Source organism: Furipterus horrens, unplaced genomic scaffold (assembly GCF_987537825.1).
Source record: "Furipterus horrens unplaced genomic scaffold, mFurHor1.1.pri manual_scaffold_13, whole genome shotgun sequence".
NCBI classification, from domain to species: Eukaryota; Metazoa; Chordata; class Mammalia; order Chiroptera; family Furipteridae; genus Furipterus; species Furipterus horrens.
This window is the reverse complement of record NW_028327183.1, coordinates 53,047,834-53,108,781: the sequence shown is the minus strand read 5'-3', so window position 1 is coordinate 53,108,781 and position 60,948 is coordinate 53,047,834. Positions and strand designations below refer to the sequence as shown.

At 42.9% G+C, this 60,948-nt stretch overlaps 4 protein-coding genes across 4 annotated transcripts in view; 1 reads left to right on the top strand and 3 right to left on the bottom strand.

Moving 5' to 3' along the window:
- The first annotated feature begins 545 nt into the window (after positions 1-545).
- Positions 546-5,055, top strand: LOC149995317 (uncharacterized). The gene is given in 4 exon segments (XM_090259183.1): positions 546-687; positions 3,464-4,198; positions 4,454-4,587; positions 4,590-5,055. Coding segments are annotated over 4 exon segments (1,473 nt in total). The 3' UTR covers positions 5,052-5,055.
- A 4,792-nt stretch (positions 5,056-9,847) lies between these two features.
- ZNF350 (zinc finger protein 350) lies at positions 9,848-15,526 on the bottom strand. Its single transcript, XM_090261368.1, has 3 exons — positions 15,385-15,526; positions 15,011-15,106; positions 9,848-11,271 (listed from the first exon to the last, which is right to left on the bottom strand). The coding sequence occupies exons 1-3, from the start codon at positions 15,524-15,526 to the stop codon at positions 9,923-9,925; spliced, it is 1,587 nt and encodes a 528-aa protein (XP_090117494.1). The 3' UTR covers positions 9,848-9,922.
- Positions 15,527-41,484: 25,958 nt separating this feature from the next.
- On the bottom strand, positions 41,485-54,662 carry LOC149995315 (uncharacterized). Its single transcript, XM_090259001.1, has 3 exons — positions 54,276-54,662; positions 53,287-53,413; positions 41,485-43,601 (listed from the first exon to the last, which is right to left on the bottom strand). The coding sequence occupies exons 1-3, from the start codon at positions 54,471-54,473 to the stop codon at positions 41,551-41,553; spliced, it is 2,376 nt and encodes a 791-aa protein (XP_090115127.1). The 5' UTR covers positions 54,474-54,662; the 3' UTR covers positions 41,485-41,550.
- A 5,605-nt stretch (positions 54,663-60,267) lies between these two features.
- Positions 60,268-60,948, bottom strand: part of LOC149995314 (uncharacterized) — a 14,140-nt gene continuing 13,459 nt past the window's right edge. Inside the window, 1 exon segment of the mRNA XM_090259616.1 lies at positions 60,268-60,948. This exon segment is cut by the window's right edge and continues 2,123 nt beyond it. The gene's annotated coding sequence lies outside the window, so the exon portion shown is untranslated.

The following is a 60,948-nucleotide window of genomic DNA, read 5'->3' as shown; positions in this document are numbered from 1 at the left end:
ATAAAAAAATATCATTGGGTAAGGATAAAAAAAAGTGTAGATTGTTTTAAAAATTTTTTAAAAGAGGCCTGAGAGAGCTTCCTTAACCCCTTCTACCTTGTGAAGACACAAGGACAAGTTTTCCACCCCGTAAGGACCCCTCAGCGAACCGTACTGCACCTTGACCTCAGACTTCCAGCCTCCAGAACTGTGAGACAGAAATTGTTTATCAGGCACTCTGTCTGTGGAATTGTGTTACAGCAGCCTGGACAGACTGACCCGGGCCCATCTACCTCACCAAGTCAGCTTCCCTCTGCTACGAGATGACGCCAAAAGGCTATTCATACAGGGCTCAGTCCCTCCATTCTCCCTTCCAAGTACTAACCAGGCCCGACCCTGCTTAGCTTCCGAGATCAGACGAGATCGGGCGCGTTCAGGGTGGTATGGCCGTAGACAGTCCCTCCATTCTCATTGCCAAGACTGTCAGAAATGGAAAGAGGTTAATATTTTACCTCGTTTGCAAACCAACGAGGTAGCCTGCCAGTTTCAGGGGTGCTGAACAAGACATGAAACTCCTGGGGCTGAGACAAAGACATTATCATTCCCGGCACAATAGGAAGCGAAGGCTCTGTGTTCACATCTGTTCCCATGGTTACCCCAGCTCCAGGGGGCCATGTAAAGAGGTCCAGGTGGATGCTGCACACACAGGTTTGTGTCACAGCTGGAGAACATAAAGCCTAATAAACCCTGATCCTTTCACATGGTTTCCAAGCAAACCTGCCCAACCTTTGTTTCACAGGTACTCACTAACTTTATTACACTGGTCAGGAAATTCACCTGCTCTTGTTCGAGACAGACACTATTGCATATCCTAAGGCCATTTATACAACAATCCTTGTCTGGTCGTCCACAACGGGTGATACAAGAAGTAAAACAGAAAAATTGAGAGACTCATGAAGAAATGTTTTCAATGGGGTGTACCTTTCCCTTTAATAATTGGGATAATTGAGTAGAAAGAGCCATTAAAGATTTTTGATACCAACACTGACGTCGGTTGCGTTGTGCAGGGGTATTGTTAAAGACCGAAGGAAGCAGGAAGGACACAGATTTACCAGGATACTTCACAGGAAAGACAGATCCAAGGGGAGGGACCACCACCCTAAATGAGAAACGATAGAGTAAAAGAAAAGAGAGAATATGCCAGATGAAGAACAGGTTGATGAAATTACCAGGAAAGCAGATATCCATGGTGATGGTAAAGTAAACTATGAAGAGGTTGTATAAATAATGAGGGCAAAGTGAAGACACTGTACAGAATGTGTTAAGTTTCTTGTACAAAATTGTTTCTCTGCCTCTTTTTTGTAAGTTATCTGTAAAAGATTTCCCCCATTGTCAAAAAAATATGCATGTATAATAATTAAGACTTCATTCCTCAATGTTTTCTTCCTTATCTCACTGTCATTGTCCTGAAAGCTTATTTCACAAAATTGATCAAGTAACATGTTGCATGTGACTTACTCTGGGTATATCTAAGCCCTTATAAGCACACCTAAACTGAAATGGAATTGGTCAAATGAAGGAACATTCAGTTATACCTTTTCTTTTAAGATTTTTTAAAAAGATTTTATTTATTTATTTTTAGAGAGAGTGGAAGGAAGGGAGAAAGAGAGGGAGAGAAATATCAATCCGTTGCTTCTCTCATGCCTCCAACTGGGGACCTGGCCCACAACCCAGGCATGTGCCCTGACTGGGAATCGAACCAGCGACCCTTTGGTTAGCAGATTGGCATTCAATCCACCGAGCCACACCAGCCAGGACTTCTTCTTTGATGTATATATTGCAGTGTTTCACATAAGCTAAAAATATAAGTTTTAAAAATTGTGATACAACTTTCAATATATGTATCTATTAGGATCAAATAATTTCTTTTTCAATATTTTGAATTCCAAACTTTCTATCAGCTTCAAAATACACATACCGAGAATACTATCTAAAACCCTCTTCTCAGACTGAGGAAATATCCACTTTACTTCTCAAAAGTCAAGCACCCACAAAGTCCACATACAAAGAATAGATTCCTGTCTTCACTTACTAATGGCTCTGCCTACAGTCCTCCCAATTTAATGGAGGTCCCCGCCATGAACTAGTGTCATCACTTTTGAGACAAGACTAACCTTCTGACCAACATGCCCTGATCATCTTCATACACACAAACATCTGCCTTTGGCAGGTCCCAATTCCATGCAATACACATTTCCACCAGAATATGTGTGAGCAAGCCATTCCATTATAACATCACATTTCAAATAACTGAACACCGCCACTCTAGGGTGTCACATACAAGAGCATAACTTTCCCACAAGCTTCCCTCATGGACTGAATTTCCATCCAGCACCAATGGCATCAGCTTCAGCAGTGACCTGCTACCCTCTGTCCCACTAGTATATGCTGGAGGATAACAGCAGTGAGGAAGGGCAAAGAGCCCTGGCCGGTGTGGTCCTGGGGACTGAGTCCCAGCCTCAGTTCCTGGTTGGTTCAATTTCTAGTCAGGGCCTGGGTTACGGGTCAAGTCCCCAGTTGGGGGCGCGCGAGAGGCCACCAGTCAGTGTATCATTCACACATTGATGTTTCCCTCTTTTTTTCCCTCCCTTCCCTTCTCTCTAAAAATAAATAAATAAATATATTTTTTAAATTTAAAAAAGAAAATGCACACAAATAGACCAAGAACTCTCATTCTAAAAGGAGGAGACATAAAATCAATCAAAATAAAAAAGTAAATAATACATATGCATGGTGAAGAGCGCTGTTAATGAAATTAAGTCAGCATTAATGGACAGGAAAACCGGGGCTGGGGTTACTGCCTTGGGGTAGGGGACACCTCTCTGAGGTGTAGTTTGTAAGACGTGCTTGAAGCTCTCTGCTCTGTCATCATCGCACTCCCGCCACGTGCACCACAATAATGAACCCGCAGTGAGTCCTGGCGTCTTCCAAAATGTAGCTGAATTTCCTTCACCTCTCTCCATTTCTACTACACCTTTCAACCTGCAGCTGTTTCTTGCATGTGTCCTTGCCTTTTCAAGTGGCTTCACTGAAGTGCAGTGTAGGCTCTGTGAGCATGAAGACTGTGTTTGTGTGCCCCTCACCGGGGGACATGTTGGTACACAGTAGTCATCAGTGAGGAATGTGGGAGGAGTAAGTCTGTCCCTTACCAATTTGATTGAGGTGGCCCTCCCTCCTGTGGTGTGATGCTACAGTAAATTGCTTATATTTTACAGTCGGAATGTTTGGCAAGGCCAGTGTTTAGAATGTAGTCAAATCTGTGTTTATTTCTTTTTATTACTTGTACCAATGTACAAGGAACATGAGTGTTTTTAGTTACACTCACATTCAGATCATCACTAAAAAAGACACCTCACGTCAAGGTATATTTTTCATTACCTTTCTTCCAAATCAAGATGATGGGAGAATTCATTTTCTTTCCTAGAAATCTCAAAACTTGATGATCATCTGCCGGAGAATGTACAAAGTGAAAGCATGGAGAACAGCCTAGAACAATGGCACAAAAATAACATATTTGAAAATTATGTCCACTGGAGCAAACATCACTTTCTGTTACAGCAAAATCATGATACATTTGGCTCACATGGAGAAAGTATGAAATCAAATTTATCTTTACTTCACCAGAGCAAAAGCTATGAAATCAAGAGGCCCACTGAACTTTCTGGAGCTGGGAAATCCTTCCTCCATTCTAACAGTAAACAATTTCAGACTGAAATGCAATTCTTGGAAATTCAAAAACTCATCAGCACAAAGTCCCAACTCATCAAGCATCAGAAACCTCAGAAAATAAGGAAACAACATGTATACAGTGAATGTGGGAAAGCCTTCATGAAGAAGTGTTTGCTTAGTGATTACCAGAATCTTCATACCGGAGAGAAGCCCCATCAGTGTCGTCTGTGTGGGGAAGCCTTCTCCAGAAAGGTCACACTGAATGAACATCAGAGATCACATACAGGAGAGAAACCTCATGAATGTACAGAGTATGGCAAAACTTTTTTCAAGAAATCAAGGCTTAATATACATTATAAAATACACACAGGAAAGAAACCCTTTGTATGCAGTGGCCGTGGGAAACGCTTTATCCAGAAGGGCAGTCTCATGGTACATCTACGGACTCATACAGGCGAGAAACTTTATATATGTAACGAATGTGGAAAAGGCTTCAGCCATCCCTGGCTGCTGTGGCTCAGTGGATTGAATGTCAGCCTGCAAGCCAAGTGTCGCTGGTTCGATTCCCAGTCAGGGCACATGACTAGGTTGCACGTCTGGTCCCCAGTTGGGGGCGCAAGTGAGAGGCAACCACACAGTGATGTTTCTCTTCCTCTCTTTCTCCTTTCCCTTCTCTCTAAAGACAAATAAAAAAATAAACAAATAAATAAGTAAATAATTAAAAACGAAAAAAAAGAAAGAAAAGGCTTCAGCCAAAAGACATCTCTCATGACACATCAGCAATTTCACGCAGAAAAGACATCCTATGTGTGTAGTGAATGTGGAAAATACTGTTCCCAGAAGACAAGTCTCATTAAACATGAAAGAATTCACACCGGAGAGAGAAACCCTTTGAATGCAGTGACTGTGGGAAAGCCTTTATCGGGAAGCCACAGCTCATTGTACATCAGAGAGTTCATACAGGAGAGAGACCCTATGGTTGTAATGAATGTGGGAAAGCCTTCAGAACAAAGTTAGTCCTCAGTGAACATCAGAAAATTCACTCAGTCAAGGTGGAAAATCCTCCCACAGAGAGTCCCAGCCCATCGCTGACTAGTGTGGTCCTGCAGGAGAAAAGCCTTGTTAATACACTGACTATGCAGGTGCCTTCCGTAGCCCCTCAGACAGCATTAAACGTCAGTGGCCTCCTAGCAAACAGAAACGTAGTCATAGTGGGTCAGCCTGTGGCCAGATGTGCACCCTCAGGAGGATGTGCACAGGACAGAAACCTTATGAAGGCAGTGAGTGTGGATTCACCCTCGGTGGTCAATTACATGTTATTTTATGTCACAGGAAACCAATAGGAAAAAACTCGGTCAGTCTGTGTGCAAAATTCTGTGTTTGATAAAATTTCTAGTCCAGGTTATCGTTGAAAATTATATCTTGAGAGAAATTGTATAAATGCAAGGACTGGGAAGTGGTGATAATCTCATCCTGTTAAATATATGCGTTGATACAGAGGCATCAATTCTGCCTTTGCGGCGACAAAGATGCCACAGAGGATGCATAACAAACGGTCGTTGGTGGGTTATTCCCTAAAGTTTAAAACACAGGATTGGAACCAATGCTCTGGGCCCGAACGCCTTCTGTCCCAGCAGAAGCCGAGGTCGTAACTTCAACCAAACACCATGGATCCCGGGCGTCCGAAACTTCACCGTCCCAGGCCTTCACCAGAGACACCGATCACTTTTTTGTCCATCGGAAGTCGGGGCCAGACACCCCAATACGATGCACTCGCGGCCGGCCCCAACGTCACTGAGCCGCGCATTAAATGCCAACCTGAACCTGACACCGCGAACGTCCTAAATGCCATCTGTACCCACTACAAGTGGGGTGACCTGCAGAACCCCACGCCTTGACAGTACACAAGGACGTTATCTCCACAGACAATCTGTGCAGCGACCCCCAGGGCACACCAACCACAGGCAGACGCGTCTGGTTCCCCTCAAATACGCCAACTCCCTTTCCCACCTGTTTCCCCTTAACTAGCTCCACCTGGGCGCTCCTGCCCCGCCCCCCCCCCATGAGGGTTCCATGCCTACACCACGTCACCCTGTGAGAAACCAAACGTCCACTGTGACGAAAAACTTCTGGAGACCAAACCACACACCGACCTGAGTTGTCGCCAGACCCACAAGGAGGGCGCAAATGTTTCGTTTCCGCGAACCGCTTCAAGTTCTGCCCCTATTCCGCTCCGTCCGCGGTGGCCGAGGCCGGCCGCAGGCGGCTGAGTAAACGGGACGACCGGCTCCGTACGCGTCAGCAACGTGTCCGCGCCCGCGCGCGCGGCCGCCCCGGGGCCGCCATGTCGGGCACCTGAGCTCCGTAAGGGCGCAGAGCCGCGGCTTTGGGGCCCGCGGTCAGGGATGCGGAGCGGGGAGAAGCTGCTGAAATGATCTCGACCGTTGGGGAAAGTGGGTAAATTGTCAGAGCTTCGCGATGCAAACGCGGTGCGAGTTCAGTGGCTTCCAGCGGGGTGGGCAGAGAAGTACTGGAGCCGCGGACCGTATTCTCCGCTTTCCATTTACACCTTAAAAACCGTTCTAAACGGACAATTAAGCATCCAGGTGTCAGTCCGGTAGCAGAGGAGGCACTCCTCGGGACGGACGAGAATATACATCTGGTCAACGGACATCCACAGCTCTGGCTGGAAAATAGTTGACCGGGAGCGGTTTTTAAGAACGAAAAGATTTCCGGAAACTGCTAGTGTGAGACTGGCCGTCGTTACCAAGCAGGAAAGAATGGCTGGGAAAGCCCTCAGCTGTCACTGGAGGTGGGGGACTCAGAAAAAAAGGCCATTAAAGTGAAGCCAGTAAAAGTCTGGAATCGATGGCAAGGACACAACCCTAATCCAGCCCACTAAAATGTATATTGTAAGCATGGTGAGGTAGGTGTCATCCAGGATTTAGGGCAAAAACGTCATAATGAGGCAAGCATCAGGTCGTTGTTTAAAAGAGACAGTCCTGGTGAAGAGGGTGTACGGTGCGAATGGGAAATCTGCATTCATTTAAGTTTCTGAGGCAGGTAGCCTGTCAATCATTAGAAACAAGCCTGTGCTGGACTTACCTGGTGATCATTTTGTAAGTTATATAAATGTTTCATCACTATGTTGTACACCTGAAACATTATTTTGAGTGTCAATGATGATTGAAAACACTTAAAATTAGGTATTAAAAAAAAAAAAAAGGAAGAGAAATTGCCCTGGGATGTTTTCTCGATGCAAATATTATGATGGGTGAGTCCTCTCATACCTGTCTAGGTTCAATTAATCTCCAGAAAAGCCTAGGGCAGCAAAGCAGGAATAACACACACACACCCCATTACAACCTGTACATTACTATAAATTACTATCTATACATTACAATAAGTTACTATCTATTATGAAGCTTTATTTTTCCTCACAGGATTTAGCACTTCCTTAGATTACATAATCCATTTCCTGTCTCCTTTACTGGAATATAAAGTCCATAAAGACTGTTTCTTTGCCTGGATTGTTCACTGATATAACCTCAGAGAGTAATACATTACCTGGCACAGTGTTGGTGCCTGAAAATGTATCTGAAGGAATGAATTACCCAACACCCAACATTTGAGATTGATTTCTGAAATAGCCACCACATGGCAAAGCAAATTTCCATTCCTTTTCCAATGAGCAACACTCACTGTTTATAACTTGGGCAGGTGGGAAACTATGGGGCGGTGAAGAGATTACGGGAAACTACTCTGGATAGCCAGAGTACAAGAACCCCACTCCCAAGAGACAGAGAAGGGAAAATGGAGAGAAAGCACATGTCTCAATTCAGCAGGTAACAGTGGAGAAGGAATCTTTAAAATGGTGGCAACTCTCAAGGGTGACAGTCCTGTGCACAAACGCAGAGGCTCTTCTCCACAACATCCCTTAAGCATCTCTCCTAACACTTCCAATATTCTTCATTCTTAGAGACTAAGATTATTGTCATCCCTTTTATTTTATTTATTCTGAGTTTTTTTTCTGCTCTGCCCAGTTTATATTCAGTTAAGATCTCTAATAATAAATAATTTGGGAAAAGACAACTGTTCTTTACAACTGCCTTCCAATGGCTTGTTCTTTTCAGTGACAAAATGCTCTGATTAGTTACTTTAGCTGATTCATTCACTTTGCAAATTAGTATATAATTTGTATTTAATTTTCTGTTGTGGGAAATATAAAATCATGTTAACCGCTGCTTTCCAATATAACTTTCTGGGACCATGGAATTATGACAGATTTCTCTGAGTAGCCCTACAGTTAGCTACAATGTTTTGATCACTGTGGTGTCCGGTGAGGTAGCCACTAATCACAGGTGGCTACTGAGCACTTGACATGTGATTTAGTGCGTCTGAGCAAATGAGTTTTATTTATTTATTTTTATAGTTTATTTATTTATTTGTAGAAAGAGGGGAAGGGAAGAAGAGAGGGAGAGAAACATCAGTGTGTGGTTCTCTCATGCGCCCCCAACTGGGGATCTGGCTCACAACCCAGGCGTGTGCCCTGACTGGGAATTGAACTGGTGACCCTTTAGTTCGCAGGCCAGCGCTCACTCCACTGAGTCATACTGGCCAGGGCTTATTTGGTTTTTAAAAATGTAAAACCTAAAGAGCATAAAAATTCCCAAGGAATTTTTCAACTCCTTGGAGAGATAATACATAGGCATTAAAAAAATAACTTACTGGGGTGGGTTGGGTGGAGGGAGGGAGCAATGGGGGGAGAAGTGGGACAACTGTAATAGAAAAACAATAAATAAATCAAAAAAATAAAAAAAAACTGACTGAGGTGCTTAAAATTTATTAAGAAGAGTCCTTGCCCTCCTTCCAAATAGTAGGCCCATTGAACAGAAAATGATCATAACCTCTTGAACCAATTATTCCATATTAGCTATGGAGTGTTTGTGTCCCCCCCCAAATTCATTCATTGAAGCCTAACCCCAAATGTGATGGTACTAAGAAGTGGGCATTTAGGTGGTGATTAGGTCATGAGGATGGAGTAGTCACGAACTGGATTGCTGCTCTCATAAAAGACATCCTAGAGAGCTCGCTTGCCCCTTCTCCCATGTGAGCACACAGAGAGATGACCATCCTCTATGAACCAGGAAGCAGTACTCACTAAACCATCTGCCAGTGCCTTGATCTAGGCCTTCACAGCTTCTAGAACCATAAGAATAAATTTCTGCTTTTATAAACTACCCAAGCTATGGTATTGTGTTATAGCAACCAGAACAAACTAAGAATATGTCCATTTCACGAGCGGAGATATTGACATCCTCTTACTAGACACCCCGTATGCACATCTGCCATTTAGAAATAAGAGAACCTGACTATCTCAGTGTTCTCTCCAGGACACCATGGCCTTCTCCGTTTTGATCAACACTGTATCCTCAACTTCTGGAGCAGAACCAGGTACAAGAGAAGTATTTGACGAAAACTCAGTATAAATAAATGAATCAACTCGATCGAAGGCTGCTGTTTCATAAGTCCTTCTGCATAATACAGTCATAACTCGGTACTTGTCGGCATCAGAACTCGTCAAACCCTGTACTCATCGCATTTTGACGAGAAAAAGTGTTTCAGCATTTGGCACTTGCTGGGAACTCGTTGCACTTGCTAGAACTTGTACGGGCCATGTCACGGCCCCACAAGAGAAAATGCTTCATCACTCATTGCGTTCAGTACTCGTCTGTTTTGGCACACGTCATGAGTTCCGGAACGAATTAACGATGAGTTCCGGGGTACTACTGTATAAACTTCGAAGAGATTATGGAAGATATCCCCATTTTCAATGACCTGTTCACTCTGGCCTGGGAAAACGGAATTGATAAATACATGAACACATCCCACCAAACAAGTATTAACCCTTGAGTGGTTTTCACTCATATCAATATTTCAGATATCAGTTACATTTGTGTTTTAAAAATTCACGTATTGCCTCCAGAGCTACCATTCATTCCTTTAATTGACACAGTAAAGCAACTGATATACATGTCTGGGTTAAGACCAGATTATGCTTCTGTATCAACGCATATATTTAACAGGATGAGATTATCACTACTTCCCAGTCTCAGCTTTTATACAAGTTCTCTCAGGATATACTTTTCAACCATTTTCTGAACTAGAAATTTTTGATCAAATCTTTGCACATAGAATGTCTTTGAGTTTTTTCCTATTGGTTTCCTGTGACATAAAATAACATGTAATTGACCACCGAGGGTGAATCCACACTCACTGCATTCATAACGTTTCTGTCCTGTGCACATCCTCCTGAGGGTGCACATCTGGCCACAGGCTGACCCACTATGACTACGTTTCTGTTTGCTAGGAGGCCACTGACGTTTAATGCTGTCTGAGGGGCTACGGAAGGCACCTGCATAGTCAGTGTATTAACAAGGCTTTTCTCCTGCAGGACCACACTAGTCAGTGATGGGCTGGGACTCTCTGTGGGAGGATTTTCCACCTTGACTGAATCACCATGTTTCTCTCTTGCATGTATTCTTTTATGTTTCACAAGGCAAGACATGTAGGCAAAAGCTTTCCCACACTCATTGCAGGTATAGGGTCTCTCTCCTGTATGAGTTCTTTGATGGACAAAGACCTTCTGCTTCGTGGTGAAGGCTTTTCCACAGTCACTGCATTCAAAGGGTTTCTCTCCAGTATGAATTCTTTGATGTTTAATGAGACCTGACTTCTGGGAACAGGATTTTCCACATTCACTACACAGAAAGGGTGTCTTTCCTGTGTGAAATCTCTGATGTGCTATGAGGCATGTCTTCTGGATGAAGCCTTTTCCACATTCATTGCATATATAAGGTTTCTCACCTGTGTGAATTCGCTGATGTACAATGAGATTGCCCTTCTGGATGAAGCCTTTTCCACAGTCACTGCATATGAAGGGTTTCTCTCCTGTGTGTGTTTTCTGATGTATATTAAGCCGTGATTTCTTGAGAAAGGCTTTGCCACATTCAGAGCATTTATAAGGTTTCTCTCCCGTGTGCGTTCTCTGGTGTTCAGTGAGCATGAACTTTCTGGAGAAGGCTTTCCCACACAGACTACACTGATGGGGCTTCTCACCTGTATGAATGATCTGATGATCAGTGAGCCAAGACTTCTTCATGAAAGCTTTTCCACATTCACGGCATATGTGAGGCTTCTTTCTTTTCGGAGGTTTCTGGTGCTTGATGAGTTGGGACTTAGTGCTGATGAGTTTTTGGTTTTCAGGAAATTTCATTTCAGCCTGAAATTGCTCACTGATAGCGTGGATAAAGGATGTCCCATCTCCAGAAAGCTCCGTGGGAGTCTTGATTTCATAGCTTCTGTTCTGGCTAAATAAAGATAAACTTGATTTCATACTTTCTCCATGTGAGTCAAACATATGGTTTTGTTGTAACAGAGGACAGGTTTTGCTCTCACAGACAGTGTTTTCAAGTGTGTTGCATTCATGCCATTGTTCTAGGCTGCTCTCCATGCTTCCATTCTGTAAGTGCTCTGGCAGATGATCATCAAGTCTCCTGATTTCTAGGAAGGAAAAGCACAATGAACTCATTCAGCATCTTGAATTGGAAGAAAGGTTAAAAAGAAAACAACAACCCTTATGTGTAGTTTTCACAATGACCTTGTGATATAAATGTAAACAAAACTCCATGGTCAATGTTCACTGAACATTGGAAAATGTAATAAATATAAACAAACCAAAGTTAAGAGTTGAGTGTAAAACCAGATTACACAATTTACAATGACAAAATACAGATCTGTCTGCTCTGTAAGGCCTTGCCAAACATGCAGACTGTAAAATTTAAGCAATTTATGGTATCAGCAGACACTGGTAGGATAGCTGCCACCTCATTCAAATTGGTGAGGGACAGACTCACTCCTTACACATTCCTCACAGACGACGCCTGTGTACCAACATGACCCTAGGTTGGGGACACATAAACATAGTCCTCAAGTTTTATGGGGCCTACACTTTGCCACTTATGCGGCAAAGACACGCGCAAGAAAGAGCTGCAGGTTGCGAACACAGGTGGAAAGGCAAAGTGGAGATGGAGAGAGGAGAAGGAAATCGGGGACGTTTCGGAAGAAGCCAGGACTCACTGCGGGTTCACTGCTGTGGCGGGCATGGTGGGAGAGTGGTGATGACAGAGCAGAGAGCTCCGAGCCCCTCTGACTAACAACCTCCACAGCAGGACCCTTGATTTCCCAACCCAAAGCCCTCCACGCATCCTCTCCGTCACTGTAAGTGACAAGTCTACACTTCTCTTCAATGAGCACTCACCCACAGCATATGTACCTCAGTGATAAATCTTGCCTGCCCTCTGTTAGGAACATGCCCAGAACTGGACTGACACTCCTTCCGCACGTCAAAGCCAGTCACTCTGTTGTGCTACGGCATAGCCTTCTGCCTGGTTTTCTAGTTCCTCCCCTGCCAGGGCCTGTTTTCTTTTTTATTTTTTTGAAGATTTTATTTATTTTTAGAGAGAGGAGAAGGGAGGGAGAAAGAGAGGGAGAGAAACATCCATGTGTGGTTTTCTCTTACATTCCCCCAACTTGGGACTAGGCCCTCAGCCCAGGCACATGCCCTGACTGGGAATTGAACCAGTGACCCATTGGTTTGCAGGATGGCACACAATCCACTGAGCCATAGCAGCCAGGGCAGGGCCCGTCTGTTTTCTATGCAGCAGCCCAATAACGATCCTTTCCACATAAATTATATCACAACAGTCCTCTACTCAGAAGTCCTTAAAGGGTTATCATCTCACAAAGAATAAAACCAAAGTTTTGAAATGTCCTTGAAATGTCCCCTTATGGGACCCCCAGCTGCTACCCTGCTGACCTTACCTTGTCCTCTCTGCTCTCTCTGAGCAGGCTTCCTAAGGTTCTTCCGACACACTCCTGCCACAAGCCTCTGACCTTTAGGGTTTCACTTGGGGACATACCTCACCCAGGGAGCCTACCCACATCCATCATCTACCTGCTCTACTGCACCTTAACGAAGGTTTCTTATTCCTAAAACCAGTGCCAAGGCCAAGCACTCATTATTCTGTCACGCTGTTTCATGGCCCTGAGATCCTCACCCCAAGGACATTTCCATCAGCCTTCATCTACTTCTTCCTCTCACAGCCCGCACTGAGTTAAATGTCAAATCTCTTCCACTCAGAACACTAAAATAACCACCACAACAAAAGGAACAAAAACTCCATCGCCTGCTGTAATACGCGTCTCCAGAGACTGACCGATAACCAGCCGTCAACCGGTATGGAAGCTGCCCATTCCCTCCTCCTCGTGTTTTGCAATAGCCCCTTCCATGGGGGTCCTGCCTGAGCCCCGCCTGCTCCGGTCTGCTTCCTACGGCCACAGAAGGGGCCCTCTGAGAAGGGAAATTATTTTATGATTAGTATTTTTTCACACAACCTCAAATACTTATTTTTTTATTTTATTTTTTAGCATTTTCCCCCCTATACCCTCTTCCATGTCCACCCACCCACCTACCCCCTGCAATCCCCACACGTCTGTCCGTCTCCATGAATGAGAAGGAAATTATTTCACGTCATTCCGCACGTCTTTCTCATCTCGTTTGGAGGAAAACCGTGATTCCCTAATGTGAATTACAGGACGAAGCTTACCCTCCCCTCCTGCTGCCGCCGCCGCCACTCTGACCTCACTCCGTCATGGTCCTTACAGCGCAGTCTGCTCCGTGCACATGGGCTCCTTGCTGTCTCCCACGCACATTCCTGCCGTGTCAACCTGCTGTCGTCTCTACCTGGAATCTCTTAGCCCAGCGGCCTACTGTCCTTCATCTTTTGGCTCAAAGGCATCTTATCGCAGAGCTGTTGGCTCCCTTACTAAAAGAGCAGCTCTGGCCCCGCACCTACTGTTCCATTCTGCTAACTAAATTTTTCATCACAGCACTTTTCTCCATCTAGATATATTATTTATTTGTGTGTTTTGATTCCTTTTTTGACTCCTTCTGTTAGAATGAAAGCTCTTGGTCTATTTGTATGCTTTTTCTCACTGCTCTTATGCCCCAGCATATACTACGTTATCAAAAAAAAAAAAATTTACAGACGATGAATCAAGGAAGCAACAACATGGATGAAACACATTCGGAAGCATTTCAGAGATTAGGCTGAAATCTCTCTCCTTGTGAATAAGACATCATATCATACAAATCACGGAAAGAAAAATTTTAATATCATGTGATGGATAATGGAGTTAACTGGGACTTAATGTCCACAGAATATGATTGGAAGGAAAATAAAAGTTTTAGGGAAGTGAATACTACAATGGTAACATCTATAGCAAACAAGAACAAGGTTCAAAATTAATACATACACAAAGGAATTAATTATCAGTAGGCAGAAGTCATGGTCCGGTATAGGCCAGAACTGAGAATGTACGTAGTTAAAATAAATCTTCTAGTTGAAACACATCATGAACACAAGACTCCTTTAAAGAGGAGAGCTCTGTGGCAGGAACAACTGAGGTGACAGATGAATGGCCAGGAAGGCAGATGCACAGGCGTGAACAGGAACTTGAACTCACAGGGCTTTTCTGGGAGGGATGATGATTCTAGGTCCTTGCAGTTATTGGGAGCTCAGGGGCGTTGCCACCAAATGAGTAAATTCTACCGAATAGTCTGTGGTGGATCACAGTGGGGAGAGAGCAGTTTGGGAGACTCGTGTAGGGAACAAAAGAAGCTTCGCTGATTAGAATGAAGAAAACTTTGAACAGCTAGTGAATAAGATGAGGAAGTGGGAAATGGAACCATTGAAGAATGAAGAAAAAGTGAAGCTAAGAGAAAAAGTAAAGCAAAGATACGGTGAAGACCAGCTGGACTTTGTGGGCACAGCATCCAAGAAGGGGTGGATGTTGGGAAGCGAAATCAACATTACCAGGGGCAGAAAGAAGCAGTGGGCAGAAGACAGTGAGCACAGTTTGCTCTTTGGAGAAAAACCTTAGATGGCGGAATCTCATGGCAAGGGAGGTGGAAGAGTATGAAGAAGGGAAAGATTTGTGAATCCTAAAAACAAAAAACCAAGGTGCAGATAAAATAAAGAGGGGTAACACCCCAGAAGAAATAAAGGAATATATTTCTCTGTAAACTCCTACAAAGAGAAAGTGGTCTCTCTCTCACTGGGAGAGACACACATGGGGGCACTGCTTACCTATCCTCATGCCCCCTTCACTTCTGGGCCTCTGCTCTGAACAACTGGAATGTGATCCCCACAGCCCACCCCAAGCTGGTTCTCTAACTCACCTGAACGGGTTCGACAGTGGATTTCACCTTCCTTTGTCCATGGTGCTTCTCCTTGATCCAACTTGGAGAATGTGTCTGGGTTGCTGGATTCATAACCTGTTCGTGGGGAATGATAGAAGACTTAGACTAACGGAAAGGACTGGGCATCTGTGAAGACCACTCAATGTTATGCTGAAGGACAAAACAATTTTCACATTTACAGAGTAAGGCCTTTTGTCTCAGGAGAAGGGAGAACATACTGATCAAGGGCCAGAGAGGGAACTGAGATTCATCTACCACTTTAGAAAACCAGATATGCCAGAGCTTTCAGAAGTTGAGGAGGCAAAGGCCACTGACTAGGGACCAACTGAGTGACGCCAGGGAGCTGTCCTCACCCACTGACACTAGGTTGCTGAGGTTCTCCAACATCACATCTTTGTACAGGTTCTTCTGATTGGGGTTCAGGAGCTGCCACTCCTCCCAGGTGAAGTCCACGGCCACATCGTGAAATGTCAGGGATTTCTGTAACAACACCATTCTGTTTAATGGCGTGATATCCTTTAGATAATATGACAGAAATATTAGATTTTCTGTTCATTTTCACTTTGTAGGCAGCATCTATACAGCAAGTGGGTTTTATTTTGATATACAGTTGAATAATCACATGCCTCATAAAATGCAGGGTGGGGCAAAAGTAGGCTTAAACAGTTGTTCATATGTTAAATAATACAATAATAAAGAATAAGCAAAGAATGAATTCTGTGTTTTGCATACTTACAACTTTAAACTTAATTTTTCCCCCCCGTGTTTGTAAACAGCATTCAGTCATCCATGCATTCATACAATTAGAAGTTCCTATAATGTGAAGAAGTTAACTGTTCTTGTAACACCATATTCTCATATTTGAGAGTCGAAAAACATGTGTATATCATAAATATACTTTTCAGATTAATGGAGATAGGTTTTTAAAAAGATTTTTTTTTTTTCTGAGAAGGGGAAGGGGAAAGGGAAGGGGAAAGGAGGGAGGAAGAGAACAAGAGAAACATTGATGTGTGAGAGAAATATCAGTTGGTTGCCTCTTGCACGCCCCCAACTGGGTACCTAGCCCACAACCCAGGCATGTGCTCTAATAGGGAATCTAACCAGCGACACTTTGGTTCATAGGCCAGTGCCCCATCCATTGACCCACACCAGCCAGGGCTTAATGGAAGTGGTTTTTTATAGGCCTCTACAAATCCATTAATGAATAAAGGAGAGGATAAAACAAACCCAAAGTCACCTGAGCCTGGAGCATTTTCTTCTGTTCTCTGAAAAGATCTGGCAGCAGGGAGGCCTTGTCTTGGTGTGTTCTGGGTCTGCTCTAAATCTCTGTTCAGAAATATGTCTTCAGTCAGGTGTGTCCCCAGACATGCTGATACCCGACCCTGAAACTTCCTCCTGCTTCACATGATTCTACCGCTCCTGGGGAGTCAGGACCTGTGGATTGAGGAGAAATTCAGTAGGTAGCCCAGTTCCTCTGGGCCCAGATGCTACAGTGCTCCTGCGCCCTCGCCCACGCACGTGCCCACAGTATCGCTCGTGTCCCTTCACAGGGTGTCCCTGAAGTATCTGTTCTTCTGGCCAGTAAAGCCCCAGGTTCTTTCTGTAGAGGAGGTACTTCTTTATTCTATGGAGAGTATGAGGAATGACTGCCAAAGGAGATCTGAGAAAATGACATCTGTCCCCACACCATGCTTCACAGATAAGTGAGTCTCAATAAACTCACTTGGACAAAGCAGACCGTATGGAAGGAGGATATCAGGCACTGTTCCCTTTAAAGTGTGTTCTCAGGGGCCTCTTCAAATGTTTCTCTACACCCCATGACTGCACACATTTCAGTGGGGAAACCAATGCACTGGGCAAGTCATCAGCACTGTCACATAAGCAATAATAATATCTTAGGAGGTTTTAAATACATAGAAAAGTATACAATATTGTAAATGAAAGGTGTTAAATTAAGTGCTTAAGATCCCTGCATTGTTGGAAAAGAGTGTAAAAGTACTATTTAACACAGAATTTAAGAAAACTTCCAGATTCTATGTAATGTCTACTTTCATGATAAAAACCAACAGTTGTCTTAAAATACATAATTTCCATGTTTACAGATGGGAGAAATATAAATTGAAAACATCATCTAAGCTCTGGCCAGGAAGTTTAGTTGGTTTGAGTGTTGTCCCGATAGCCAAGTTTGCAGGTTCAATCCCCATTCAGGGCACATACAAGAACCAACCAGTGAACCTTGGCTGGTGTGGATCAGTTGGTTGGAGCGTCGCCCTGTAAACTGGAAGGCTGCCAGTTCAATATGTGGTCAGGGCACATATCTAGGTGGCTGGTTAGATCCACCTACTATTTAGAATAGAAGGGCAGATAAAGTGATTCCCAGACAAGGTAAAGCTAAAGGCGTTCATCACCACCAAGCCATTATTACAGGAAATGTTTAAGGGACTTATTTAAGAAAAAGAAGATCAAAACCATCAAGAAGGCAACAAATTTACAACTATCAACAAGTGGATCTAAAACAAACAAACAAAAACAACAACAACAAAAAAAAAACTAAGCAAACAACCAAAATAGGAATAGAATCATAGATATCGAAACCATCTGGAGGGTTATCAGCTGGGAGGGGGAAGGGGAGAATAGGGAAATGGTCCAGGCATTAAGAAGCATAATTGGTAGGTAAAAAAATAGACAGGGTGATGTTAAGAATAATATAGGAAATGGAGAAGCCAAAGAACTTGGATGACCTATGGACATGAAATAAGGGGGACGGAAGGGGGGTACAAGGTGGAGGTGGTGAAGTGGAGAAAAACTGGGACAGCTGTAATACATAATCAATAAAATATACTTAAAAAATCAAGAAATGAATGCATAAACAAGTAGAACAACAAATTGGTATTTTTCTCTCCTCCCTCTTTCCTCTGCCTCTCTAAATATCAATAAATAAAATTTTAGCCCTGGCTGGTGTGGCTCAGTGGTCGCATGCCAGCCTGTGAACCAAAGAGTCACCAGTTCGACTCCCAGTCAGGACGCATCCCTGGGTTGCACACTGGGTCCCCAGTTGGGGGCATGCAAGAGGCAACCAATTGGTGTGTATCTTGCACATCGATATTTCTCTCCCTCTCTTTCTTCCTCCTTTCCCCTCTCTCCAAAAATAAATTTAAAATTGTTTATAAAAATTTTTTAAATCATCCAAAACAGGGCAAAAATAAATAAATAAATAAAATATGGAAATGAGATCAGGGCAAGTACAATGCACTTAGATGACTGTTTTAAAACATAACATACTAAAAATTATATTAGGTATAAACACAACAAGAATTCTACTTAATTACATTAAATACTAACACCTCAACACTGCCACACTCAATGAATATTTAAAACTGAATAACATGCTATTATGGGTGACATGTCTGAAATATACCAATATGGAAACCTTGAAATTAAAGTTTAGAAAGAAATATATCATGAAAAGTCACCACAAATAATCTCATGTTAGTATATTCTCGGACAAAATGAACCAGAAAACCAAAAATTACTACAGAGAAATTGAAACAACACTCACTGGTAAGAGGTTCAATTTACCACCTTATAAAAGTATGTAATTTATATACACCTAACAATATAGTCTTGAAATGTCTGCAGTAAAGGTGGACTAAAAAATAAGAAGAGATAAACAAACCCAGACTAATAAAAGATTTCAACAGACCTTCCCCAGTAACTGACAAACATGCTGTCAACAAACAAAATAAAATTTATAAATTATCATTTAGAAGAACAAAAAAAATATTACATAAGTAGCAAGAAATGTTGAGAGAAATTTTACCAGACTTAAATAAATGGAAAGATAAACTGACTGGGAAGGTGACTCAGAAAACCAGGCATTTTAAAGATGCCCTGTCTCCCAAACATATATGAGTATACAGACCCAATGAAACCCCAGTCAAAATCCTAAACCGATCACTTTGTTAAGACTGATATACCTCTAACAATAAAAAAAGTTTCAGGCCCTGGCTGGTGTTTCTTAGTGGACTGAGTGCCAGCCTGTGAACTGAAGGTCACTGGTTTGATTCTCCATCAGGGCACATGCCTGGGTTGTGAGTCAGGTCCCCAGTTGTGAGCATGGGAGAGGCAATCATGTATCTCTTGCACAATGATGTTTCTCTCCCTCTCTTTCTCTCTCCCTTCCACTCTCTCTAAAAACAAATAAATAAAATCTTAAAAAAAAAAAAAGTTGAAAGACTTGCTCTATCACTTACGAAGGCTTCAACTTACTTTAACTATGTCAGTACAACATTAGTACAATAGCCAAAGTGTTACAGAACCCCTGGGCTGCTCCAGTTGAAAACAAACCCACGGGCTCTTTAGTTAGGGGCCCGATTGCCCGCCGCCAAAATTATAACTCTCAATACCAGAGTTTGGTGAAAAGAAAACGAATTGTTTATTTAACAGTTATATAGATTTAGTTATTTGCGGATTTCCGTTGTTAAGTCTTATGCTCTTTAAAACACCCACAAACACATATCCTTGCCTCCCCCCCTTCCAAACCAGGCTAGTTTTAGGGAAGTCAGAGAAACCGTTTCCCTACTTTCCCAACACAGTTCAGCTTTACCAGCAGCTGCCAATCATTCAATCCTGATTGGGGAGGTCCTTTCTGTGCTGTGGTGCCCTCCAGCTCTCAATGCAGAACCACCTGGATTCTCAGCCTCCTTGCAAACTGCCTTCTTTCTGCAAACCGCGTGGATCTTCTCTCCTTCTCAAAACTGCATGGCGAGAGCCTCTTAAAGCAGCCTGGAGACCCCTTCTCCAAGCCATATGGAGAAGGCCCCTTCACCAAGCCACGTGGAGGGAGCACGCGAGAGAGCGAGAGAGCGAGAGCGAGCGCGCGAGCGCACCAGAGAGAGTCTGAGCGCCAGAGCCAGAGCGCGAGAGCGAGAGCCACAGCGCCAGTGAGAGCCAGAGCCCGAACGAGAGCTTGAGAGAGTCTCAGAGCCAGAGCCAGAGAGAGTCTGAGAGCGAGAGTCCCAGAGAGTCTCAGAGTGAGAGCCCGAGCGAGAGCCAGAGCCCGAACCAGAGCTTGAGAGAGTCTCAGCTAAAATGTCTGCAGCTGCTTATATATCCCTGACTGCGTCATCTGACGCAGTGGGCGTTGCAAACAGTTCTGACCATTCACAGAACCTTACGTAGGCTCTGTGTGCTTTCCATACCGTCCCCTGGTTCAAGACTCCTCCCATCTGCCTGAGGCTTTGGATGCATTAAAGCCATTTGCATAAGAAAGACAGTAGCAACCAGCCTCAGGCATGTGGAAGCATTTGAAAAGCTGCTTACTTCTCCCCATCCCCCAGCAGCAAACTCTGGGGATTTTTGGACTCCCCTGTTTCTGTAACAGTTTCCCCCCTTTCAGACTAAGACCCTTTATAATCTTATAAAGGACAATGGGCGAAGGTCTCATGCTCCTCTAACTGCTTCCTGCTGAACGTGGTCGTCGTCCTACCTACCCTTGGGTCTAGAAATCCCTAATAAGAGTGGGGATGTAGGGGAGGGTGCCCTTCCCACATGGGGAAGAATCTTGCAGAGTCCAGGTCAGTTGGCTATTCCTGGGTAGCAGCATGCTTGGTTTCCGAGGGCTGGTACTGCTGGACAAGTTGGCATCCTTGTCGTATTCTGAGGGCAACAGATTTGGCAACAGGGCTAAAAACACAATCCAACCTACAACCACTATATACAAAAGGCAGGAGTTAATTTTTCAATGTCCCACATTAGGAAAAAGAAATGGCTTCTTTGGAGGAAGGTGTGCAGGGCATGTCACACCTGTCCAAAGCCCTTTTGCCCACCATACTTAGTTTGGGCTGAGGGGTATAAATTTTGGATTTCCCCCCTCTCAGACCTCTGGGCCCTTTCTGTCCAAGCCATTAGGACAGAAAAGAAACCGGTTTTAAAGTGAAGCCTGCAGACCACCCCACACTTCACCAACTCAGCCACTTAGTTCAGCCAAACCGTTGAGTCTCAGGAGGTGGCAATGCAGATGGACTTCTTAAGTGAGGCCTATATGTACAGATAATTACTCAGGTAGAGATCATAGGCTTATGCCCTATGAAAACAGAAAGAACATGCATGTTAATTTACACAACACAGTTCACAAACCAGTCTCTTAATCTGAGAGACTGTCTTATTGGGAAACCTCCAGTTGCAAGGCATTTGACATTCTTCTTGCCTGTAAATAAAGCATCCTTGATAATGTCACAGACTTGGTTTAACTTTCAAATGAAAAACAAACTTTATAGACAGTTAGCTGCACTGAGCATTGCAATTTTCCTTAAGTCAAGATTTTTCTCCTTAAGATCACCCTCCTTGTCAGTAAAGGGCTGCATTAAGTCCAGTTTTAATTTAGCCTGTTCATTTGCATAAACACAACAAGAGCAGTGATTGATCACATATGATCTTTAAGTCTACTATGCTGGAACTTACGCAAGGAACCTTCATGTTGACTTTAGTCTGCCCATCAGGGCACAGAAGCTGAGCCACACACCTGCCATTCAGCCTTGCCTGCAAACACCTGCTTTCCCAAGTCCTTTGGGTTTTCCATTGTGCCTTAAGGTTCTTTCTAGCCATCTTTCAGGAAAGCAACCTTCGTTCCTTCCCTGGAAAGACTGCCATGAACCGCACAACCAACCAAGGTGTCAGGCCTTTTCCCTTCTGGGCTTTCCTTAGATTCAAAAGTAAAGTCAAGTTCCTCAGAGCTTTCTGGTAACAACCAGAGCCTAAGCATGCCTCCTTCAGGCATGTCATTCCAGTCAAAGTCTTGGTTAACAATACCTTCATTAACAACTGGTCTTTTTAGTTTTATGCAAAGAAACCTAACGTAATTACTTACTCCTTTAAATTGCCAAATTCTGGAGGGATCAGGTAAGGAGAAAAATACACAGTGTGAAGGAAAATCCTCGTCCTTCTAATATTCCCAAAATTGCATTTCAATGCCTTATACTTTCTTTTGTTCACTTTCCTACATGTGAAGTTTTCTTAACTTTCTCTGGGAAACCTCAATTTTCCTTTCAGATTATATGGCCAGTACCAATACAGAGAATTCCAGACACTTCCTAGGTCTCAGAGAATTCTAGACCTTACATAGGTCTCCAGTGGCTAATGCCAAACCAATACAGGGAATTCCAAATGACCTTTCATAGGTCCCAAGGCTAAATGCCAATCCAGGGAATTCCAGACGACCTTTCCTAGGTCACCAATGGCTAATGCCAAACCAAAGAATTCCAGACACTTCCTAGGTCTAAGAGAATTCTAGACCTTACATAGGTCTCCAGTGGCTAATGCCAAACCAATACAGGGAATTCCAAATGACCTTTCATAGGTCCCCAATGGCTAAATGCCAATACAGAGGTACAGTAACCATACAATTAGACCACAAGTAGTTGAGGTTTCCCTTTTCCCAGGTTTAAAAACTTTCACAACCTTTCTATATATTTACCCATTCAGATTTAACCATAACCCATTTCCAATTCTTTTCCATACTGTAAAGGACTCTACCCAAACTCAGTATTTGGCAGCTAAAATTCCCTAGATTTGCAAGCACATGCCTAAAGCAAAAGAAACACTTTAAATCTGTGTTTCAGTTCACTGTCCTTTTTTTCGAAAGAGTAATTTCAAATCTTCTTCCGGAGTGCAGGTCCAACTTTCCCTTTTGGTGTCAGTCACAGCAGCAGGGTCTGTGTCCTCCTCAGGCGGTGCTCGTTTTACCCGTGTGTGGTGTATCCAGGACTTGATTCCTACCAGCTTCAGTGAAGCATGTGTTGTTAGCAAAACATCATAGGGACCAGTCCATTGTTCAGCCAGCTGCTGTTCAGGACCTTGCGTCTTCCAGGTCTTCAGTAAGACTCTGTCCCCAGGTCCGAATGGGTGCAAGGGTTTTCATTTCTACTTCCCTTCTTACGATTTGGACACTCATTTTTCCAATGGCCCTTCTTTCTGCAATAGGCACACTGGTCCTTGCCCAATGGCTCTTTCCTCCTCTCTTTAGGGTCCTGTTTCTTCCTTTGGCCTCTCCAGCCTGTTTTAAAGAACATCAAGTCCTGTCTTCTCTTTCCTACTCCCCTTGCATGGTAAACTTTAAATGCGATGTCCACTAACTGAGAGGGGCTCATTCCTAATACTCCGTCTATACGCTGGAGTTTCCGTCTAATATCTGGGGCACTCTGCCCAATAAATGTCATGTTCACCATTCTTAAGTTCTCTTGTGCCTGTGGATCAACATCAGTGTACTTTCTATAGGCTTGATAGATCCTCTCTAAGAACTCAGAAGGATCCTCATCTGGTTTTTGCTGAATAGTCTGTACCATATTCAGGCTTTTTGGCTTGGGTACCCCTTTTCTAAGTCCTTCCAATATACACTTCCTGTAGTGTTTCAAAGGAACTAGGCCTCCACCATTTGGGTCCCAGTTAGGCTCTGTCCAAGGAATTGCCACAGTTGGGTCGGGAGTCCCCTGGGGATCCTCTCCATGGAGACGCTGAGCCTCTTCATTAGCCTTACTTGTAACCAGTCGCCTCTCATCCCCAGTTAGAAGAATATTTAGGAGAGCCTGTACATCTGCCCAGTTCGGGTTATGAGTGGCAAAAATGGAGGCAACAAGCTCTGCCATTTTCTGAGGATCTTCCCTATATGAGGGGTTAGAATTTTTCCAATTTAGCAAATCTGAAGTGGAAAACGGAGTATGGGCCCAATAGTAGCCAGAGGGCTGGCCTTGCTGATTTATTCCACCTATTGGGTACTGCCGTAGAGGGAATTGGCTTGCTCCGAATTGGGAGGCCCCCTGACTATACTGAGTTCCTTGGCGGGTTCTGGCGGGGGAGACCCACTCCTCCTCCTGTAAGGGTGGAGTCATTGACTTTGCAGTCACTTCAGAGGCTGGCTCCAAAAAGGGTGGTGCAAGAGAAGTCCCTTGAGTTTGCAAAAGGGCGGGCACCACAGAAGCCACTTCCATCTCTGGAGGTGGTGTGGTGGAAGCAGCCTCCACCTGCAGAGGGCGCTGTGCCGTCGCCACTGGCGTTGCAGGAGCTGCGGCCGCCTGCAGAGGGCGCTGCGCCACAGGAACCGCCGCCCCGGAAGCCTGGGCCACCTGCAGAGGAGGTGGAGCCACTGCTGCAGAAGCTATAGCCTCCTGAACCGCCCCCACCTGTGCCTGGCTTGGTGCCAAATTAGGGCCTTTGTCTCCCGGATTTAGAGAATTAAAGAGGGCTACTTCCTCATTCTCCCTTTCTTCCGGCATTTGACTCTCAGGAAAAGGCTTTGTGGCCTCTTTTTTCCTCTGCACCATTATTTGGGCCTCCATTTCTGCTAAGGTCTTATTATGCAACTCTACAAATGCATTTAGATAATAAACATCTTCCCAATTTCCCGATTGCAGACAGTACCCCTTTAATTGATTAATCACATGGTAATTCAGAGAACCATTCACAGGCCACCTTTTCTTACCACCCAGAACATACTCAGGCCAAACAGTGTTACAATAATAAATTAATATTTTTCTAGTCATAGGATAACGACAGTATTTATCCCAATTTTCCAAAATTCTTCCCAGCGGGCTGCCATCAGGGACTTGCCCAGAACTGCTTTTATTAACCCAGACATACATGCTAATGGCTATAACCAAAACAACCCCAAGGACTAGAAAACATATATACCACTCCGGCATCCATAATTCTTTTACTTCTAGGAATTCTCCTAATCGGACAAACAAATCTAGCATCCACGGTGCCATTATTTCAGAAATACTTCAGAAATACGTTTTAGCTAACAATCTTACTTCTCTAATCCCTTTTCAGTTCTATTTTCTTTTCACCACACAGGCGTACTTAGGCGGTTGGTGCCCTCAGAAGGTGTCTCCCAAGGGGGTCGACCTGCCACGGGCAATTATTAACGTCCCACCTGGGGTGCCAAATTGTTACAGAACCCCTGGGCTGCTCCAGTTGAAAACAAACCCACGGGCTCTTTAGTTAGGGGCCCGATTGCCCGCCGCCAAAATTATAACTCTCAATACCAGAGTTTGGTGAAAAGAAAACGAATTGTTTATTTAACAGTTATATAGATTTAGTTATTTGCGGATTTCCGTTGTTAAGTCTTATGCTCTTTAAAACACCCACAAACACATATCCTTGCCTCCCCCCCTTCCAAACCAGGCTAGTTTTAGGGAAGTCAGAGAAACCGTTTCCCTACTTTCCCAACACAGTTCAGCTTTACCAGCAGCTGCCAATCATTCAATCCTGATTGGGGAGGTCCTTTCTGTGCTGTGGTGCCCTCCAGCTCTCAATGCAGAACCACCTGGATTCTCAGCCTCCTTGCAAACTGCCTTCTTTCTGCAAACCGCGTGGATCTTCTCTCCTTCTCAAAACTGCATGGCGAGAGCCTCTTAAAGCAGCCTGGAGACCCCTTCTCCAAGCCACATGGAGAAGGCCCCTTCACCAAGCCACGTGGAGGGAGCACGCGAGAGAGCGAGAGAGCGAGAGAGCGAGAGCGAGCGCGCGAGCGCACCAGAGAGAGTCTGAGCGCCAGAGCCAGAGCGCGAGAGCGAGAGCCACAGCGCCAGTGAGAGCCAGAGCCCGAACGAGAGCTTGAGAGAGTCTCAGAGCCAGAGCCAGAGAGAGTCTGAGAGCGAGAATCCCAGAGAGTCTCAGAGTGAGAGCCCGAGCGAGAGCCAGAGCCCGAACCAGAGCTTGAGAGAGTCTCAGCTAAAATGTCTGCAGCTGCTTATATATCCCTGACTGCGTCATCTGACGCAGTGGGCGTTGCAAACAGTTCTGACCATTCACAGAACCTTACGTAGGCTCTGTGTGCTTTCCATACCGTCCCCTGGTTCAAGACTCCTCCCATCTGCCTGAGGCTTTGGATGCATTAAAGCCATTTGCATAAGAAAGACAGTAGCCACCAGCCTCAGGCATGTGGAAGCATTTGAAAAGCTGCTTACTTCTCCCCATCCCCCAGCAGCAAACTCTGGGGATTTTTGGACTCCCCTGTTTCTGTAACAAAAGGAACAAAATAAGATGCCTGGCCAGTGTGACTCGGTTGGAGCGCCTTACCCAAACAGAAGGGTTATGGGTTCAATTCCACTACGATAGTCAGTCTGGGCATGTGTCATAGGTGGTTGATCGGTGCTTCTCTCTCTTCCTTCCTCTCTCTCTAAAAGCAATGAAAAAAATGTCCTTGGGTGAGGATAAAAAGTAATAAATAAAATAAAAGAGAAAATGTTCCCCAGAAACTAAGAGGATTTCCACTTATGTAGCTCCCTAGAAACTGCCTGCACCATGTAACTAAGCTCATTTCAAGGTAATCCAGTCACTGGCGATGGGAACTGGAACCCCACTGTTGACGAAGACGGACCAGGACTTACTAACAGACTGACATATGGGTCATCTTGTCAGAGGGATGGATATTAAATAAAATGGAGATTCCGTTAGCAAAGAAGAAAGTGTGACTGTGTGTCAGGCAAATAAGCAACAGTGTCCGCTGCTACATATTAAGAGATGAGAGCAGGTGTTGGCAAACAGTTTCTGCACAGGGATTGATATATATATATAGTACTTCCCGCTTTGAGGACCACCGTTCTTGGTCACAAGAACTCAGTTCTGCCCTTGCAGAGCGAGAGCAGCCACAGAGGATGTGTGACAGATGGGCGTGGCCAGATTAGTCTCTCCACTGCAGTTTGTCAACCCCTGGATAAAAGGCTCAAAAACAGAGGACTTTTTACTATTGGCCCAGGGCTCTCCCGCCTTCTCTGAGGTTTATATCTATGCTATATATGCCCCCCCAAATAACAGCAAATCTAAACCATAAAACACATACAGGAATTTTCATAGCAGCATTATTCATAACAAGCCAAACTGCAAACAGCACAAGTTTCATTAACAGTAGTGTTACAGAAACAGGGGTGTTCCAAAAATCCCCAGAGCTTGCAGCTGGGGGATGGGGAGAAGTAAGCAGCTTTTCAAATGCTTCCACATGCCTGAGGCTGGTGGCTACTGTCTTTCTTATGCAAATGGCTTTAATGCATCCAAAGCCTCAGGCAGATGGGAGGAGTCTTGAACCAGGGGACGGTATGGAAAGCACACAGAGCCTACGTAAGGTTCTGTGAATGGTCAGAACTGTTTGCAACGCCCACTGCGTCAGATGACGCAGTCAGGGATATATAAGCAGCTGCGGACATTTTAGCTCAGACTCTCTCTGGCAGGCTCAGGCTCTCACTCAGAGACTCTCTCAGACTCTCGCGCTCTGACTCCCTCTGGCTCTCACTGGCGCTCTGGCTCTCGTTCTGGCGCTCTGACTCTCTCTCTGGCACGCTCGTGCGCTCGCTCTCACTCTCTCGCTCTCTCGCGCGCTCCCTCCGCATGGCTTGGTGAAGGGGCCTTCTCCATGTGGCTTGGAGAAGGGGTCTCCAGGCTGCTTTAAGAGGCTCTCGCCATGCGGTTTTGAGAAGGAGAAGAGATCCACGCGGTTTGCAGGAAGAAGGCAGTTTACAAGGAGGCTGAGAATCCAGGCGGTCCTGCATTGAGAGCTGGAGGGCGCCACAGCACAGAAAGGACCTCCCCAATCAGGATTGAATGATTGGCAGCTGCTGGTAAAGCTGAACTGTGTTTGGAAAGTAGGGAAACGGTTTCTCTGACTTCCCTAAAACTAGCCTGGTTTGGAAGGGGGGAGGCAAGGATATGTGTTTGTGGGTATTTTAAAGAGCATAAGACTTAACAACAGAAATCCGCAAATAACTAAATCTATATAACTGTTAAATAAACAATTCGTTTTCTTTTCACCAAACTCTGGTATTGAGAGTTATAATTTTGGCGGCGGGCAATCGGGCCCCTAGCTAAAGAGCCCGTGGGTTTGTTTTCAACTGGAGCAGCCCAGGGGTTCTGTAACAGTAGGAAAACCTGCCCTATACTGAGACTATGGCATGCTAAGGATTCCGTTCCTTCCCAACAGCTGAGGTTGGAACTTCAACCCAACCACCAGCCCGGCGTCCTGGGGGTCCCAAGATGCAGCCTCAGGATCAGGTGCCTCTCCGGAGACACACTCATCACACACCCCCTCATTATTCCGAAACAAACACCAGACACCCTCATGTGATGACCATCCACACTGACCACAACGTCACTGTTAAATGCCGAACCAGACACAGCAATGATCCTAAATGCCACCTCCACTCATTACAAACAGAGTCACCCGCAAAGACCATCACAGTCAGGATGTGGTCGTTGATCTCTACAGACCCTCAATCGCCTGATGACCCCAAAGGTACCCCAACCACAGACAGGCGTGTCACACATGACTGCTCCCAAATACCTAGACGCTCCTCTTAAAACCGCCACCGACAATTCCATGGACCCAAATACACCACTTCCCCCCTGTGACGTCAGGTACCCTGTAAGACAAACTTACCAGGAGACTAACTTAAAAAAAAAAAAAAGACTACTATTTTAGAGGGGGAGGGTGAAAGAAAGGGAGAGGAACCTCCATTGTTTGCCAACTCGGGGCCTGGCCCACAACCCAGGCGTGTGCCCTGACTGGGAATCGAACCTGTGACGTTCCGGCTCTCTGTCTGACGCCCAACCTAAAGAGCCACACCAGTCAGGGAAAAATAAAGTTTTTAAAAAAAATTAAAAGGACAAGTGTACACACTGACCTGACTTTCTCCAGCCCACCAGGAGGGCCTAAATGTTACACTTCCGCAAGCAGCTTCAGCGTTTGGAAACGTCGCCCAGATATTTCGTTGGCCTACGGCGGCGGAGGAGAACCTGGGGGATTTGAATGAACACAGGCGATTTCCATCACGCCCCTCCGAGGCATCATGTCGGCGCCCTGTTCGCGGGGCAGAACATGGGGGCCGCCATGTTGGGAGAACTGATTCCGTACAGAAGGTCAAGCGCGGCTTTAGCGCCCGCAGCCAGGATTGGTCGGAAGGTGAGGAGTTCCTGAAATTTTCTTCTTTCCCGGCCCTCGTATTCCTGTGGAAAATGAGTGTCTTTTCAGAGATTCGAGTTTCTGGAGGCAAATACAGAGCGAGCTAAATATTCCTCCGCGGTCTAGGCAAGGAAGTCATAAGACCGCAGACTTGACTTTACATTTTGTATAAAGATTTTTTTTTTTTTTAGGTTTTGAAACAGCCAGGAGTTCAAGTGTGTAAGAACGGAGTCGCTCAGATACCCATTAAGACGCAGCAAGCTGGAAAGCAGAGGTTTATTGGAAAATCAGCAAGTCAGGAGACCTGCCATGGGTGCAGGACTCCGCCTTCCTAGGGGAGAAGAGGGTTTATTTTATGGGGGGGGAGAGCACAGAGGTGGATTTTCCTGTGAGCCTTGTCAGCGGTCTGGCCTTCTGGCAGCTGCGGGTGCGACAGGCTGATCTAAACAGGACGTGGTTTCAGCCTGATACATGCTGTCATCTCACAGGCAGCCGCAGGCGGGCTAAGCGGTGGCTGAATCTGAGGTCTGGAGATGTCAAAGTGTCGGTGGAGCTGCAGAGAAAGAAATCCTGCCAAGAGAGACGGTCATACATCCGGTACACGGATACCGATGGGAGGATCCTGGCGGAAAATTTCTTGCAGGAATCGGTTTTTAAGAACAGAAAGATTTCCAGAAACTGGTACAAGTGTGAGTCTGGCTGTCACCAACCAGGGAAAAAGAGCGGCTAGGAGGAGGTGAAGTTGTCATTGCGATCGGGGCATCAGGGTAAGGCCACTGAAAGTGAGGTCAGTAAAGGTCTGGAGCCCATGAGAAAGGCACAACCAGAATTGAGAATACAACAATATTGAGGTCTGTTTTTTGATTAAGGTCCCAAGATAAGCCAATGTGGTGTCTTTTCAACAGAACATGCTGGGATAATTGTATCTCTGTTTGCAGAAAAATTAATTGACCCTTAACTCCAACCATAAACAAAATTAACTTAAAATAAATCACAGATCTAAGTAGAAGAGGTTAAAGTATAAAACTTAAAGAAGTAAAAGGGAGATAATTTTACTTAATTAAAATTTAAGCCCTGCCTGGTGTGGCTCTGTGGATTGAGCGCCGGCCTGTGAACCAAAGGGTTGCCGGTTCGATTCCCAGTCAGGGCACATGCTTGGGTTGGGGGGCAGGTCCCCAACTGGGGGCGCATGAGGCAACCACACATTGAATTTTTTTTTTTTTTTTAATATTTGGACTTCGAAGCACAACATCTAAGAAAGTGAAGAGTTGAGCCAGAGATTGGAGAAAATATTTCCACGTCATACATCTGATAAAGGACTTGTATTCAAAATGTATAAAGAACTCGCAAACTAAGCAATAATAAAACAACCATCCAATTAGTTTATGTATGAAGTCATGAAATTTTCAAAAAACTGGACAACTCTGACCTTACTAAATGTCAACAAATTGCACAATTACTATGTAAATGTTATGTATAAATTATGGCAATAAAGCTGTTGAAATGAATTGCCATTGTACAGTACAAAATTTATAGGGTATGAATTTTTTATTTAAAAAAGACACCAAGTACAATTCCAAAATTATAAACAACCTAGGATTATAAGAAACATAGAAGAAAGAAGGGACCAACAAATGATGAAATAAAAAAGTAAGAATTTAGATAATGAGAACTCTTAATACAAACAACATAATTGAATTTATGTTTTCCAAGTATACTCCACTTTAATGCATACCTTATATGTGACTCTAGTTACTATACTAATAGTTCACCCATTGTAGCCACTTAATACTAATTACATATAGATATACTTAAACCTTAAAAGTTTTATTTATCTTAGAGAGAGGGGAAGGGAGGAAGAAAGAGGGGGAGAGCAACATCAATGTGTGGTTCCCTCTTGTTTGCCCCCTACTGGGGACCTGGCCTGCAACCCAGGCATGTGCCCTGACCAGGATTCGAACCAGCACCTCCTTGGTGTGCACGCCGGCACACCAAGTAGGCATGATTGAACATCAACTGTATTTACAGCCTCCTGCTTGTCTTTGGTTGTATGGTGTGGAGCTAAAAATTCCAACCAGAATCACCTCGATAGGACAAAATATGCTCCTAGTGCTGTTATCACTTAGAAGTTTATAATGGTTTCAGGAGCTCTGTGCCAGAAATGGGTGCCAGGGGAAGAGGCCAGCATGTATGTGTTATTTACATTTCACAAGGTTAAATAGTCAAGCTCAAAAGGGCACATGCTAAATGACTCCATTTCTTATATTCTATTAGTGACAAAATTGTAGATACAAAGAGAGCTGTGATACCAAGGGTTAGGGTTGAGGAAAGAATGTGACTATGAAGGGAGCTTTTATAACAAAAATTCTGAATTTCTAATGTCGTGTTAGTTACAAGAACCTACATATGTGATCAAGTTTTTTAAAACTACATATAAAAACCGAACACAAATGAGTTCATGTTAAAACTGGACATACAAAGAAATCCTGTATTTAACAACACTTTAACAATTTCATTTTTCTTAATTACATAATAAACTATGACTATGTAAGTTTTTACTTTAGAGAGATGCTAACTGAAGAGAATTTAGGAAATCTCTAGAAAACTTCAGTTTTTGTGATTCTAACCTTATTTCAAAAGTAAAATTTATTTAACAATATAATATTTATATTAATTTTATAAACCACTTGATGCTACTTATAAACTTAAACACATTCAAATATGTTATCATTATGAAATGAAATATTCAGTTTCATTTTCAAGTACTTCAAGTCATCTGAAACAAGACAAATTTGGAAATAAAAAATGCAAAAGTTAATTACATAATGAAACAGTAATAGAACACACCTGTGTTGTATATATTAAAATCTAATTCCTGATGAGAGTAATATGGCTGAAGGTATCCTGTCCTCAACTGCTTCTGAGGTGTATTATTTTTTAGACTTCCAACAGAACGCTTTTTCATTCAAGGTTTCTTTCCTTCATGAGTTATTTCTGCATGGATTTCCTGGCAAACGATGAGGCAACATAAATTACTGCAAACCATGCCATATTCAGTGCCCGGGAAAAGAATTTCTTTAGTGTGAACTGACATTTATTAAGGTCTTCCTTTTAGGAAGACATCTTTTCAAAATTAGAAATATTAATTCATGAATTCATTCGTGGTCTCTGAGGATCACACATAATAGGGCCTACTTCCCAAGTAAGGGTTTCCTAGTTCATTACATTCATAGGATTTGTTGCAGTATACACTTTTTAGACATTTAATGTCTTAAAATATTTTTACCAATGTATATGAATTGTTTTGTAACCCTTTTCATTGATATAAAATAGGAGGTAATTGATCAGTAAATACAGTACTACATTCTTTACATTAAGTTATTCTTCATTGCATAATATTGAGTTGGCCAAAGAGTTCATTTGTTTTTTTCTGTAAGATGTCATCTTTAACTTCATTTGAAACAATTTTGTTAGATTGTATTGTGACAGCTGTCACATCAGTGTGTACGTAAAAAAAAACTTATCAAAATTGGTGAATTTTTGTATAGCCATTTTAATATTGAAGATGGAAGAAAATATGCAACATTTTTTATATATTATGCTTTATTATTTCAAGAAAGGTAAAAATGCAACTGAAATGCAAAAAAAAAAAAAGATTTTTGCAGTGTATGGAGATGGTGCTGTGACTGATCGAATGTGTCAAAAGTGGTTTGCAAAGTTCTGTGCTGGAGATTTCTCACTGGACGATGTTCCATGGTTGGGTATGCCAGTTGAAGTTGATAGTGATCAAATCACAATATTAATTGAGAACAATCAATGTTATACTACATGGAAGACAGCCGACATACTCAAAATATTCAAATCAAGCATTGAAAATAATTTGCACCAACTTGGTTATGGTCATAGCTTTGATGTTTGGGTTCCACATAAGAAAAAACAAAACAAACAAACAAGAAAGCCACCTTCTTGACCATATTTCCGTGTGCAATTCTCTAATTAAATGTAACAAAAATGTGCTATTATTAAAACAAATTGTGACTGGCGATGAAGCACTTTACAATGTGGAACAGAAGAGATCATGGGGCAAGTGAAATGAACCACCACCAACCACACCAAAGGCTTGTGTTCATCCAAAGAAAGTGATGTGTACATGGTGGGATTGGAAGGGAGTCCTCTATTATGAGCTCCTTCCAGAAAACCAGTTAGACCAACTGAAAGAAGCACTCGATGAAAAGCGTCCGGAATTCGTCAACAGAAAACTCATAATCTTCCATCAGGATAATGCAAGACCGCATGTTTCTTTGATGACCAGGCAAAAACTGTTACAGCTTGGCTGAAAAGTTCTGATTCATCCACCATATTCACCAGACATTGCACCTTCAAATTTCCATTCATTTCAGTCTCCACAAAATTCTCTTTTTTTTTTTCTTTTTGGTGGTGGTGGTGGTGGTGAGTCCACAAAGTTCTCTTAATGGAAAAAAATTTCAATTCTCCACAAGACTGCATAAGGTACCTGGAAGAGATCTTTGCTTAAAAGAGATAAAAACTTTTGAGAAGATGGAATTATGAAGTTGCCTGAAAGATGGCAGAAAGTAGTGCAACAAAATGGCAAATACGATGTTCAATAAAGTTATTGGTGAAAATGAAAAATGGGTCCTCTATTTTCATTTAAAAACCAAATGAACTTTTTGGCCAACCCCACATTATCTTGAGGGCCTATGACTGTCAACAGACTTTCCCCAAAGCTACAACCTATGAATTCCCTTATATTTAACATGGACTGACAAGTGGGCAAAAGCTTTCCCACAATCGCTGCACCTCACATCTTTGTTTTCTTTGATGAACATTGAATCTTGACCTCATAGTGAAGGCTCCCCCACATTTATTACATTCATAGGGTATACCTCCATGCGAATTCTGATAGCTAATGAGACCATTTTTGCACAATGAGAATTTTCCACATTCAGAACATGCAAAGGAAGTCTTTCCTGAGGGAAATATCTGATGTTGTATGAAGCATGTCTCCCTAAAGCCTTCACCATATTTGAAGCATTTGTGCAGCCTTTCTGTGGTATGAGGTTGCTGATGTATTTCCAGAGTGTTCTTCATGTTGAAGCCCTTTCCATAATTGTCGCGTATGTATGGTTTATCTCCATATGAGTCCACAGGTTTGCAATAAGCATGCTTTATTCAGCTTGGCCTTTGCCACTTCATTGCATGTACAGGGTTTCTCTCCCATATGAGTGCACTGATGTAGATGTTCACTCAGACGACTCTTCACAGTGAAGTCTTTTTCACATTCAGTGCACATCCATGGTTTCTCTGAAGTGTGAGTTTGCTGATGCATGGTGAGACTGGTCTTCATGGTGCAGGTTTTTCCAAATACACTACATAAATAGGGCTCATCTCCTCTATATATCCACTGATGTCGGATGAGAGGGCTCTTCGAAGCAAAGCCTTTCCCTCATTCACTACAGTATATAAGGCTTCTTTCCCATATGAGTCTGTGGATGTTCAATCAACATGTTCTTCAAATTGACCAGCCTATAATAGGCAATATCCCCAACAGGCATATTTTTAGGGTGGCAAACTGTTCCTTCTCAGACTCAAAAAACTATGTATTAAAGAGAAAATTCTCTCCCAGCAACGACTAACAGATTTTTCACATATACAACTGGCTAGGGCTGCATCATGTCCCCAAGCTCGTTTCGTAGTAATTCAATCACTAGCAACGGAACCTGAAACTATTACTGTTGATTAAGACGAACCAGACCTTAGTAATACACTGGCCTATGGGTCACTTTGCCAGAGAGATGGATATTAAATATAAGGGAGATTCCCTTACCAAAGAAAAATGTCTGTCTGTCAGGCCAATAAGCAACAGTGTCCGCCGCTACGCACTGAGGTGAGTGCAAGTGCTGGAAAACATTTCCTGAAAGAGACAAACATTTCAACTTTGCAGAACACAATGTCTGTGTCACAACGACCCCATTCTGCCTTTGCAGCGAGAACGGCGCCACAGAAGATACATTACAAAGGGGCCTTGCTGGTTTAGGCCCTGGCTCTCTAGTTAGTAAACTGCTGGGTTAAAGGTTAAAGAACAGAAAGACTGGAACTAGTACCCTGGGACTTAGCGCCTTCTGTCCCAGCAGAAGCCGAGGTCGTAACTTAAACCAAGCACCAGGAGTTCAGGGCGTCCACACTTCACCGTCCCGAGCCTTCCTGCATCCAAGGCACAGATCACTTTTTTTATTAATCATTAATCAGGGCCAGACACCCCAATGCGATGACCACCCACGCCGGCCCCGACATCACTGAGCCGCGTATTAAATTCCCAGCCCGATCCTGACAGTGCGAACGTCATAAATGGCACTCGTACCCCTCTACAAGTGGGTGACCTGCAGAAACCCACACCCTGACAGTAGGGTCAAGGACGTTATCTCCACAGACAATCTGTGCAGCGACCCCCAGGACACACACCTACCACAGGCAGACGCGTCTGGTTCCCCTCAAATACTCCAACTCCCTTTCCCACCTGGTTCCCCTTAACTAGCTCCACCTGGGCGCTCCTGCCCCCCCCCCCCCATGAGGGTTCCATGCCCACACCACGCCTCCTCTACACGTCACCCTGTGAGAAACCAAACGTCCACTGTGACGAAAAACTTCTGGAGACAAAACCACACACTGACTTGACTTTCCCCCCATGTCCACAAGGAGGGCGCTTCAACTTCTGCTCGGGTCCCGCTCTGGGGCTTTGGCAGCCGACCAAACGCTCTTCCGTATTCGTTAGCAACATGGCCGCGCCCTATTGCGGTGCTTCCATGGGGGCCGCCATGGTGGGACACCTGACTTCCGTACAGAAAGAGAGCTGAGGCTTTGGGGACAGTGGCCACGGATGGCGGAAGGGTGAGAAGGTATTAAATTATCACGTTTTCTGGCACTTCGACTCTTGCAAAAAGAAAAAGAAATGGGTAACTTTCAGAGCTTCGCGGTGCAACACAAATTGCTTTCAGCGTGCTGGGTAGAGTACTGCGGTGTATTCTCCAGTTCACACATACATCAGAAAAACGTTTCCAAACGGACAGTTAGGAGTTAATGTATCGGTACAGCAGCGGAGACACACCAGAAAGGGACTAGATAATACACCTGGTAGACGGACACCCAAAGGTAGTGTAACCAGACACGGAGTGGCCTAGAGCAGGTCTGCCTCAGGCCACCCGCCTGTAGTGTGCGGGTTCTTGACATTGTGTAGGAAAGAGTTCAAAAGAGTCTAGGTGTTTTTGAAGTACCTTTATGAAAGCTGGGGAGAGTAAAACAAAGGACTTTGGGTAGAAGTAACAGAAGAGCGCCTAGACAGGGCTCTGCTTTGGCTACCTAGAAACATTATAGGAAAGAAATGAGCCAAGGTGGGGCTGCTGTTAGCTCACTGGGAGGTCAGAGAGTAGAGGACCTTGGGGACAGGATTGTGATGGGGAAGTAGCCAGGGTCGAGCTGTCGCTGCCCACTGATCCCATGGCTTCAAGTCTCATGGGACCCTTAGAGTCTAGAAGGAAGTACAAGGTGTCATGCCTGGCAAGGGGCATGGGTAAGCTCTAGAGCAAGCCAGCCTTTGTCCTGAGGGCTTTTCCTGTCTCTTCTGCCACTGAGAATTTCAGGGGAGGGTTTCAGCAGAATAGTCATCAGTTTTCCAGGTGCCTTTTCAATATGCTAATGTACCAGAAAGAGCACATATTGGGAGTCTGGGATTATTCTTTGGTCTGCTCTACGGTTTTAACCTTGGGTCTTTTAATGGAGTTTTTGTTTCCCTGACTTTGTCTTTGGGTTTAGCTGCCACAAATGTCATTAATAGGGTCTCTGCTCTCTATTTTCCCAAGTCAGGGAAATTTAAGCTATGTAGGCTTTGGTTAGGGGGGAGAGGTATAAACTATTGAGTTGGCCAAAAAGTTCATTTCGTTTTTTCCGTACTATGGCTCTAGTAGTGCTTAGTTGTTTTTAACTTCATTTAAAACAATTTCCTTAGATTGTATCGTGATAACTGTCACATCATGCATTTAAAAAAAAAACACCAAAATGGGTGAATTTTTGTTCACCCACTATAATATTGAAGGTAGATGATACACATTTTTGGCATATTATGCTTTATTATCTCAAGAAAAGTAAAAGCAGCCCTGGCTGGTGCGGCACTCAGTGGTTTGAATGCTGGCCTGCAAACCAGGGGGTAACCGGTTTGGTTCCCAGTCAGGGCACATGCCTGGGTTGTGGGTCGGGTCTCCAGTTGGGGGTGCATGAGAGGCAACCACACATTGATGTTTCTCTCCCTCTTTCTCCCTCCCTTCCCCTCTCTAAAAAAATAAAATCTTAAAAAAAAAAAAAAAAGGTAAAAGCACAACTGAAAGGCAAAAAGGAAGATCTGTGCAGTGTATGGAGGAGCTGTGACTGATCAAACATGACAAAAGTGGTTTGCAACATTTCTTGGTACTACTGACATTTTGGCCAAATAATTCTTTGCTTTGGGGCTGTTGTATGCATTGTATGGCCTGTACCCACTAGAAACTAATAGCAGAAGATAGCTGACATACTCAAAATAGCCAAATCTTTTATTATACAGAAAAAAAACTACACGAACTTTTTGGCCAAGCCAATATTTGCTCTCAAGTGTCCTTGGTTAGGGGAGATAAGGTTTTGCGATTCACCAGATACCTGTAAGTTGCTTAAACTGTTTAGCCTTGTTCAATTTTCTTGTCTCAGTTTCCCCATCCCACCTGCCCAGGAATTTTCCTAGCTTCTTACTATCCTGTCACACTGAACCCCAGTCCAGGACTGTCATGTCTAGTTTAAGAGGTGTGGGACTTCACTGGGGAATTTGCATTCATTTACATTTCTGAGGGAGGAAGCCTGTTAGACACTATTTATGAACAGCCCTGTGCTGAGCTTAACGTGATCATTTTGTAAGTTATATACATGCCTAGTCACTGTGTTGTACACCTGAAACTAAAATAATGCTGTATGTCAACTGTAACTGAAATTAAAAGAGAAAAATTAAAGTAAAAGATGGGGAAGAATTGGGACAACAGTAATTGAACAATAAAATAATAGTGAATATCAACTGTAATAGAAAATTTCTTAAATATTTTCAAAATGTAAAAGAAAAAGGAAAATAAACATCCCTGCGATATTTTCTGGCTACAAATATTAAGATGGATGACTCCTGTCGGTACCTTGGATTTGGTTCAAATTATCTCCAAAAAGCCTAGGACAGCAGGGGAGAAATAACCCCTTCCCCTTTATAACCTATACATTACTATGAATTACTAGGCTTTACTTTTTCTCCTAAGATCTGTCACACCCTGACATTACATAATCTATTTACTGTCTCCCTCATTTGATTTTAAGGTCCATAAAGGTTATTCTTTTGCTTGTTTTGTTCACTGTTATAACTTCAGTGGGCAATACAGTGCCTGGCAGTGTTGGTGCCTGAAATGTATCTGGAGTGAATTACCCAAAACCCAGCATTTGAGGTTGAATTCTGAAATAGCCACCAAAGGGCAAAGCAAACTTCCATTTCTATTCTGATGAGCAGAACTCAGTTTATAACTTGGATATATGGGACAGTTATGAGATTAAGGTAAACTATTCTGAACAGTGAGAGACCAAGAGCCCCTCTCCCAAGAGACAGAGGAGGAAACATGAAGAGAAACATGTCTCAATTCATCAGGTAACAGTGGAGATGGAATCTTTGAAATGGTGGCATCTCTCAAGGGTGACAATCCTGTGCACAAATGCAGAGGCTCTTCTCCATGACATCCTGTAGGCATCTCAGCTCCCATCTTCCATATTCTTCATCCTTAGAGACTAAGATTCTTCTCATCTCTCTTATTCTATTTATTCTGAGAATCTTTCCTCTCTCTTTTTCAGTGACAAAATGCTCCATTAGTCATTTTAGCTGATTCATTCACTTTCCAGCTCAGTATGTTATTTTTCTGCGCTGGGAAATATACAACCATGCCAACCACTGCTTTCTAGTATAACTTTCTACAAGAATGAAAATTATGACAGATTTCTCTGAGTAGCCACGTAGTTAGCTAGAGTATTGCTCACTGGGGTATTGAGTGAGATGGCCACTAGTCACGTATGGCTACTGAGCACTTAAAATGTGATTTAGTATACCTGAGGAACTCAGTTTTAATTTGGTTGTTTATTTTTTTAAAGATTCTATTTTATTTTTTAGAGAGGGGGAAAAGGAGGGAGAAAGAAATAAAACATTGATCAATGGCCTCTTGCACAAACCCAGAGGGGGACTTGGCCCACAATCCAAGCATGTACCTCAACTGGAAATCAAACCTGAGACCTTCCAGTTTGCAGGCTGGTGCCCAATCCACTGAGCCACACCAGCCGGGGTTAATTTGGTTTTTTAAATGTAAATTTTAAAGAGCATAAAAATTACCAATAAGCCCTGGGCCAGGTCCGCAGTTGGGGGCATGTGAGGCAACTAATTAACGTTTCTCTCACACATCAATGTTTCTCACCCTCCCTTCTCCTCTCTCTGAAAAATAAATGAAATCTTAAAAAAAAAAAAAAAGTTTTGGCATGTCAACGTTCAGTCCATATTCTCATGACCCCTGGAACTATGCCTCAGTGACAACAAATATAGCCAACAACAAAAAACTATCATTGAACCTTTCCTTTCCTTCCCTGCCAGGGCACCAATGGCTTTGACATTAACATCTAATAGGCAACCGAAATCCACAAACTTTAAAAAATTTTTTACTTATTGATTTTACAGAGGGAGAGAAAGAGGGATACAGGAGTGAGAAAGAGCAACGTGGGTTTATTATTCCACTTACATGTGCACACGTTGTTTCTTGTTCATGCCCGGACAGATCACAACCGTGGTGTATCGGGATGATGCTCTAAATCAACTGAGCTACCGGGCTAGGGCCACAAAGCCTTTTGATTTTTGATGATATTCAATGACAATGACTGAGTGGACAGAGGATAAATAGTCCTATGGATCCTCCAATTTGTGTACACACCAATCCTACCTTTTCCTCAGAAATATTTTTGGGTGCATGCTCAGAAGATGCACATTCCATCTAGCTTTAACTCGTCTCCTCTAGAAACTATTAGGCCAGTGTTGATGTTGCAATAATGGTTCCCCCCAACCGGCATGGTGCTACAACTAGTGACCATCACCCATGGAATTGCAGACATTATGGCATAGTCCTTTGCAAGACCTGGTTAAGATTTCCTTCAAAAGTATTGACATATTTTGCAAAGGAAAAAAAATCATGCTGCACCCATACGTACTGGAGGTTGTCTTAGCTACCCAGTCTTGAGTGACCTGTGTCTCCTAAAACTCATAGTATCCAGGCTTCTCATGAGAACTAGAGCCCACAGTCTTGCCTAGGTGGATAGGAGCAGGAGTGCAAGTTTGGGAAAAATTACTGAGTTAATTTCCCCACCAAACTGTATGCCCGAAATCAGTGAAATTTTGAGATGCACCTAAAACTGTTCACCACTTCATGCTTGTAGGGCCCAAATCTGCTTATAAACTACCCCACACAATACACGGAACACCCAAGATTAAAGAACTGAGAAAAAAAAAAAAAGGCCTTCATTATTTTACAATCCAAAGAGAAAGATGCCTGGCAGTTTAGCAGGAGTGATGTGGACACTCAGAAATTTATTACTAATACCTAGGAAAAGCACATCCCTACAAATAGTCCTTTTGCAAGCTGACAGCTGAACTAAGATGATGTTTGCTGGTCCAAAACTGTACCAACTAGTGAGAGAAAAAGGAATGAGGATCTAAAAAAAGTTAGGCTACTCCTAACTTTGTCCTGGCTGGTGTGTCTCAGTGGATTTGAGAGCTGGCCTATGAACTGAAAGGTTGCCAGTACAATCCCAAGTGAGGGCACATGCCTAGGTTATGGGACAGGTCTCCCATACATTGATGTTTCTCTCCTCTCTTCCTCCCTCCCTCCCTCCCTCTCTAAAAATAAATAAAGTTTTAAAAAGGTACGCTAATCCTTATTTCCTCCAACAAATCAGAGGACAGTTACCTTCTGAAACTACATTAAAATAGTAACTGATGCAATCTGTGGAAACCATACAGGTGGTGCAGGTGAAATATTTTCAGCAATAGGAATATGCAGTGATGTAGATCTGGCAAGAGACTTGGGTAAATTAGAAAGTGAAATATGGACACACATATTTCCCACATAAAAATTCATGGGGAACCTCCCTACTGTAGGTGATTGGCTGTATGAGATTTGATTCAGACAAACAAGTCTTCAAACAATTCCTTTTAGTATCATTAACACACACAAAAGAAACTACATTTCCTACACTTCTAAGGCTGCACTCCATGTGAACTCTTATGCGTGGAGAACGTTAGAATTTTGGCCAAAAGATTTCCAACATCTCTTATGGTAATGAAACCTAGTGTGACTCTAAAAAGATTTCCCAAACTCACAGCACTTGTGTTTCTCCAGTATGAACTCTGATGATAACGGAGACTAGTACTTGTGGTAAAACATTTCCCACATTCACTGCATTTATAAGGTCTTTCTCATGTGTGAATTCTCTGATGACAACGAAGGACATTAATTCTGGTAAAAGATTTTCCACATTCACTGCAATGATAAGGCCTTTCTCCTGTGTGAAGTCTCTGATGATAACGGAGGTTAGTGTTAGTGCTGAAACATTTCTCACATTCACTGCACTGATATGGCCTTTCTCCTGTGTGAACCCTCTGATGAACACGGAGACTAGCACTAGTGGTAAAACATTTCCCACATTCACTGCATTTATAAGGCCTTTCTCCTGTGTGAACTCTCCGATGATAACGGAGTCCAGTGCTAGTGGTAAAAGATTTCCCACATTCACTGCACTTATAAGGCCTTTCTCCTGTGTGAACTCTCTGATGACAATGAAGGTGATTAATTCTGGTAAAAGATTTTCCACATTCACTACAATGATAAGGCCTTTCTCCTGTGTGAAATCTCTGATGATAACCGAGGCTAGTGCTAGTTGTAAACGATTTCCCACATTCACTGCATTCATAAGGCCTTTCTCCAGTGTGAACTCTCTGATGACAACGAAGGAGATATATTCTTGTAAAGGATTTCCCACATTCACTGCAATGATAAGGCCTTTCTCCTGTGTGAAATCTCTGATGATAATGGAGGCTAGTCCTAGTGGTAAAAGATTTCCTGCATTCAATACATTCATAAGGCCTTTCTCCTGTGTGAAAGTTCTGATGATAACGGAGCTTAGTGCTAGTGGTAAAAGATTTCCCGCATTCACTGCAATGATAAGGCCTTTCTCCCGTGTGAACTCTCTGATGATAACGGAGCCTTGTGCTAGTAGTGAAAGATTTCTCACATTCACTGCACTCATAAGGCCTTTCACCTGTGTGAACTCTCTGATGACAATGAAGGTGACTAATTCTGGTAAAAGATTTCCCACATTCACTGCAACGATAAGGCCTTTCTCCTGTGTGAAATGTCTGATGATAACGGAAACTAGTGCTAGTGGTAAAACATTTCCCACATTCACTACATTCATAAGGCCTTTCACCAGTGTGAACTCTCTGATGACAATGAAGGTGATTAATTCTGGTAAAAGACTTCCCACATTCACTGCACTGAAAGGGCCTTTCTCCTGTGTGAATTCTTTTATGACGATGAAGATGACCGACTCTGGTAAAAGATGTCCCACATTCATTGCACTTGTAAGGCCTTTCTCCTGTGTGAAATCTCTGATGGTAACGGAGGCTAGTGCTTGTGGTAAAAGATTTCCCACACTCACTGCACTCATAAGGCCTTTCTCCTGTGTGAACCCTCTGATGATAACGAAGACTAGTGCTAGTGATAAAAGATTTCCCACATTCACTGCATTCATAAGGCCTTTCACCTGTGTGAAGTCTGTGATGTAAATGAAGGTAATAGAGACTGCTAAAAGATTTCAGACATTCACTGCACTCATAGGTTCTCTTTCCAGTATGAACTCTCCGACGATAATTAACACTAGAAATTGTGGTAAAATAATTTCCACGTTCACAACATACAAAACATTGTGTTCCAGTATGAACACCATTGTTCTCAATAAACATGTGCTTGCAGCCAATGGCTTTTTTACACTCATTCAGGGTGTAATAATTTTTGTTGCTTTGAGGATTCACCCCAGATGTCGAGATATCAATTGGCCTGTCCCTGGTGTGAGTAGCCTGTTGTTGGAGATGTCCTGACCTGGTAAGGATGTCCTGCCCAACGTCCCCAGGGGTAAAAAGCTTGTTAAAATTGCAGCTCTTCACAAGTGATATCCTGTCCACACCTCTTATGAAAGGATTCTCTCCCACATGGTGCTCCTGGTGCTGATGATACTCTGCACTGAAATAAAATTGTTTTCCACATGCCCCACACCTCAACAATTTTTGGTTGTGTTGTGTTTCCTGTTGCTCACTGAAGTGAAAAATGTCTCTCAAGACTGACCCACAACTCTCACAGGGGTGCCGCTTCCAGGAAAGCAAAGCTACATTGGGATTCTCTGCCTCTGACACTCCTATAGAAACAGTTTGTTCATTCGGTGCTTCCACATCCTCTGCTCCACAGCAGCAACCTGAACAGAAAAGAAAAAGGATGTTAAAATATATCTTGACCTTATAAGAAAGAAGTATCCTCATCACAAATGGACTGTCACAGCTAAGCACGGTTCTATGAAATGATTTTCAAGGAAAGTAAGTGAGACTCTGAAGAAATGGCTGTTATACATTACTTGGAGCTCACCAAGGGAGGGACACGAGCAAAGGGTGGGACAGAGAAGAGAGACAGGGTCTACCCATTGTTCCTCCACAAATGGCTTTCTGCAGGTAATGTGAGGAAGTGTAGAGTAATTTGAATGAGCTCAAACCGATAAACATCAGTTGTATTGGAGCACATGATTTCAAGCTCAACATAACAATATGTGTGCACTCAAAGGACCAAGTTTGAACTGCAGTAATCGGAACCTGTAAAAGAAAGCACTGAGGTACAAAGTGTAGAGAGGGGAAGGTTACTCATGGGCTGGGAATTTGAGTAAGAATGATAACTTAGAAGTTAAGTGGTTGACAAAGTGTCAACAATAAGCAAGAATAAGTATAATGGGGTAAGGAACTGGCAATGGTAACATACTGTTGAATAAAATGGATTCCTATTTTTGACCTTAACAAGCACTGGTATCAAACCCTTTTCAACAGCCCTACACCAGGGAAGACCATTTCTGTGTCTACCCTGTCATGGATAAAGTTGTGTTTTTCCTGGGATGCACAAGTGATTCTTCCCCTTAAATCCCAGTGGAGCCATTGCATGCAATACAGATGATATAAATTCTAAGAGCAAAACTGAAGAGATGGATGTCTGGTACTCTGGTAAAACAACAAAGCACAAGAGAGACCACGGAAAAAAGATCTGAGTGACTTCAGCAAGATGGCCTAATAAAAAACATGACAGTTCTTTCCTCTCCCAGAACAAGGAAACAGCTATCCATAACAAAATCTATCACAATGTGGCTCAGTTTATTGGGCGTCATTTTGCAAAGTGAAAGACCACCAGTTCAATTCCCAGTCTGGGAACACGCCTTACTTGTAGGTTTGGTCCTGGTCCCTGCAAGTACAAGAGGCAACTAATTGATGTTTCTCTCTCACATCAATGTTTCTCTCCCTTTCTTTATCCTTTCCTTCTCCTCTCTCTAAAAATAAATAAATATAGCCCTGGCTGGTGTGGTTCAATGGATTAAGCACTGGCCTGAAAACCAAAGGATTGCCGATCCGATTCCCAGTCAGGGTGTTACAGAATGGGGGTGTCCAGAAACCCCCAGAGCTTGCGGCTGGGGGATGGGGAAAAGGAAGCAGCTTTTAAGATGCCTTTGCATGCCTGGGGCTAGTGGCTGGTAATAGCTTTGATGCTTCCAGGGCCCAGGAAGATGCGAGGGGTCTTGGACTATGGGATGGTATTGAAAGAGCTTACAGAGCCTGTGTAAGGTTCTGTCAATGGTCAGAACTGGTTACCACACCTACTGCGTCAGAGGACGCAGTCGGGGATTTAAAAAGCAGCTGTAGACATTTTAGCGGCTCTCCATGCTGCTTTAAGAAGGGAGTTCTCCATGCAGATTAGACAAGCTAGGTTCTCCATGTGGATTAGAGGAGCTGAGTTCTCCATGCGGCTTGGTGAAGAGGTTCTCCATGCTGTTTTGAGAGGGAAACACCATGCAGCTTTGAGAAGGCAGTTTACAAGGAGACTGAGAATCCACATGGTTCTGCATTGAAAGCTGGTGGGCACCACAACACAGAAAGGCCTTCCCAATCAGAACTGAATGATTGGCAGCTACCAGTAAAGCTGAACTGTGTCTAGGAGGTAGGGAAACGGTATTTCTAACTTTTCTGAAAGTAGCCTGGTTTGGTAGGAGGAGGCAGAACTATGTGTTTGTGGGTGTTTTAAAGAACATAAGACTTAACGGCAGAAATCCGCAAATAATCTAACTATATAACTATTAAATAAACAGTTCTTTTTCTTTTCACTAAACTCTGGTATTGAGAGTTATAATTCTGGCAGCAGGCAATTCGGCCCCTAACTAAACAGCCAGTGGGTTCTGTTTCAATTGGAGCAGCCCAGGGGTTCTATTACAAGGGCACATGCCTGGGTTGCAGGCCAGGTCTCCAGACAGGTCCCCAGCTGGGGGTGCACTAGAGGCAACCATACATTGATGTTTCTCTCCCTTTCTTCCTCCTTTCCCCTCTCTCTAAAAATAATAAATAAAATCTTTATAAATAAATAAATATTTAAAAATAGATAAATTTGGAAAAGTTACAGGATAGGAAATCAACATACAGATATCAGTTCCAACCCAGCTGGTGTGGCTCAGTTGGTTGGTGCCATTCTACAAACTGAAAGGTCACTGGTTTAATTCCTGGTTGGGGTGCCTACAAAAGGCAACCAATCAATGTTTCTCTATCTTTCTCACTCCTTTCTCTGCTCTTAAAAATGTATCAGTTCCATTTCTACACAGTAATAATAAATTCTTTGATAAAGAAACGAAGAGCCCTGGCTGGTGTGGCTCAGTGGATTGAGCACTAGCCTGAGGACTGAAAGGTTGCTGGTTCCATTCTTGGTCAGGGCACATGCCGGGGTAGTGGGCTGCATCCCTGGTTGGGGGGTGTGCGAAGCAACTGATCAATGTTTCTCTTGCACATCGATGTTTCTCTCCCTCTTTCTCCTCTCTCTAAAAATAAATAAATAAAATCTTTAAAAATAAAATAAAAATCTTTAAAAAAAGAGAAAGTAACAAAGAATCATGGCCAAGTGGCTCAGCTGGTTGGAGCATTGTCCCATACACCAAAAGGCTATTGGCTAAATTCCCAGCTGGGACACATACCTAAGTTGTGAGTTGGGTCCCAGGCCATGGATATATGACGGACAGCGGTTCAATGTCTCTTTCTCTCTTTCTCTGCCCCCTTGCTGTTTAAAGTCAATATACATGTCCTAGGGTCAGGACTTAAAAAAAAAAAAAAAAAAAAAAAAAAAACGAAGAGAGTAGTCAAGTGTACAATAGCATCAAAAACAATAAAATGCTCAGGAACATATTCAATCAAAAAAGTCAAATGTCTGTACACTGAACACTATGAGACAGTGATAAAAGAAAAGGAAGACAAATAAGTGCAAAGACATCTGGTGTTCTTGGAATTGAAAATTTATTATTGTCAAATATCTATCCTACCCAAATCAATCTACAGATTAAATGCAATTTCTAAGATAATTGCAATGGCATTTTACACACACACAAAATCTTGAAATGTATGGAACCTCTAAAGACTCTGAATAAGCAAAGCAATCTTGAGCATGAACAAAGCAGTGGCATCTCACTTCCTGACTTCAATCATTACAAAGCCAAAGCAACCAAACAGTGTGTTAGTGGAATAAACATAAATATAGAGCAACAGAACAGAACAGAGAACACAGAAATAAACATAGGCACTGACGTTCAACTAATTTTAAATGAAAACTTAAGACATACAAAAAAGAAAAGATAGTTTCCTCAATAAATGGGAAAAATAGATATTTCAAGTAAGACAACAAAAGTGGACACCACTGATAAAAATTAGCTCCAACTGCATAAAGAATTAAATGTCAGTTCTAAAACTTAAAATTCCTTCTGGACAATTTAGAGAAGAAACTTTGTAGATTTGTCAGAATGATTTTCTGGGATGTGACAAGAACCACCAGGCAAAAAAAGCAGAATAAACAGTCTGGACTACAACAGATGAAATAGTTTTGTCACAGCACAGCAATTAATGAAATTAAAAGGTAATCTAGAGGATTGGAGAAAATACTTGCAGAATCATATGAAGGTATCACCTGCAGATATTGTGGGCTTGGTTCAGAAAACCACAATAAAGCGAATGTTGTGATATGGGAATCACAAAAATTTTGATTTCTTTGTGAATAATAAAGTTGTGTTAACACTATACTTCACGCTAGTTTTTAAATGATTTTATGTATTTATTTTTAGAGAGAAGGGAAGGGAGAGAGATGGAAAAAAACATTAATGTGAGAGAGAAACATCAATGGGGTGCCTTGCGAACGCACCTCGACCTGGGACCAATCGAACAATCCAGACAAGTACCCTGACTGGAATCAAACTGCTTACCTTTTGCTCTGTAGGATGACACCCAAACAAGTGAGCCATACTTGTCAGGGCTGTACTGCAGGTTATTAATAATGCAATCACTTTGTCAAAAAACAAACAAACAAAAACCATTTCAAGTTCCACGCAAGATGAGAGATATAGGTAAACATGCTTTGCCTCTGCGCACAACTACAGCAAAAATCAGAACTAGATTATAAAATAAATATCACACAGATTCGTCAGAAAATTGAGCTATATCACAGTCTGACAACCAAGGATTTAAAGAAGCCACATTCATCCAAATGGGTAGAAGGGGCAGAGACACATTAGCATGAAGAGGTGGCAGAACCAGTGGTCCCACATTCACAGGTGTTGGATAAAAATCAGGAGGGATACCTTGGGAGCGACTTATCCCAGCCCCAGACCAGACCACCCAGTCCAGGGTCCCAGCACCAGAAAGAAAAGTCCCCACAACTTCTGGCTGCAAAAACCAGTGGGGGTTGGGGCAGTGGAAAAGACTTTTCTTAAAGGGCTTGCAATGAACTTCGGACTCATGCAGACCCAGCCCCTCTGGGATTCAGCGGGCAACAGCTGGAAGGGAGCAAGTAGCATGCAGGGAGAAGGGGAGTAAGTTAAGTGACTGGGAAGGGGCAAGTGCAGGGGAGAAAGCTTCACCTCGGGCAATCTCTAGAGACCAGGAAGTGGCATTGTTCCTTCTCTGAGCCCTCCCCGACACAAGGCACAAAGCAGTGAAACGGGCTGCCCCGCCCTGGCAACTAACTAAGGCTCTGCCCCACACAATGTACAGGTGCCTTCTCTACAATAGCCCATACTAAGCAGTTCTACCTAATTCACAGAAACAAACAAAGGGAGGCTGCCAAATTGAGGAGACAAAGAAATATGGTCTAAATAAAAGAACAGAACAAAATTCCAGGAAAAGAACTAAAGGGAATGGAGATAAGCAACCTTTCAGATGCAGAGTTCAAAACACTGGTTATCAGAATGCTCTAAGAAATCATAGCGTACTGCGAAAAAATTAAAAAACCCAGGCAGAAATGAAGGTGGCATTAAGGGAAATAAAGAGAAATCCACAGGGAACCAACAATGGAGAAAGCATTCACTCAGAACAGCAAGAAAAAAAAAATTAAAAAAAAACAAGAATAGCCCTAGCTAGTGTGGCTCAGTGGATTGAGTGCCAGCCTGTGAACCTAAAGATTGCCTGTTCAATTCCCACTCAGGGCACACACCTGGGTTGTGGGCCAGGTCCCCACTTGGGAATGTGAAAGAGGCAACTGATAGATGTGTCTCCCACACATCAGTGTTTCTCCCCCTCTCTTTCTCTCTCCCTTCCTTTCTCTAAATAAGTAAAATTTAAAAAAAAGAAAAGAAAGAAAAAAGAAAAAAAGACAGACTAGAACAACAAGACTCTGGGACATCTCCAAATGTACAAACATCTGAATTACAAAAGTGCCAGAAGGAGAAGAGGAAGAGCAAGATATTGAATAGTCATTTGAAAAAACAATGAAAATAAACTTCCCTAATTTGGTGAAAGATATACACATACAATACAGGAAGCACAGAAAGTCCCAAACAAGTTGGGCCCAAAGAGGACCACACCAAGACATCATCATAATTAAAATGCCAAAGGTTAAAGATAAAGAGAGAATCTAAAAAGCAGCAAGAGAAAAGCATAGTTACTTATAAAGGAGTTCCCTTAAGACTGTCTGCTGATTTCTCAAAAAACACATTGCAGGCTAGAAGGAACTGGCAAGAAGTATTCAAAGTGATGAAAAGTGGGAATCTGGTCAAGATGGTGGTGTAGGCAGACGTGGTGAGCCTCTTCGCACAACCACAACAAAATTACAATTAAAATATAGAACAACCATCAGCCAGAACTGTCAGAAATTGAGTTGAGCTGGTGTGGCTCAGTGAACTGAGTGCTAGCCTGAGAACCAAAGTGTCACTGTTTTGATTCTTGGTCAAGGCACATGCCTGGGTTGCAGGCCGGGTCCCCAGTCAAAGGTGCTCAAGAGTCAACCACACATTGATTTTTTCTCTCCCTCATTCTCCCTCCCTACCCCTCTTTCTAAAAATAAATAAAATATTTTTAAAAAATTTTATAAACAAACAAACAAATAAATAAATAAAAGAAATCAAGTTGAATGGAAGTCTGACAACTACAGAATTAAAGAAACCACATCCATCGAGTTGGGTAGAGGGGTGCAGATGTGAAACAGATTGGTCTCTCACCTATAAGTGGTGGTTAAAAATTCTGGAGGGATATCTCAGGCGCGAGGAGTCCCAGCCCCACACCAGGCTCCCCACGCCTGGGTTCCAGTTCCAGGATGGTAAGTCCCCACAACTTCTGGCTGCAAAAACCAATGGGATTGAGTTGGTAGAAGAAACTGCTAGAACCTCAAGCAGTTTATCTCAAAGGACACACAGATGGACTCACTGACTCAGAATCATTCCCTATGAGCTCCAGCACGAGGGTAGCCATTTGAAAGGCACCAGTGGTATATAGGGAGATACTGAAGTGCCTGCTATCAAGGAGAGCAGAGGTTATTTTCTCTTTTTAAAACCCTCCCACCATAGAGCCAGCAACCTGGCTAACACTGTTTGACCTGCCTGGAGATACCCAGAGACTCCACCCCACCCCGCTTACCAGCCCATCCAAGCTTTTTTTCCACATAAATGGTTGGTCTTAGCTCATACTTTACAACTCCCTAAATTCTATCAAACAAGCAACCACTGGCCTCAGTGAACTCCAGGCCCAGGCACAGGCCTGACACTACCACCAGCCAGCTTAGACTCACAGCGTGGCTTCACCTGGGAATCTCTAAACCTAGCATTAGTAGCAGCCATTTCACAATGCTCCATAGCCCAGGCAGGGTGCCCCCGGGCAAAATACATATGGGAGCTCGCACTGGACTATACCACCTGGGAAACCCCTGGGCCAGTGCACCTAGTGGACAGCTACAGGCCACATTGGAGCAACACCACCCTGCCCTGCACAGCTGATCCTCCCCGGAGGGCAGAGGTTGGTGGTCAGTGGTCACAGCCAACTCTTGGAGCTGACTGTCCTGGGTAAATCCCTCCCATTGATTTGCCAAGAGCAACCAAGTCTCAACTACAAAAGAAATGTATACTCAGGCCACACAAAGGGAGTACCTCAAGTACCCAGCTTGAGTGATAGGGGAGGCTGTGCCACTGGACCCTACAGGTCACCTACTAAATTAGGTCATACTACCAAGACACAGAGTCAAAGCGGCTCTACCCAATACACAGAAACAAACACAAGGAGGCTGCCAAGTTGAGGAGGCAAAGAAATATGGCCCAAATCAAAGAAGAGAACAAAACCCCAGAAAAAGAACTAAACGAAACACAGATAGCCAACCTATCGGATGCAGAGTTCAAAACACTGGTGATCAGGATGCTGAGGGAAATTACTGAGGACGGCCACAAAATAAAGGAAGAACTGAAGGTTATACAAAGTGAAATAAAAAAATATATACAGTGAGCTAACAGTGATGGGAAAGAAGGCGGGATTCAAATCAACAACTTGGAACAACAGGAAGAAATAAACATTCACCTGGAACAGAAAAAAGATACAAGAATTGAAAAAAAACAAGGAGAAGCTTAGCAACATCTGGAACAACTTTAAACGTACTAAGATCCTAATCACAGAGATGCCAGAAGAAGAAGAGGAGGAGCAAGAAATTGAAAACTTATTTGAAAAAATAATGAAAAAAAACTTCCCTGATTTGGATAAGGAAACAGACACACAAGTACAAGAAGCAGAGTCCCAAACAAGTTGGACCCAAAGAGTAACACTGAAATGCCAAAGGTTAAAAATAAAGAAAGAATCTTAAAAGCAGCAAGAGAAAAGCAGAGATTTACTTACAAAGGAGTTCCCATAAGACCATTAGCTGATTTCTCAAAAGAAAGTTTGTAGGCAAGAAGGGACTGGCAAGAAGTATTTAAAGTTATGAAAAGCAAGGACCCATATGACCAAGATTACTCTATCCAGCAAAGCTATCATTTAGAATGGAAGGGCAGATAAAGCGCTTCCCAGACAAGGTAAAGCTAAAGGAGTTCATCATCACCAAGCCATCATTATATGAAATGTTAAAGGGGCTTATTTAAGACAAAGAAGATCAAAACTATGTATATTAAAATAACAATAACCTCACAACTATCAATAAATGAATCTCAAAATAAAAACAAAAATAAATTAAGCGAACAAGCAGTATAGGAACAGAATCATAGATCATTTGGAGGGTTATCAGCTGGGAGAGAGAATGGGGAGAAATGGGGAAATGATATAGGGGTCAAGAAGCATAATTGATAGGAACAAAATAGGGCGATGGTAAGAATAGTATAGGAAAGAGTGAAGCCAAAAACTTACATGCACAATCCATGGACATTAACTAAGGGGGCAGAAGTTGCTACATGTAAGGATGGTACTGGGCAGAGGGGGGCAAAGAAAAAAATATTGGGATCATTGTAACAGCTTAATCAATAAAATATACTAAAAGAAAAAGGTGATGAAAAGCAAGGACCTATAACCTAGCTTACTCTATCCATCAAAGCTATCACTTATAATTGAAGGGCAGATAAAGTGCTTCCCAGACATGCTAAAACTAAAGGCGTTCATCATCACCAAGCCATTATTATATGAAATATTAAAGGGAACTATATAATAAAAAGAAGATAAAAACTATGAACATTAAAATGGCAACAATCAACAACTGACTCTAAAAAAGAAACTAAGCAAAGAAGCAGAACAGCAAAAGAATCATAGATAAGGAGATCATTTGGATGGTTATCAGCTGGGAGGGGAAGGGGTAAGTTGGGGGAAAAGGTGCAGGGATTAAGAAGTACAACTAGGTAGGTACAAAATAGATGGGGATGTTAAGAAGAGTACAGGAAATGTAGTAGCCAAAGAATTTATATGCATGACCCATACACATGAACTAAGGGAGGGGACTGCTTGAAGGAATGGGTATACTGGGAGAAGGGAGGCAAAGGAGGTACAATTGCAACAACCGTAATAGCGTAGTCAATTAAATAAATAACTACACAGAATTAAAAATCGTTCATCATTAAACACTGGTTACCAGAATATGAGCCTGCTGAAAGAATGGCAACACTAGACTTGCTAATGTAGTGTTGTCAAAAACCCTGAATTTGTCAAAAAAAAAAAAGATGGCAATATCTACAAAGCACAATTAAGCAAATTCAAAAAAACATGTACTTGTATGTGAAAAGGGATTAATATATAAAATATACAAGGGATTCATTAGCCAAAAAAAAATGTAGAGAAAATTTTCCAAAAAAGTATGTACAGATAAGCAACAAGAATAGGAAAAATGTTTGTCCTCACTAACCAAGGTGGTATAATTAGGCTCCCTGCAACACTACCAACCAAAAGTCCTTCCCCATGAGTTTAGCACAACAGGTACTGGCACTGCAAGGAGTCAAAAGGACAGTGCAAAAACCAGCCCCACCAAGAAACTACTTAGAAACTGGAAAATCAAGCAGGGCTTACAGTCCACATATCAAGAGAGAGCACCCCTTAGAAATAAGAAGCATGGGAAATACAAAGCCAAGCCCATGTCACTGGTGAGAGTAAGGGTCTTACCCAGCGAGGATATAAGTTCAAAGTTCTCCAGCATGACATCCAGGTACAGGCGTCTCTGACCCTCATCAAGGAGGCACCATTCTTTCTTAGAGAAGTACAGGGCAATGTCCGCAAAGGTCACACCAACCTGGCAAAATTGAAACAAATGAAGCCAGAGCTGCCTATCTGAGAACCACAATCCTATTCCTTATACATCTTTCTCACGCTCAACTTCCTCCAGGGCTCCCCAGTTCACTGTGGACACCAGGCCCATATATCAGTGCTGGCTGCTCTCTCATCACAGCCCCATTAATCCCGCTTAATCACCTTCAGCAACAGCAGCTGAGTTGGAGGGCAAGGGCGATGGCAGAGAAATGCCATCTAAGCCTTGGACCATGAGTGCAGGGTCCCATTCTTCATACAAGCAATGCCACTCTGTCTCCCAGATCATGCCTCCAAGACACAGCCAACCATGGGCTTATGCTTTACAGTTAAGTCCCCACGACAGGTACTCAGGACCATCAGCTCCAAGTTCCTCTAGTCAAGCACACCATTGTGGAATGTCCGCCTCCTTCACATCTTCACACTCCAAGTTCACTCCCTCAGCTCTGCCACCTTCCTGCTCAACACCGCAGGCATCTCGCTGGGCTCACACATGACCGAGGCAGAAGGCATCCGGAGAGTGCTTGACAGGTCCCAGCAGGATCCAGCACAACCCGTTTTCGGATGGAACCCGTAGCACGGCAAAGCCCGGAATGAGGCTGTCCTTCCTGCCTGCCTCTGATTTTTGCTTCAGAATTCACCACCCGGAGCCGCATGGAAATTTCAGATAGAAATTATTCCCGTCCACCCTGCACTGTACTTGCTGAGTCCTCAGAAACCACACCACTTCTCTCAAGTGAGCTGTTCTCACGCTCCACGCCACGGGGCCTGGACTGCAGAACGCCCGCACACGAGGATGCACGGTTCGCTGTGGGGAGGCGGTGACGTGTGAGGGGACGTGCACTTACCTCAGCCGGGAGCCTCAGTGAAGTCACCAACGGGCGCTGTGGGCGAGGCGGAGCGGCAGGCGCCCGAGAGGAGGCCGCCCCCAGCAAGGCGGCCCCAGCCTCGACCCGGGCGCGCGTCACCCAGGCAGCGTCGTTCAGCTTCTTACTCTCGGGTGTGCGGTGTGGACCACCCCTCTGGCGCCTTCCGCGCCCCGCCATCTCCACCAGACTCCAGAGATCTGGAGCATCCAAGGATTTATTTAACCGGATTACCGGTAAAGCAAAATGCCGACTGTGAGTAGGGAGCCGGAAATCCCGCCCTCCGGCTGTGAGCGACAACGGATACGCCTTTTCTGACCCTTCATTGGCTAGGCTTCTGCAGTACTCCACACAACTATTCTGAGTAATGTGGGTTGCAGAGTCCAGGCGCTGAGCAGGGTTTTTCTGCACCCCTTCAGCAGAAAAGATCAAGATCTGGCGGTAAGATAGGTGGAAAATGACAGGTCCTCATGAAACACATCTTGAAAATGGCTTAAGATATTTGTAACCCCGGCTGGTGTGGCTCAGTGGAACCGAAAGGTCCGGTCGCGGGTTTGATTCCCAGTCTGGGTTGTCCGCCAGTTTCCCAATTGGGGGTGTGCAAGAGGCAACCGGTGCACCTCACACCTCCATGCTTCTCTCCCGCTCTCCCTCCTTTGCCTTCTCTCTAAAGATAAATAAAACCTTTAAACAACAACAACAAAGAAATTTGTCATCTTTTCCCGGTGAAGGGCCTTGAATCCATGTAAATAAAAACATTATCTGTGAGCCCGATACAGCGAGTCATAATAAAAGAGGTATGCCTGCATTAGAGTCCAGAAAATTTTATCACAAATGACTTACAGCATCATATATAAATGACAAATATAACACAAGGCTGTAGGACACACCTATGAAACAAAAATTAATGCATAACAAACATTAAAGGAAAATCTGTATAGTTATCATCTGAACATCAGAGATAAATATTTTTAAATGTTTGAGAATTCAACACTGACAGTTACTAGTGTTTTGGGTAATGTGAAAATGCTATTGTAATTATCATAATGAAAGAAAATTCGTCCTTCAAAGACATATTGAAGACAACAGGTGAGATGATGTTTCAGGTATTCTCCATGTGATAAAATTATGAACATCTTTATAAATTATATTTAGAGTAAATGAAGTATATATTCATAATGAAAGTTGACCTATGTGTATATAGCTCAGAAACTTTAAAAAATCACATGAAATATTAGAAATAACTAATTGTGGGTATGCATATGTGCAATGAGTATTAGAAATTAATAATTCCATAAAAAGATTTTCCTGTTTAAAAATTCAGAGTGAATATGACAGTGAAGTATATACCAAAATTGGAAAAACATTAAAACTAATAGAAGAGTTGAAAAAAATTTTAAAGTTACCAGAAGTTATAGGAGTGGTCTGACACTGTAAGCATGGGAACTATGTACAGCATATTCTGACCATGAAACATCTTCCCCATTAAATCCAACCACTTTCTACCCTCCTTTAAGTGTCTGCTATTAAAATCCTGAGGATCTATGCTCTGGCTGGTGTGGCTCAGGGGATTGAGCACTGGTCTGTGAACCAAAGTTCAGTTCTCAGTCAGGATACATGCCTGGGTTGCAGGACAGGTCCCCAGTGCAGGGAGCATGAGAAGCAACCACACGCTGATGTTTCGCTCCTTATCTTTCTCACTCCCTTCCCCTCTCTCTAAAAATAAAGTACAGTAGTCTCTCTCTATATCACGGTTCACTTACCGCGGGATTTTAAAAAATGTTATATTTAATTATTTATCACGGATTTTCACCCATCGCAGGGGGTCTAGAACGTAATACCCGCAATAAGTGAGGGGTCACTGTATTTAAAAAAATAAAAATAAGAAATCCTCAGGATCTACATACTCGTCATTTATGAGTGCTGCTCAATGTGTTTCCACATCACCTATCACCTAACAATTTACTGTAACAGAATATTTTCTTTTTCAATTCTTGGCTACTCCTTCAATAAAGCCTTTTGAACAAGACTGGTTGTGGTCACATTTCTTAAATCACTGCTGTATAACATAGACCTTCTTCGGGCTCTGAAGCAGTGAGATAATAAGTGATTTTTAAAGCAATGAAACATGATGCCACGTCTATTGTTCTACAATTCTGAACTGGTTGGCTCACACCTTACTCTATCCTCACTAGATTTTTTCCGTTCAAGTTTGTGTGAAGGAAAATCACACACTTTGAAGAAATAAGAAATCCTTGGTAGCCAAGTTTCCAGCATAAGCCATAGCTCAAGTAAATTCTCTCACCTTCTGGAACTCAGTGTCCTTTATCACTCACTCAGACTTACATGTTCTCAAGCTTTTAGGGCCCTTTGTCTTCTAGCTGCCTAGTATTACCTTCATGTGACCTATTCACCTGTCTGGAGGATTCTTGATCTCTTCACTGAGCAAACACACTGGGCTCCTGATGTTCATTCTGAGAGCTTTCCTCCCCATGAAGTAGAGTATAAAGATTGTGTGTTATTATTAAGTGTTTGAGTGAACCTTAGCATATTTATAGCAATTAATGGGATAGGTATTTTTGACTTTGAAGCATGAGTTACAAATGAATTCTATCAGAGTATTTTACTTACATGTTTATCATGAAGGTGGGTGTTAAAACTTTGTACTGAATGTAATAAAAGGAAAAATCTTATTAAACAGGCCAATAAAATAATGTAAAACATAAATAACAACATAATCAGGCATGTAAAAAAATTTCAAAGCTAAAAAATAAAAATGATTGAATTCAATGAGTGAAGTTAAACTGTGTCTGAAACTGACCAGGTCTATGCTTAGGAAACTTTAACCTGTGACCATCCTTACTATTCTCTTTAAAATGACCTACATTTACTTTTGCTAATATAGACTGTATCCTAAAATGTGTATTTGTGCCTCAGTCGTGGCAAGTGTGTGCTGGACACTGTGGTCAGTTTGTTAAAAACCAAACCAAACCAAACACTATGTTTCAACACAAAGATCACTTGCTCAGACAAAAGTAGGCTGCAAAAATCAACCTGAGTTCAAAACAGGTGGGTACAGAGACCCTGCCAAATTACCCAGATCTCCTGGCTGTCAAATTCCATGCTGAGATCAAAGGAAAGGCAGAGAAACTGTAGCTCAGCCTCAAAGACTATTCCTCTGAAGAAATCACAGAAGTTGACAGATGATGCTGTTCCAGTGGAGATGGAGGGGCAGGCAGTGTGTTCTGAAATTTTAATTTTAGGAAAATAAAGGGAGAATCATAATAATTGCACCAATGGAAAGAGCATCTTCAGCTGAGCGTCCCTGGTCCTCAGTATACATGCCTTAGTGAGGGCTTCACATTTGTGGTAGGAATTGTTTCTGGCTCTGGAGTCAAAATATTGAGTTAAAATCCAGCCCCTTGAATCTGACACTTGTCTGTTGAGTAAACTTTGGTGAATCTAGTTCACTTCTTTAATCCCGGATGATTCCAGCAATTCATTATTAGCTTCCACTTCCAAGGTTGTTGCGACAATTAAAAAGAGAAAATGTAGAAATGCAGACCCTAAAATCCTTGCAATGATAAACACTTACCTTGTTACTTTCATTGATCTTTAAAGGTCAAGATAAGCACCATCTTCACGTTTAGCCAACTTGGATTCAGAGACCTCTAGAGTCACCAGATTCCCTGTTGGGACTCACACTTATGGGTCAGTGCTCACAGTACCTGCCTTCCTGCAGGTGAGTCAGCAGGTTCTTAAAAACCAGATCTCTTAATCAAATGCACACCCCCAAATATGGTACTTGTGGGCATTGGGGGAGTGAGTTGTGCCTCGTTTGGAAATATCTCTGCAGGCAGAAGCGGGAGCTGCCCCAGCCCCGGCAGGCTGGAGACACAGCTGCTAAATTTCGAAAGGGCACCTGAGCACTTCACCTCCTCTAATAGCTCGGGGATGCAGACATAATCTACTTACAGAGGTGAAAACTGAAGCCCAGTCCTCAAGAGGGACATTTCCTGTGAGTCACAAAGATAACTGGGAATCTGGAATTCAGATCCAGGGTGCCTGGCCCAGGGCACCTCAAGTCTGATCAATGCTCTTCTATTTCTCTCTGCACCGGGCTTTTGGACTCCAAAACACCCTGCCCAACATGATGCCATCTGGTCTCCTTTAGTCCTGTTCCAATGTAAAAAATCCCATGACAAGAGACCAGAAATATGGGATAACACTAGAAAGCAAAAGCTTATTTATTATCAAATGACTAGACTTTTGAAGATAATAATGTTAATAGTCAAGGATAAATTTAAAAGTGTCAATTTTATTGTGCATAGCCTAAAAAAGTAAAAAAGAATTGAACATATCAGTCCAAACACAAAAAGTATTTAATAAATTTAAAAAGGCAACAAATGAGTGAAATTCTAACATGGATATTTGTTATTTCTCTGTCCTTGGATTATAGAAAACTTCCCAAACTCTTATCACATTAGTCAGAATGAACTAGAACCCATGGGCTGTTCAGTTATGAGAGGCTCGGCTCCCTGCCCCCACCCCCAAGCATAACTCCCAATACCAGAGTTTGGTGAAAAGGGATTGTTTATTTAAAGGTTGTACAGATTTAGATTAATGGCTGAACTCTGCTGTTAAGTCCCACTCCCTTTAAAACACACACAAGCATACACCCCTGACTCCCCTTGCCAAACCAGGTCAGTTTCAGAACACACCAGTCGGAGGTACCGTGTTGCAGAAAAGCAGAAGTGCACAGCTCAGCTTTCCTGGCAGCTGGCAGCCCCCTTTTATCTGTGCTTGACTGGGGATGTTCCGCCCATGTTGCTGTGTCTCCAGCTCTTAACTCAAGAACCGTTCTGACACCTTCTCACACTCCAGACTTCCTGGTGGGCTGGTGGGGTCCCTCTACATCCTTTCAAACTGAGCGGCTCTCTAGCCCAAATGGCTGCTGTCTTATTTTAAAACCCTGACCATGGCCTGTGATGCAGTCAGTGTGGTGACTGGTCCTGGCCACTTGAAGAATTTTGCGCAAGTCCCGTGAGCTTTTTCATCATGATTCTATGGCCAAAGCCTCTCCCATCTCCTTGGAAGGCAGAGTGGTCCTATCCATTTGCATAACTAAGAAACTAGGTATCTATCTCTCAGGAAGATGGCTGTGCTCCACTGAGTCCCAACCACCAAATTCTGAGGCTTCTGGCCACTCTTACAAGAACACAGACTCAGACCATTTAGCAAACATAGACACAGAAAATACACATCTGAGAAAAAAGTTACCATAAATCCTTAAAAATATACCATCCAGCAACAGTGAGGTAGAACTAGAATATTAAAAAAATGTTTAAATAAAAAATGACTGACCAAACCAAATATTTTCTAGGATGTGGAGGAAGTGAATCCCTAACACACTAATGAAAAACACAAAAACGTACAATCGATTGACTACAAATTGCTAACTTTAAGTTAAACATTCACCTACCCTACAACTCAGACTATGCAATGAGTTATTGACAAAGGCAAATGAAACTTACATCCATATAAACAATTATACACAAATATCTATACCAGCATTAGTCAAAAATTAGAAATAACTAAATTCAATAGAAAAACTCAGTGCTTTCTTCAAAGAATATTTCTCAGCAAAAACAGATGAGCTACTAATATATCAATAAATCGCAAAATATATATACCATGTAAACTGAAGGAGAAAAAATACTATTATTCTCCTTATATGAAATTAAGAAATTGCAAATTTATCTATTAGAATGGAATGTAGCCATGGCTGATGTGGCTCAATGCATTGAGTGCTGGCCTGCGAACTGAAGGATCGTTGGTTCAATTCCCAGTCGGGGCACATAACTGGGTTGTGGGCTAGGTCCCCAGTTGGGGGCATAGAGAGGCAAACAATCTATGTTTCTCTCGCACATTGATGTTTCTCTCCTTCTCTTTCTCCCTCCCCCTTACGCTCTCTAAAAAGTAAATAAATAAAATCTTAAAAAAAAAAAAAAAGTAAATCAATGCTTATGTACAGAGCTGTGAAGGGTTTGGAGAGATTAAAATGGCCATGAAGTAAATTCCCAGTGAGAGTAAAAATCAGTTTTATGACTGGTGGTTTCACAGTGTCATGTATGCTGAAGACTGATCAAATATTATACTTGAAATATTATGTTGACTGATTAATGCTTTTTAAAAATGGTATAAGGTTTTAGAGATTAATATATCCAATGCATTTTGAAAATAGGTTCAGCAACTCTATATATTCAATCCACATTTTCATGCACTCTGCATGAGACTTTGCCTGAGAGAGAGCAGATATATCCAACAATTAAAACTCACTGAAGTGGCCCTGGCTGGTGCAGCTCAGTGGAATTAGCACCAGCCGGCAAATGGAAAGGTCTCCTGTTCGATTCCCAGTCAACAAACATGCCTGAGTCATGGGCCAGGTCCCCAGACAGAGCCATGTGAGAGGCAACAGATCGACGTTATCTCTCACACACATTGATGGTGCTCTTCCTCCCTTCCCTTCTCTCTAAAAATAAATAAAGAAGAGTAAGGAAAAAGTCCTAGATTATTTTATAAACCAAAGGGAGATTAGCCTAGCAGTTCTTGCACTGGTGATTTGGATACTCAAAAATTATCCCTCGTATGTAAA

Bases quoted from the DNA above. Each gene is read 5' to 3' on its own strand.
- ZNF350 (XM_090261368.1), bottom strand. From the start codon at position 15,526: ATGGTGTTGTTACAGAAATCCCTGACATTTCACGATGTGGCCGTGGAC. The intron at 15,107-15,384 runs GTGAGGACAGCT...CCCCACGAACAG, and splicing joins CAGCAACCTAGTGTCAGTGG to GTTATGAATCCAGCAACCCA. The intron at 11,272-15,010 runs GTGAGTTAGAGA...TTTCCTTCCTAG, and splicing joins CCACTGTCGAACCCGTTCAG to AAATCAGGAGACTTGATGAT.
- LOC149995315 (XM_090259001.1), bottom strand. From the start codon at position 54,473: ATGGCGGGGCGCGGAAGGCGCCAGAGGGGTGGTCCACACCGCACACCC. The intron at 53,414-54,275 runs GTAAGTGCACGT...CAATTTTGCCAG, and splicing joins CACTGAGGCTCCCGGCTGAG to GTTGGTGTGACCTTTGCGGA. The intron at 43,602-53,286 runs GTAAGACCCTTA...TTTTCTGTTCAG, and splicing joins TGAACTTATATCCTCGCTGG to GTTGCTGCTGTGGAGCAGAG.